Below are 72,089 nucleotides of genomic sequence, written 5' to 3'. Positions count from 1 at the left end.
AGGGGGTGCTCCTCGGATCAAAGAGAAGGGACTGGGGGCCCAGGCTGCCTAAAGAACGGGGAGTGCTGGCGTCTTTTTTCCAGGGCCCTCTCCTGAAAGCGAATATCGATCTGGTTACACAAGGTGATGACACTGTCCAGATCAGCAGGAAGGGATCTTCCTGCTAATTCATCCTTCACTCTATCAGAGAGGCCATATAAAAAGTTTGCAAGTAGGGCCTCATTATTCCAGCTCAATTCAGCTGTGAGGATACGGAACTGAAGAGCATACTGTCCCACAGATGCGGACTCTTGACGGAGACGTAAAAGAGCGCTAGCCGCTGAGGAGACACGACCCGGTTCCTCGAAGATATTCCGAAAAAGTTTCAAGAAATCAGACAGGCTAAAAACCACTGGATCATTCAGTTCTCACAGAGGGGCAGCCCAAGCTAGCGCCTCGCCGGACAGGAGGGATATGATATATGCTACCTTTGCCCGATCAGACAGGAAGTTTTGGGGCTGAAGCTCAAAATGAATTGTGCACTGGCTAAGGAACCCCCTACAAGCCTTGGAGTCCCCAGAGAAACGGGACGGAGCTGGCAGTAATAATGCACGCGTGGATGCGACTGGTGCGATAGGTGCAGCTGCTGACTGTACTTGAGGCTGCAAGTTCGGGGTTCCCAAGGAAGCCTGTAGCTGCTCGAAGCGGGAAGCCAGATCTTGAAGGAATCGCATCACCTCGGTCTGATGCGATTCTTGGGTCTCATGTCTGCGAACTAAGCCTTGCAACGGATCAACTGTAGGAAGCGGCACGTCAGCCGGGTCCATGGCTGATCAAACTGTCAGGTCACGGCTGACTGCTGCAGACGGGGGACAGATCCCACTGGGGGGCTGATCAAACTGTCAGGTCACCTTGAGGCCAGGTGACAGATGCACACCGTAGGGATTAGGAGTGCACCGCAAGGTTGTGGACCCTATGGCTGACTGCTGCGGACGGGGGTCAGGGTGATAGGAAAGCAGGGCCGCCAGAACACCAAGATGGATCCCACCAGGATTAGAGCGTAAGATTCCCTGGGGCGTGGAGTCTAAGAGCCAGCAGGTGTTCAGGTGCAACAGGAGGATAGGGATGGTGAGGGACAAAGCCAAGGTCGGGGCCACAAGCAGACAGGAATAGTCAGGGACACGCCAAAAGGTCAGGATCACAGGCAAACAGGAATGGTCAAGGACACGCCAAAGTCGGTAACGGAATAACAGCAGAGCACACGGCAGGTAACAGGAAGCTAACACACAAAGGTTGATCAGCAGGGTTGGACTGCAGTGCACAAATTAATATAGAGCTCCCTGATAGGAGCTAGGGTAGAGCCATGCCAGAGGATGGATTACAAAAGCAGAAAGGTGAGGGACGGCTGGTCTCTAGATGAACACATGGGAACACATGGGAACAGGTAAGCAGACAAACTATTGCATAACCATGACACTCTCTCTCCTGCCTAGGTCACAAATCTACAAAATGTAACTCAGAGTTGCTCAGTTCCCCTACTTCCATCTGACTAGGACTCCACCACTCCAGGTTATAAAAGGGTACAGACTCCACTCACTAGCATCACCCAGAGGCAGGACCTCAGTAAAAGAGGTACTAACCCCTGCCTACAAGTGGATCATGCCTGCACAATGTTTGTCTAGATAAAATCCACCAGGGGCACATGTGACAGGGTGACAACGCAGAAGCACTATTGGGAGACAACAGAAAGTGCCTGAACAAGAATCTTCATGGCAGGATTAGCAGGTATTCTTTAAATGAAAGCCTCAGATTCCAAAAGAAGGAAATCAGCTTTTCAAGTGACATTAACATGTTAAAGTTTAAATGAGACTAGAGTGATCAAGTTTAGGTCAACTTTAAATATTTGGACATGTACAAACCCCTGGAAATAAGTGGGATTTTAGATGTACATTCTAGGGTATATTAGACAGGTTCTCGCATACAGCATGACGTGTGGTAATGGTGATCACCGGTAATGAAGAACCTGTCTTTACAAGTCTACTATAGCTCCAATTTGCTGGAGATACACCCACTCAGATTAAACAAGGCTTCACCCATCTGACCTAGGCTCATGGGCCTTATATGGATCACATTTGTGATATACAACATCTATCTGGCTCCTGCATCTTAAGTTTGAATTTTTACACCTGCTAATCTTCACGGATAAGAGTGGACATTGGAGGATTGGACTATGTTCCCCACAGACCTGGCAGACTAGTTGTTATCAATGTCCCATATGTAGCGCCAGCTCCTGAAGAGCATGCGCTATGTGTTTTTGAAATTTAAAGTTACACCTAGACTGCAATTTGGTTTGAGTATTATTATTCCAAATTTTGACCTCAGCATCACTCTGACTGGACTATGGTTGTTCGGCCTGGCCATAGTGGGCTCTGTCTCCTCTGGTAGGCATGGAAACACAGTCTGGTTGGGTGCTTTAAGTTTGCTTTCTCTCGGAGCTAGCCCAGTGGGAGTGTCACTCTTGCTGTGTCTTCTGGGAGAGGGTACTTAAGATGCGGATGTCACGTGGTTCGAAGTTCCAGTCCAGAAGTATGTTCTGACTCTATGGTCCTGGTCCTCCTGACCAGCCCCCAGAGGCCCTCATGGCCTGGGCTGCGGAACTATCCGTTTCCGAGTCTCTGGGTTGGCCAGCCCAAGGCACAGTAACTGGGAGGAGGGTTCCAAGGTGGTCTGGTGCTGTCTTGTTTTGGAGAGGCCCAGCAACTGAGAACGCAACCGGGGAGGACTCTTCGGAAGAGGGCCACGCACAAGGCTGGCTGCTCAGCAAGAGCCTGGAAGCTAAGTTGGAAAGGACACCAGGTGAATCCACACTCGTGCGGTATCGCTGGACCGGCTGCAAGATACTAGTACTGTATGAGAGTACTCCAATTCTATCCTTCAGTTACAACCAAGTCTGTGAGAGAGACTTTTCATTCTAAAGTTCTACAACCAAGTCTGTGGCAGAGACTTTGCTTTATCTGAATCACCTGTCGGTAGCTAAATTCACAAAGGGGATTTATCCGATGGTTGTAATATCCAGTTGCAAATGGCTATTCCCTGGATTGCATAGAGAGAGACATTCAAGTGTCAGCAGTTTCAAGAGTACCTGAGCTTTTCTACCTATACCCTCTATTCCCTAATGAGAGACTGTGTTTTGTTCAACGTTTTTGCAAATAAAAATCCCTAAAGCGGATCAAGTGTCAGTCTCTGCAGTTTATTGGGCCATCTACCTCGGGAAACCCCTAGACGTACATGAAGTCAAGAAGGTAACGGTAAGCCCATAAAATAATCAGCCGCTCCTTTGGGGGTCAGTGCTACCCATACATTCACCATATAGTACCATTTAGGGATCCAAGGACCTGATGAAGCAGGGCAGCCGGTGAAACACATTGTCCCACATACTGGATCCAAAGGGGATTTATCCGATGGTTGTAATATCCAGTTGCAAATGGCTATTCCCTGGATTGCATAGAGAGAGACATTCAAGTGTCAGCAGTTTCAAGAGTACCTGAGCTTTTCTACCTATACCCTCTATTCCCTAATGAGAGACTGTGTTTTGTTCAACGTTTTTGCAAATAAAAATCCCTAAAGCGGATCAAGTGTCAGTCTCTGCAGTTTATTGGGCCATCTACCTCGGGAAACCCCTAGATGTACATGAAGTCAAGAAGGTAACGGTAAGCCCATAAAATAATCAGCCGCTCCTTTGGGGGTCAGTGCTACCCATACATTCACCATACAGTACCATTTAGGGATCCAAGGACCTGATGAAGCAGGGCAGCCGGTGAAACACATTGTCCCACATACTGGATCCAAAGGCCAAGACAGAGGTCTATACCACTAAATTCTGTGTGAATATATTTTTAACATATGTTTTTTAATTTTTATGAAATTGAATACTAATTGAATTGAATTCTAATATTTTTTATACATCTTATGAGTTGGTGTCTAATATACTCTAGAACATACATCTAAAGTCCCGTTTATCTCAAGGGGTTTGTACATATGTTTATTGTGGATGGTACCTTCTAAGGGTAGATTCAATGGCACACTTGTTCCCCACACCCCACTTGTCTATTTAAATATTTGGAACAGCTCCTTGGCTGACCTGATTCTATGTGTGGTGCTGACCAGCAGCATCTGTTCTGGCCTGCTTTGTCTTCAGAGATTCCACAGTTCATTTTTAGTTCAGTAACATGGTTTATATTTATTAGTAACTTGAGCATAAGATCAAATGCATGCATAACAATAGAAGCCTTGTCTTTGTTCTGCATAGACGTCTGCACTCCATCTAAGTTTCCTTGGCACATATTTGGCTGTATTTAGTGATCCAATAAATGAGCTTAAAGCTGAACTCCGACCAGCTGCCCCCCCCCCCCATTTTGCAAAAATAATCTATACACATCCACTACTTAATGGACCCCTGATCTACTTTTCATCAAATTGTTTCTTAGGCCGCGTACACACGGGCGGATTGTCTGCCCAACTAAGTTCGTCAGACAATCCGACAGACAGTCCGTCCAAATTTTGAATGAACGGACTTGACCACACACGATGAACAGACAGTCCGCTGAAAACTTGCGCGATGACGTGTACAGCACGTACGACGGGACTAGAAAAACGACGTCCAATACACTGCAATGCAACCTTCGGCCGTGTAAATCCTTTCTGAGCATGCGCCATACTTAGTCCGTCCAACTTGCCTACACACGAGCGGACTGTCCGCTGAAACCAAGTTTGGACGGACAAAACCAAGTTTCAGCGGACAAAATTACGGAAATTCCGAAAGACAAAGTCCGTCAGACTGTCCGCTGAAAAAGTCCGCTGAAGCCCACACACGAGCGGATTGTCCGCTGAAACACGGTTCAGCGGACTAAGTTGGGCAGACAATCCGCCCGTGTGTACGCGGCCTTACTGTGATTTTCTGCCTCCTTTATAACATCCTTTGTGATCAACTCAAACCTCTCCTTTTCTTCCTCACTCCCATTTGTTTGCGACTAATAATGCACCTTAGTTTCAGTCATGTGCACTACAAATCCCATAGGCCATAGTCCATCTTTGGAGCGAGCAAGAGGGTGGTTATGTTCCTATACGCAGCGTGATCATATAGAACAAACATAGCCACCTCCTAACAGGAAAATGGATCACAGCAATAAAAAAAGAAGGAATTTAGAGATTTTAAGGATGCTGAGAAAGATGGGAGGAGATTTTTGAGTTGAGAATACATACTTAAATAGGATTTTTTTAAACCAGAGTTAAGCTCGACTCCAGAGAAAGAAAAATGCTCATTTGCATTGGGGCTGGCCCACGCTTCGAGGGTTACAAACTCATTTAGGGGGCTGCAAAAAGCATTTTTACTTACCTGATCCTCTGCTCCCACAGGTCCCCATTCCCTCTTCTCCCCTATGCTTTGGGGGTTGCAAGTCCGCTGATTTAATTAAGTCCACTACAGAGACCATAGCCCTGCACTGGACATGAGAACGCTGAGGAACAGTCCACGGCTGGAAAATAAGGGAGTAGAGGAGAGCGCCAGCTGCTGGGGGTGCAGGAAATTGGGTAAGCAAAATATCACTTTTTGTGAACCTCTCGATAGGTATAAGAATTTAACCTTTGCAGCGCATGGGGCAGCCTGACTGCAAGTTAGAATTTTTTTCTTTCCATGGAGATAGGTTTAAAAAAAAAATGAATCTAAGCCCTTGTACACACGGTCAGACATTCCGATGGACAATGTCTGATAGGACCGTGTTGTCGAATAATCTGACAGTGTGTGGGCTCCATCGGACTGTTTCCGTCGGAGTATCCGACGGACCAAGTTTTCCAGCTGGGCTATAAAATTTTCCGACAACATGATCCGATCGGACTTTGTCTGATCATGTGTAGAGAATTCCGATCCAACAAAGTGCCATGCATGCTCAGATCAAATTCCTAGACCAAAGCTATTGGCTACTAGCCTAACGAAATAACATCATCACGTTAAGTACGATCGGATTTTCTGACAACTTTGTCTGACTGTATGCATGCAACAGTTTCGGACAAAATCCGTCGGAATGTCCGACCGTGTGTACAAGGGCTTAGAGGTCCATCTGCTTACCTAAATCCTTAACAATCTGCTTACCTTAATCCTTAAAAATATATTGATTAGTACTTTCAATAAAATTAGTGTTAAACAATGAGAAAACAACGGCAATCCTGGGACAGCTTAGTAAAAAGTGTGACTGTCCCAGCAAATCCGGGACAGTTGACAAGTATGATGTAATGTAAGATGATTATGGGGCCCCCATGCACCTGGGGCCCTTAAGCCCAGGGGTGCCCATGCATTAAGATGGCCCTGCCCCCTATTGAGAATGTCATTTGTGGATGGGGCGTGACCGGATGTCAGGGTGAGAGGTCACGGCGGGCTCAGACCTGCCGCTCGCTCCAGAGACTAATGCTGCCGAGGTAGTGTGGAGGAGGAGGAGGGAAGGAGAAGCCGAGCGTTGAGGTGCCGAAACGAGGGGACGCTGCGAAGCTGCGACGCCACCAAAGCGAGAGTAACGGTACAATCGGATGACCGAACGGCACAACAGTGGAGGTATGTGGAGGTCGCCACAGGAAGCTCTCCCATAGAGGAACATCGATCCCCACGTAAGAAACCCTGTGAGAGAGGGGATCAAAGCGAAGGGAGGGATTGAGCGTTACCCCCCCCCCCCGGTGGAAGAGACGTAAGAACCGAAGGTATGACCAGGAAAAGGGGGGTGGAGGAGGCGACCACACATAATGGATCACAAACATTACGCAGCTCCAAAGATAAGGCTGGTCACTCGACCGGGCTGACAGGCGTTGCTGCTGCTGCCGCCGCTTCTAAACTGGAGCGATATGCCCATACGCCTAATCAGACTCCAAACCAAACACCCAAAAAGAACGTGCAAGTCGGAGAGGGGCGGCCGCAGAGTACGGCAGCCGTGCAAACGGTCGGAAGGAAAAGCCAGGGCTTGACGACCGAAATAGAGTCGACAAATAAAGCAATATGTGTGGCAGTCCGGTCGGACACTACGGGTGCAATGGGTGGATTATCGGAAGCACAAGCGTCCGTGAGTAATTTCTCCATAGAGAGGGGGACTGGACGGGACACTGAGATAGGCACAGAAGGAGAAATTTGGGCAAAAGGTAAAGAACCATCACTAAAAGAAATTCTATCTGCGGTGAATACATGTAAATTATCATTGGAGGATGTATCAGATCAATTAAAGCAGATAAGAGAAGATGGGTTAAATCTTAAAAATGTAGTACAGAAAACTGCGGCTCCTATATCAGATATGGAGGAGAGAGTCAGTCAGGTGGAGGATGATGTGCTCCCGCTGAAACAGGAGATGCAAATGATGAAGGGCCAGTTAAATTTGTGTATGGCTAAAATGGACAATATGGAAAATATTATACGCAGGAAAAATATCAGAGTTTTAGGTTTTCCGGAGAAAAGCGAAGGCAATGATCTTGCTGAATTTATGGAAATATGGATAAAGGATAAAGTAGGGAGTGAGAAGCTATCAAGATTTTTTGCAATTGAAAGGGCGTATAGAATTCCGTTCAGGATGGTGGAAGGAAGAAGTCATCCTAGACCCATAATCATCCAATTGCTGTCCTATAGAGATAAAGTTGCTATCCTTCAAAGAGCAAGAGAACTGCGTAATCTTGAATATAATGGGATAAAGATTTCATTGTATCCGGATTTTTCCCCAGAGCTGCAAGGACAGAGAGCCAAGTTTATAGAGTGCAAAAAGAAATTGCAGAGTCTTAAAGTGAACTATGCATTGCTTTATCCGGCAAAGTTGAGGGTATCAGCATTTGGGGAAAACATATTTTTTAATAGTCCAGAAGAAGTTAAGTTGTGGTTGGAGGAAAATAAATGTCTGCTGCAACAGAGGGGAATGTTGTAATATGAAAATAGAAAGAAAATGGACATTTTTTTTTTTTTTTCGGACTAAGAGGGAATGCCCCTATATTGCTCTGTTTGTCTCCTTCCCTTTCTCCTTTCCCCCTTCCCCTTTTTTTTTTTTTTTTTTCCTCGGTAGTAATGTGGACTATTTCTTTGTTATAGAAATAAGAGTAATGGGAGTGGGTGGGTAGGGCGAGTAGGAGGGGAGGATATATCACCCTGGGAGGTAAAAACGGTCATGTTGGAAGCCCCTTAGAAGGGCCCCAAGTCGGGCATGGGAGGGTTGGGGAGGGGAAAGAAAAAAGGGATGGGGAGTGTGAATGGATGTATGATAGCGAGAGAAAGGAGGTTGAAAGGATAGGGAAGGATATAGGTAGGCATGGTAAAGGATTGTTAATTGCACAAAAAATATTTAAGTATAAAGTCGATGTGTGAAATTGCATTAAATATGGTGGTCAGTGAAAAAGGGCACAAGAAAATGAAATTAAGTGAGGCACAAGGAAATAAATTGTCTAATTTATATAAAATGTGTGAAAAATGTGTATAAGAAATATGGTAAATTTGAGATACAAAATATGTGTGGGACTAAAATTTTGGAGCACAGGGAAAAAAGTAAGGGGGAGATCACGGGTGGAAACACAGAGAAAGCACGATATTGTGATTTAGGTTTTAAATATGGGAGTAAGCAGCAAGGTAGGGAACTTCACTAAAAAGGTTAAGATCTGTTCTTGGAATGTACGGGGGGTGAAGGAACAGCTGAAGAGACGTGCGTTATTTTCCATGGGGAATAAGGGTAATTATGGGATGCTCTGTTTGCAGGAGACCCACCTGGACCGAGTGTGCTAAGACACAGGAAATATAGGATACAATATCATTCTACATACACCTCCTATTCAAGAGGAGTGAGTGTCCTGATAGATCCTGGGTCGGGTCTAACCTGCAGGCAGAGCATCACAGATGTTAAAGGGAGATATGTGTTCCTTTTTTGTGGTATAGAAGATAGAGTATGTGTGATCGCAACTGTGTATATCCCACCACCATTTAATGCAGAAATATTATATGAACTGCTGAAGTTTATAAAGAATAAGCCTGGAATCCCAGTCATAATAGCAGGGGACTTTAATATGATAATGGATCAAAAAATAGATAGGTTCCCACAGAAGGTTGGTTGTAGGGAGGGTCCTAATGGGCTGTTATTTCAATTCTGTGAAGAAACAGGTTTTGTGGATATATGGAGAAGGTGGAACCCCTTAAGAAAACAGTATTCTTGTCACTCTAAGACGTACTCCACCTTGTCCAGGATCGATATGGTGCTGTGTAATGAAGAGGAGCTGGGGATGGTGGAGAAGGTGGAGTACGAGCCAAGGGGAATTTCGGACCATTCACCGGTAATGTTTTTAATGACAATAGGGAGAGGATGTAGTAGAAGGGAATGGAAGATAAATCCATTTTGGTTAGAACTAATGGATAATATGGAGGGGGTAAAAGAAAATCTAAAAGAATTTTTGAGCATAAATGTGGGATCTACGTCCCTGGGAATAATGTGGGATACCTTGAAAGCCTTCTTAAGGGGGGAACTAATAAAAAAGATATCGCAGATTAAGAAGAATGGGTTAGCAAAGGAAATAGAAGCAAAAGAAAGGGTAAGGAGGTCAGAAGAGAGGTATATAAGGGCCCCTTCAGAAGAAAGCTCCAAGGAATGGGAGAAAAAACAGGTAGAATATAAAAGACTTATATGGGAGAAAGAGGAGAAGAAAAGGCAGTTCCAGAGGCAGGCCTTCTTTGGCGAAGGGGAACAAGTAGGGAGGGTATTGTCATTGATTGCTAAATCAAATAGTTCGTCCCCAATAATACCGGCGATATTGGACAAGGAGGGAGGTATGAGGAAGTCAACACCTGAAATAGTGGAAGAGTTTAGAAAATATTATGAGGAACTATATAAAGTTTCAAACTCCGAAGTAGAGGGGGAGATGCAGGAATTTTTCGGGAAAATAACATTACCCAGGCTGTCGGAGGAAGATAGGGAGGGCTTGGAAGCACCATTGACCCTGGAGGAGCTGCAAAAAGTAACAGCAGAAATGACAAATCAGAAAGCCCCAGGTCCGGATGGACTGCCGATAGAGATTTATAAAAAATTTGGGGAGATACTTCTACCGGCTCTCCTACAGGTGCTCAATGGGGCTTTTGAAGCGGGGCAGTTGCCGCAATCAATGATGGAGGCCACAGTGGTGGTCCTGGCAAAAGAAGGGAAAAACCAATTGGAGACCGCATCATATAGACCTATATCGTTACTGTGTTCAGATGTTAAAATCTTGGCAAAAGTACTTGCAACAAGGGTAAAAAATATAATATCAAAACTAATACATCAGGACCAAACTGGGTTTATACCAGGGCGGTCCACAAATATGAATGTGAGACGCGCCTATTTAAACATTCAGATTCCTTCAGAAAACAAAGGGAATAGAGCAGTTATGTCCCTAGATGTGAAAAAAGCCTTCGATAGTGTGGAGTGGCATTATTTGAGGAGGGTGTTAGCGGAATTTCAATTTGGTCCGAGATTTATGCAATGGATAAGAGTACTGTATACAGGTCCAAGGGCGAAAGTGAAAATAAATGGGGAATGTTCAGAGGGGTTTCATTTGGAGAGGGGGACAAGACAGGGGTGCCCTTTGTCGCCCCTGCTTTTCGCCCTCTCGATGGAGCCTCTGGCTATAGCCTTGAGAGGGGCGCAGGATATCCAGGGGTTTAAAAAAGGGAATGAAGAGGAAAAGGTTGCTTTGTATGCAGACGATGTACTGTTGTTTTTAGGGGACACGGGGCCCTCATTGGTGGCGGCAATGACCCTGATAAAAGAATTCGGGTATTTCTCTGGACTCGAAATTAACTGGGAAAAATCTGCTCTCCTACCAGTGGACCCCCTCGATACCCCATTGCCAGTACAGGTATCCCAAATAGAAATAGTTAAACAAATGAAGTACTTGGGAGTGAATATGACGGCAGACCCAAGGCAGTATATAGCAGGGAATTTAGTTCCACTTATGTCAAAATTAAAGCGCAAAATCTGAATATGGAAGAACCTCCCCTTGTCAGTAGCCGGTAGGTGCAATTTAATTAAGATGGTGTGGATGCCTCAAATATTATATGTTATACAAAATTCACCGGTCTGGATTCCAAAATATTGGTTTAAAAAAATGGAAAGTTTGTTTAGAGAGGTGATATGGAAGAACAGTGTGGCAAGAATTAGCTTACAAGCACTACAGAGACCAAGGGAAATGGGTGGGATGGCATTACCTAATATGAGATACTACTTTCTGGCCGCCCAATTACAGTATATGAGGGGAGGTAACTTAGCAGTAGTAACAGGAAAGGGGGGTGGTCCCCTGGGGAGGGATACCCCACATAATACGGTCGCGGAAGCAGTGGAAGCCGACTCATTTAGGACCAGCTGCCCCACAGTCCAACTGATGGTAAAGTGTTGGGAGGAGGTAAAAGTAATATTGGGGTATAGAGGATATACAGAATTCTCACCAATATGGGAAAATAAAAACTTAGAGGAAATTAAGAAAATGGGGAGATTAGCAGAATGGGATCGGAGGGGCGTACACTTCTAAGCGCAACTATATAGGGACGGGAGACTGAAAACATTTCAGGAACTAAGGGATGAATATGGGTTACCGGCTTATTACCTCCTTAATTATATACAAATTAAACATGCGTTACAGGCACAATTTAGAGACAGGAAGTTGGAATGGAGTAAGATGCCTGTACTCAGGAGAATTATAAGTTGTAATATATCGAAAGGAGTTATCTCTGAAATCTATAGGTATCTAAAGGGAACAGAACAAGAAGGGGTAATAGAGGAGAAAAAAAAGGTAAAATGGGAAAGAGAGGTGGGCCCAATGTCGGTGGAACAGTGGGAAAGGGTTCTGGCACTGGGTGGCGAAAGTTTCCTTATCGCCATCACATATTATATCTCAAATGTATTTAATCCATAGGGTATACTATACTCCTCTTAAATTGTTTAGATTTGGGAGTAGACAGGACGCAGAATGCCAAAGGTGTGGAGACCGAAGAGGAGATTTAATACACATGATTTGGCGATGCCCAAGATTATACAGATATTGGGTAGGAATAATAGGAAAAATTAATAAAGTGTTTGGGTTATCACTGGAAGTAGAAGCTAAAATCTGTATAATGGGATTGATAGAAGAAGAGGAGGTACGAGGGGATATCCACACAGCTGTTATTAGATGCCTTTTTCAGGGGAGGAAATTAATTGCGTTTAAATGGCAGAGGAGGGAAGCGCCTACAGTAAAGGAATGGATGGAAAGGGTGAAAGATAACATAAAAAAGGAGGAATACATATATAGGAAAAGAGGTAATTATGGGAAGTTTGTTAAAATATGGGGAAAGTGGGGTGAGCAATGAGAAAGGGTGAGTAAGATGTAAGAGTGAGGGATGAAGGAGGGAATGAATGAGAGGTGGGGAGGGGGATGGGAGAAGGGAATGAGGGAATGAATGAGAGATGGGGAGGGGGATGGGAGAAGGGAATGAGTAATTTGTTTAAGTTTGATGTTATTTAAAATTTTTGTATAATTGTGAATTGAATATTATCGGTGGAGGGAATGGGAGGGGGAGAGGGCTGATAGGGGGAGGGGGGATGGGAGGGGGTGATAAGGGAAATTTGTTTGTAAGGGGAATTATTGTATGTGATTATTTTGTGGCAATATTTGTGAATTTGAATATAAAGCAAATAAAATAAAAAATTTTAAAGACTAAAAAAAAAAGATGGCCCTGCCAGCATTTCTCAACCAGGGTTCCGTGGAATCTTGGGTTCCACCAGAAGCTGTTGGGGTTCCTTGGACAGTTAGTAGTGGCAGATTTCCTAAAGGAAAATGACTGCATAATTTGGGGGGTCAAAACTTAGTAGTAAAATTCTTTTTTCTAATTTATCAAACACAGTTCTGCACATGTCTGGATATTCAAAGCCCAAGGCATATGTTGGCCATGCCGAACTTTAATAGTCTTTTAAGTCACATTTTCTCTCTTATTCCTAGGAAAAACGAAGGTAGGGGCAAAGCAAACAGCAGGAGAAATCATGACGCCCAATAGGAGACAATGACATGCTATACTGCACACCAGGAAATGCAGTGTCACCTGAAGCTTACGAAGTCAGCAAAGATTTACTGGGTTAAGGAGGAACTGCAGTCTGCTCACATCATTTGTAATAAAAACATCTTTTCCATTCTGAAGTTTCCCTCCAACCACTTTGCATATTACAGTATCTCACAAAAGTGAGTACACCCCTCACATTTTTTAAAATATTTTATTATATCTTTTCATGTGAGAACACTGATAAAAAGACACTTTGCTACAATGTAGTGAGTGTACAGCTTGTATAACAGTGTAAATTTGCTGTTTCCTCAAAATCACTCAACACACAGCCATTAATGTCTAAACCGCTGGCAATAAAAGTGAGTACACCCCTAAGTGAAAATGTCCATATTTTGTGTGACCACCATTATTTTCCAGCACTTCCTTAAACCTCTTGGGCATGGAGTTCACCAGAACTTCACAGGTTGCCACTGGAGTCCTCTTCCACTCCTCCATGATGACATCACAGAGCTGGTGGATAATACAGACCTTGTGCTCCTCCATCTTCCGTTTGAGGATGCCCTACAGATGCTCAATAGGGTTTAGGTCTGGAGACATGCTTGGCCAGTCCATCACCTTTACCCTCAGCTTCTTTAGCAAGGCAGTGGTTGTCTTGGAGGTGTGTTTGGGGTTGTTATCATGTTGAAATAAAGCCCTGTGGCCCAGTCTCCAGAGGGAGGGGATCATGCTCTGCTTCAGTATGTCACAGTACATGTTGGCATTCATGGTTCCCTCAATAAACTGTAGCTCCACAATGCCGGTGTTCTGACACAAAGTGTCCACCTATCGGATAGTGTCTGGGCCTTACTTGCGCAGTACTGGGGACAAGCAGAAGCCAAACATCTCTGAAGAAGAACGGTGTCTGCGCACTGAGTCCAGGTTGAAGCCCCACCATCCAAGTGGACATAGGGTTGGTCATAGTAACAGGGCCCCTCGTGGGCTCGCTTCGCTCTCCACGCTTCGGGCACAGCCTTGCTTCGTTCGGCTCTTTTATATTCTAACTCTATGTCCACTTGGATGGTGGGGCTTGAACCTGGACACACTGCGCAGGTGCCGTTCTTCTTCGGAGATGTTCGGCTTCTCGGCGGACACTATGTGATGGGGGACAGTATCTGATAGGACACCGGTAGCACTCATGCAGCCCCAGACCATGACACTCCCACCACTATGCTTAACTGTAGGCAAGACACACTTGTCTTTGTACTTCTCACCTGGTTGCCGCCACACACGATTGAAACCATCTGAACCAAATAAGTTTATCTTGGTCTCATCAATCCACAGGATATGGTTCCAGTAATCCATGTCCTTAGTCTGCTTGTCTTCAGCAAACTGTTTGCGGGCTTTCTTGTGCATCCTCTTTAGAAGAGGCTTCCTTCTGGGATGACAGTCATGCAGACCAATTTGATGCAGTGTGCAGCGTATGGTCTGAGCACTGACAGGCTGACCTTCCACCCCTTCAATCTCTGCAGCAATTGTGGCAGCACTCATACGTCTGTTTCCCAAAGACAACCTCTGGATATGACACTGAGCACGTGCACTCAGCTTCTTTGGTCGACCATGGCGAGGCCTGTTCTGAGTGGAACCTGTTATGTTAAACTGATGTATGGTCTTGGCCACCGCGCTGCAGCTCAGTTTCAGGGTCTTGGCAATTTTCTTATAGCCTAGGTTATCTTTATGTAGAGCAACAATTCATTTTTTCAGATACTCAGAGAGTTCTTTGCCATGAGGTGCCACGTTGAACTTCCAGTGACTAGTATGAGAGAGAGAGAGTGATAACACCAAATTTAACACACCTGCTTCCCATTCACACCTGAGACCTTGTAACACTAATGAGTCACATGACACGGGAGAGGGAAAATGGCTAATTGGACCCAATTTGGACATTTTCACTTAGGGGTGTACTCTATTTTGCTGCCAGCGGTTTAGACATTAAGGGGTGTGGGTTGAGTTATTTTGAGGGGACAGCAAATCAACACTGTTATACAAGCTGTACACTCACTACTTTACATTGTAGCAAAGTGTAATTTCTGCAGTGTTGTCACATGAAAATATAATAATTTTACATAAAATGTGAGGGGTACACTCACATTTGTGAGATACTGTATTTGATATATATTGTGATTCTGTACTTGCCAAATATGCTGCAGAAATCTCTCAAAAAAACAGAGGCACACCTCCAGCTCTCCAACTTTCAATGGCCCTCTTATGACTCATCCCCCCCTCCCTTCCTGGCAAACTCTCTCAAGAGTGAGAGGCTTTTTACCAGACAAGAAACAGATAGTGGGCTGTATAGGGTATTCACTGGCAGAAAAAAAAAATATTGTACTATCCAAAGTTAAAACAACAAGGGTAGAAGATTTAATAGATGGAAAGATGAAATAATGACTGAGTTACACTTTTAGGTTTTAACATGAAACATAAATGTGAAGGGATACAATTTAGGGCTGAGCTAAAGCGGAAGTCCCGCAAATTTTTTTTTTTTAAAAAAGGTCAGCAGCTACAAATACTGCAGCTGCTGACTTTTAAAATAAGGACACTTAGCTGTCCCAGGGTCCAGCGATATCGGCACCCGAGACCGAACCGTCCCTCGGTCCTCAGGTGCTGCTTCAGCCTTCTTTGGTAAGGGAATCAGGAGATGAAGCCTTGCGGCTTCACTTCCCGGTTCCCTACTGCGCATGTGTGAGTCGCGCTGCGCAATCTGAATGGTCCCTGCTGTTTCTGGGACCCGTGTGTGTCCCAGAAGACAGCGTGGGGGATGGGAAGTGGGTAAAACTCCCGTGGAAGTCTATGCCCGGAAGTGGGTGCAAATACCTGGGTGAAAATACCCCCCTCCCCCCTGAAAAGTGTCAAATGCGACACCGGAGGGGGGGGGGGGTGGTTCCCGAAAAGCGGAGGTTCCAGTTTTGTGTGAACCTCCACTTCAAGACTTAAAGAGGAATTTTGTGGCCAGGGATTCCCTTCATCTATACCAGACCTGTATCCTAGATGAGGGTTTGGTATAGATTCCTAAAGAAAAAAATGTGTGAGGCTTCCCCTACACATACAGTACATTCTAGACTTTTTTTTTTTTATGAGTGTCTGCTATGGATGTCAAGGGGGACCCCATGGAAAAAACACAAAAAAGATGTAGGGTCTCCCCAAAATTCAAGACTGGCATGGATTTTAAGGGGGAATCCGATACAAAAAAAATACAGACACTTATCCAATGCAGGTCAGGAAAGGGGAGGAGTATGATGGACTGTGAGCCCCCTGAACTATTTTAGGCCACATGCCCTCATCATGGGGGGGGCACCCCCAGCAGAGCACCTTGTCCCCATGTTGACGAGGACAAGGGTCCCTTCCCCACAACTCTGGCCCGGGGGTTGTGGGGGTCTGTGGAAAGAGGTTTAAATAGTATCAATACTCATGGACAGAGGCAGCTAATCCCTAGCTTTTTTGTTGTTTTTATTTTGTGTTAGGCACACAGAAGGCTTTTTATCTTAATGCACAGAATGCATTCAGATAAAAAAAAAAAAACCTTCTGACTTCACAAGCATTCGTTTTTTTTAAAGGTGTTTATTTTCATTTTCAGCAATACAACATAAGTATTAAACAGTATAACAGTACGTCATCTTACATGCAGAATATAGTGTATACCCTTCATGATTACATACATAGCGTTTTGTAATCTGGCATGAGTAGCTGGATTCTTAAGACATGAGCAATACCGTTCGACTCCCCTCTACGAAATGAATGGCAGCCGGGGCAAGGATGCCAAGAGGGTATTTCAGAGATGAAGTAACTGAAACAGAACAAAATCTTAAAACACATACCGCACCAAGCATTTGTTAGTTAGCGAAAAATTCTTATGCCCTGTACACACGGTTGGACTTTCCGACGGAAAATGTGTGATCGGATCGTGTTGTCGGAAAATTTGATCGTGTGTGGGCTCCATCAGACTTTTTACGTCGGAATTTCCGACACACAAAGTTTGAGAGCTGGATCTAAAATTTTCCAACAACAAAATCCGAACGTTTAAATTCTGTTCGTGTGTAGACAATTCCGACGGACAAAGTGCCATGCATGCTCAGAATAAATTACGAGGCAAAAGCTATTGACTACTGGCCTCTTTAGTCCTGTTGTACGTTCTGAACGATCGGATTTTCCGACAACTTTGTGCGACCGTGTGTATGCAATACAAGTTTGGGCCAAAATCCGCCGGAAAAAATCAGATGGATTTTGTCGTCGGAAAGTCTGGCCGTGTGTACAGGGCATAAATGAATTGCACTTTCACAACTGATTTACCGCAAGCGTTATTTTACCGCACTTTATTAGCTGTTATTTAACTCTTAGTGAATTCAACCCATTGCTGGAAAAATTATTCAGCAATTCTTCCTCTGCCAGATCCTAATCCATGTCTGTCTCTACAATAGATGTGACCCATGCTAAGGCATAAATCCCCCTCCCGGCTTATCGGTAATTGCTGCTTTTTCTTTTACTTCAGTCTAAGATTAGTAAAGATTTCAGTGGTAATTAAAGAGGTACCGCCTGGCATTTGGCCACAACGATAAAGGAAAACTTCATGCGTGCTCTGCAAATTGGGTATCAGGAATGAAGCTGTAACCTCACCCTGCCACATGTGCCAGGAGGGATATTTTAGGGCCAATAGAATGTGCAAAAAGCTCTTTCCCTTACAAAGGGCACCTTGTAATCAATCTCCATATGGAGGAAGCTGCTATAGGCCACAGCATAGGACAAGAGGCTCATCTACCCACAATACCGCGGGTGTCAGATTTCTGGCACACAAGACCATGGTCAAGAAAGATACTATTTTAACAATCTGTTCACGAGACCAGAGTCAATAGAAGAGGAGCCCTGAAGGACCGATCATTCTCTCTGTCCTTCTTACACTGTCCCTAGGAACTACTACAGGTAACGCTTCTTCCTTTGAATTAGGAATACCAATAATCTGATTCGTTACGTTATTCTATATGTTATCCTATTACTGTCAATTTTTTTTTTGCTGTTATTGTTGCTTATTTGGTTAAAATGTTGGTGTGATTATTACGTTCTATTAAAATAACATTTGTTGACATATGTATAGAAATACATATATATTTTTATAGTTTTGTGGTTTGTTGTAGTTTAGTTGTAGTTTAGTGCATATGTATGTGTGTATGTGTATATATATATATATATATATATATATATATATATATATAGTGTGAAACCACTAATAAATAGACTTTGTTATTTGTTAACTATCACAGATTCAGGTTTTTCTTGTTTCTGTCAATGTCTATCATTTTTTTTAACATGTACATATTTTTGTTACTGCGAAAAAAGGTCAACTCAACTCAGAACTGATATTTGAGTTATATGTGAATCCCTATGGCCTTGGCTTGGTCATGGCTTCTTATATGTTTTGGATGTACCAACAGTGCGATCTCTCTGCCAACTCTGTTCCTGTCCACCTGGGAGTTTTTCAATGTTCCTGTCTATCTTTTCTATTTTAAAACATACACAAAAAGAGTCTAAAATCTACTTTTTTCTTTGTTTAGGGCTCAGTTACTATTGCTTTGCTCTCTGATGAGCAATCTGCTTTCGTATCGCTATTCAGAGAGCAAATGACAGGCTGTGAGGAGGTGTTGTATCAACCCCCCACCGCCTGTGTTAGCCCTGTAAACCTCAGACAACTGTGCACATTGTGGTTGGGTGGATGATATGTGGCCCCCTTCACTTGAATAGGTTGCACTCGTCAGGCGGTACTACTAGCTTAGCATGACAGAAGATATCATTCCTGCTATGGCCGCAGCGTGTGTAAACCTCGGCCATTGCCTCTACAGCAAAAGGGGAAGCAGTTGAGGGGTGGTAAAAATGACGCTCAACCACCAGGTTTTACTGCCCCCAATTCCAAATATACAGCTATTTTTGGAGTGCTTTTTTTTGGGGGGGGGGTACTTTGGACAGTTTCATTCCTTTGGTATTTTTAATCAATGTTTTCCTCCAATAATCACACATCTTTCACATAAGTGATATAAACATATCACTGCTCCAGGTCAGTCCTCTCAATCTGCCTAAATTCCGGATGCCAGTCCAGTTCTTAGCTGTAGACTTCCTGAAGGGAAAATAGGATGACTTCTTTAATGTACGAAATTCATAAAATTCATGCAATGCAGCAGGAGAGGCGAGACCACCCAGCAGGAGCAGAAGAGGGGGTTTTATCTCTCCTGCTGCTTTGTATGGATTTTATGAATTTTGTACAATAGTTGATTTTTTTACTGGAGTGCAGTCATCCAATTTCCCCTACAAAAAAATGTTCACATAATATTTAGTTACAAAATATATGAATGTTGAGTGAAAGTTGTGTGAGACTTGGGTGAAAACATTCATAAATAGTCCTCTTATGCCGCGTACACACGAGCGGACTTTTTAACATCCAAAGTCCGACGGACTGAGTCCGTCAGACTATTCGATCGTGTGTGGGCTGCAACGGACTTTAGCTTCGCAAAAGTCTGACGGACTTTAGAAATGAAGCATGCTTCAAATTTTCCCGACGGAACTCCGCCGGACCCGGTCCCCTTCGAAAAATCCGCTCGTGTGTATGCTACTCCGACGGACTAAAACCGACGCTAGGGCAGCTATTGGCTACTGGCTATGAACTTCCTTATTCGAGTCGGGTCTTACGTCATCACGTTCGAATCCGTCGGAGTTTAGTGTGATCGTGTGTGGCCAAGTCCGTTCAGGCGAAAAGTCTGTCAGAACTCCGTCGGAACTCCGGCAGAACTCCGGCGGAACTCCTTTGGAAGTCTGTCGGACATAAGTCCTCTCGTGTGTACGGGGCTTAAGTGTTCTTTGTGTGACACAAAAATAGATCCAGGATAGTTGAAATGACCTTCAGAGGCCCTCAGGAGCCCTTTAAAGCCCATTGCACCCTTAACAAATAAACACCAAAAGCTTTCTTAATTTCATCTTCCCCATTGACCACAATGTATTTTACCATACACTTCTGATTTTCACTGAAGCTCCAGGGAAATGAAAAGCTCACTCCTATTCACAACCTATATTCTATGGCTTTAAAGTACATTCTGTTTGCAATTGGCTCATGTCTAAATTGTCTGTAGTATGTGTGTGTATGAATGTGAGTTAAGCCTTGTACACACTGGCAGTGGGTGAAAAAAAAAAAAAGACAGCTCAGGTTGGAGCTGATGTACTAACACACTGATGTTAGTACAGTGAGCTCCCCCTGCTAAGCTATTGTGTTCTGACAGGGGAACTGCCCCCTGCCAGAACACTCCGATCAGTGCTGTCAGCCTTTGGTCAGTGCTGTCTGCATGGCAGCAGACTTTTTTCAGTCTCGGTCCTTCGACAGAAGTTGGCTGTTTGGACTGGCTGTCATACACACTGGCCAAATGTCAGACGGTTTTTGTTGCCACCCGACATTCGGCCCATGTTTACTAGGCTTTAGGGACTTTAGATTGTAAGCTCCTTGAGGGCAGGGACTAATATGAACGCACAATATATATGTGTAAAGCGCTGCATAATTTATCAGCGATATATAAGTACCTGTAATAAATAAAATAAATAATGTATGATGGAGCTGTAATTTCAGTGATCCCTGGCAGTCTCTTTATTTTCAGTCTCTGATTGTCTCCTGAAGTATATGCCCAATCACCAACCACTCCTATAGCATGTTTGCAGTCTCTGACTATCTGCTGTAGTATGTCCATGGTTTCTGACCAACTCCTCTATCGTGACTGCTGTTTCTGATCATCTCTTGTAACATGCCTCCATTCTTTGATCATCTCTTGTAACATGCCCAAAGTCTCTGACCATCTCCTGTAACATGCCCACAGTCTCTGACCATCTCCTGTAACATGCCCACAGTCTCTGACCATATCTTGTAGCATGCCTGCAGTCTCTGACCATCTCTTATAAAATGCCCACAGTCTCTGACCATCTCTTCTAACATGCCCACAGTCTCTAACCATCTGCTGTAACATGCCCACAGTCTCTGACCATATCTTGTAGCATGCCTGCAGTCTCTGACCATCTCTTGCAACATGCCAGCAATCTCTGATCATTTCTTGTAACATGCCCACAGTCTCTGACCATCTCTTCTAACATGCCCGCAGTCTCTGACCATCTCTTCTAACATGCCCACAGTCTCTGACCATCTCTTCTAACATGCCCGCAGTCTCTGACCAACTCCTGTAACATGCCCACAGTCTCTGACCATATATTGTTGCATGCCTGCAGTCTCTGACCATATCTTATAGCATGCCTGCAGTCTCTGACCATCTCTTGTAACATGACAGCAATCTCTGACCATCTCTTGTAACATGCCCGTAGTCTCTGACCATCTCTTGTAACATGCCCGCAGTCTCTGACAATCTCTTATAACATGCCCGCAGTCTCTGACCATCTCTTGTAAAATGCCCGCAGTCTCTGACCATCTCTTGTAACATGCCTGCAGTCTCTAACCATCTCTTGTAACATGCCAGCAATCTCTGACCATCTCTTGTAACATGCCCGCAGTCTCTGACCATCTCTTGTAACATGGCCGCAGTCTCTGACCATCTCTTGTTACATGTCCGCAGTCTCTGACCATCTCTTGTAACATGTCCGCAGTCTCTGACCATCTCTTGTAACATGTCCGCAGTCTCTGGCCATCTCTTGTAACATGTCCGCAGTCTCTGACCATCTCTTGTAACATGTCCGCAGTCTCTGACCATCTCTTGTAACATGTCCGCAGTCTCTGACCATCTCTTGTAACATGTCCGCAGTCTCTGACCATCTCTTGTAACATGTCCGCAGTCTCTGACCATCTCTTGTAACATGGCCGCAGTCTCTGACCATCTCTTGTAACATGGCCGCAGTCTCTGACCATCTCTTGTAACATGTCCGCAGTCTCTGACCATCTCTTGTTACATGTTTGCAGTCTCTGGCAGCTTCCTGCAGTCAATACATTTACTAAATATTATGTGCAGCCCTTGCAGCCCCCTTATATAAAGTCATAGACCAGCGCAGACATACAGTATTATACCATTTTAGATATTGTCTTAATAAATTCAGCATTGTCAGTGAGTCTTGTGCCTGACTTGTCCTTCGGCTGCACACATTTCTGGGCTCATTAATCAAAGTGTCTAAAATGTCATCTCATCATTCTGTATGTTTCCATTTCACAGCTGTGCACACATCTCCATCATGTCTGACAGGTAAGCCTCATTTATATTCTTGCTCAGTTTATTTGCACTGTGTGATAAATTCAGAATCCTAGTAATACAATGACTCTACTAACATGACATGGATACATTTATATGACTTGTTTATAAAGCTCTGATGCTTTTTTTCCTGCGCAAATTTATATTGAGAATATATTAATATATATATATATATATATATATATATATATATATATATATATATATATATATATATATGTATATATATATATATATATATATATGTATATATATATATATATATATATATATATATATATATATATATATATATATATATATGTATATATATATATTAATATCTCTAACATAGCCATGCTAGCCACAAGCAGGGCCATATTTATTCATCATGCTGCTCTAAGTACACCCTTTTGTACAAGCGTCAGCTCTTGTGTCATGTCACATATATGCTAGAATGAGCTTTTGGCAGAAGCAAAAAGTCAAGCTACTTTTAACTGCACGGGTCAGCAAAGGAAAAGGGGATGTGGCGTCATATGCTGGTCTGCCCTTGAGCATATTGCAAAGCAGGTTTAGTTACATCTGCTTCAAAGTGTCCCAATAGTTAACTTCAAATAGTTAGCAATGTGATTAACAGGCAAAAGGCGCAATTCACAGAGCTAACAAGCCAAAATATGAATCCTTATTGTTTAAAATGTTAGTTATTTTTTTTTATCTATCTGAGCGCAGAGGTTAGAAAATTACATTCATATGAATACAACAAATAACTTTATTCCTGTGTTAAAGCTTTGTGAATTGAGCCAATTGCATACATAAAGTGGGATATTATAAGGAATTAATAAGCAAAATAGCTTTGTTAGCCTGTGTGAGTTGTGATAAATAAATAGTGCCCCATGCTGTCATCTAGTGGTTCAAAATCATATTACTAACATTACTAGTGCCCTATGCTGCCATCTATTGGTTCATAATCATATTACTTAAAATACTAGTGCCCCATGCTGTCATCTAGTGGTACATAATCATATTACTAACAATACTAGTGCCCTATGTTGCCATCTAGTGGTTGAAAGTAATACATTCTTTTTTTTGTTATTGTAATTATCAATAATGCTACTACAGTTACAAATACTACTACAAATTCTTCTTATTATTATAACAACAACAACAATAATAATATTAATAACACTTACAACTGTTGCAACTGACAAATAATAGAAACAACTGTAGAACAACACAGTGACATGTCTTGACATATGTGCAATTGATGTATTTCTCCCACATTATAATAAATATCTACATTTACATAAGTACACCCAAATCAAATAAAAGTTTAGGCGCACATACAGTGGGGAAAATAATTATGTGATCCCCTACCAATTTTGTAAGTTTGACTACTTACAAAGAAATGAAGGGGCTATAATTGTTACCATAGGTGTAATTTAAATGATAGAGACAGAATATCAACCAAACATCCAGAAAAAGCACATGGTGCAAATGTTAGAAATTTAGTTGCAGTAAGTAAAATAAGTATTTAACCGCTTGCCGACCAGCCGCCACAGTTGTAGTGTGAAAATATGCCTAGGCTGTGTGAATCGATGTCATGTTACGCCGCTTCCAATTTCAGGCACTAGGCACGCACGCGCCCCCTGCTCGCCCACAGAGCCGACGCGAGTGCCACGATCGCTCTGGGCACACAGAGAAACGGCATCTGTGTGTGTTTCCGGTTCTCTGGGGGGAGAAGAGACAGATCGTCTGTTCATACAGAGTGTTAACCCCTTCCCTGCCAGTGACATTTATACAGTAATCAATGCATTTTTATAGCACTGATCGCTGTATAAATGCCAATGGTCCCAAAAATGTGTCAAAATTGTCCGGCGTGTCCGTCATAATGTCACAGTCCCGATAAAAATAGCAGATCGCCGCCATTACTAGGAAAATAAAAAAAATTTAAGAATAATAAAAATGCCATAAAACTATCCCCTATTTTATAGACCCTATAACTTTTGCGCAAACCAATTAATATTAAGCTTATCAGGATTTTTTACCAAAAATATGTAAAAGAATACATATCGGCTTAAACTGAGGAAAAATATATATTTTATATATTTTTGGGGGGTATTTATTATAGTAAAAAGTAAAAAATATTGCCTTTTTTTTCAAAATTTCGCTTTTTTTTGTTTATAGCACAAAAAATAAAAACTGCAGAGGTGCAGTGCTGCAAAGTCAGCGTCACAACGATTCGGATGTGCCATTGCCAACAATAGCTGCCGATTTGGCATGAAATCCATGCCAAATCACATGCCAAATCGCATGCCAAATCGCTTCAATTTGAGCCTAGGCTGGAACCTAATGGAAGAAACAGATTCTGTGGACAGGTGTCTTTTATACACAAAGCGAGTTGTCTTTACGAGCCCCTTCTTAAATTGACAGGACTAATCTGTTTACCACATGAGCACATACTGTAGTCAGTCTGTGGGAGCCAGAATTATTGTTTGTTGGTAGGGGATCAAATACTTATTTTACTCCCTGAACTGCAACTCAATTTATAACATTTGTATCATGTGTTTTTTTCTGGATTTTTGGTTGATATTCTGTCTCTATCATTTAAAATACACCTATGATAAAAATGATAGACCCTTCATTTTTTTGCAAGTGGCCAAACTTACAAAATCTGCAGGGGATAAAATAATTATTTTTCCCACTAGGTAATTCTCAGTCTGTAAACATTTCTACATATACTTCTTCTACCAAACCTGCTCATCTCATTTGAGAACCAAAAAGTGAGGCATCTGGGAAAGGTCAACCACTGACCTACCGGCTCCAAGTTGACACTTGCATATCAGAATGCCACATGGTTTGGGGGTACTCGAGAATGCATAGGGTGGTATGTGCAGGCTTTGGAGGACATTTGCTATGCATTCCTGTAGCTGATTTAACATATTTTTAGATTGAAAGGATTGATTTATTGTATGCGATAAAACTGCTTTTGAACAACCAGAGCTGTAAGACATAAATTATGTATAATGGAATTTCATTCTATTTTTGGGGGGACAGACGGGATAGGGGACATACTGGTGGGAGGGGAGGGGGGGGGGGGGGGGTTAGGATAGAATTCTGTTAGGTTTTACTTTTGCCTGCATTAACATTGAAGAAAATTCCTTTGCTGAAAGAGGAGTGTGAGCTGTCTCTGTCATCTCCAATGACACAGACAGCAATAAAACACATTTTGGGACAAACTTGGCTTTCTTTTGGCACTATTTCCTTGCAAAACATTTAATAAATATTTTTTTGTAGACAAAATGACATAAAAAAAAAACAACAAAAATGCATTTTTTTCTATTTTTACATTGTCACTGTAAATAAATAATATACATTTAATACTATAATTTGTCCTGTTTAAAATGACACAAGAATTATCCCTAAAAATGCCTTCTTTAACTTGGTTTTCTTTCTTCTTTGTTGCGTTCTTGAAACAGAGAGGTAAGTTAAACATTTATTTCTGTTTAATCATTAAATACCCCTTGCATTCTGCCAATGCCTAATGTTTGATTTTCATTAATTACAGAGGAAATCTAAAATCCCTGCTTCCAGGAAGCTTCTTCTGAAGGTATGTTGCATTAAAGATTAATAAAATGAACTGGCTGATGTAGTACCCAACAAAAATGTTCTCATGTATGTTTGGTAAGCAGTATATATGTAATGCAGGACATTTGAAATTAAAACTCAACAAATAAAGTCTTTATTTAGTTTTAAATAGAAAAGGAATGGGTTAAAACTTCAGTTGAGTTGTATGTCCCCACCATTGTGTATTAGTGTATTGTGGTCCCCTGTTCTAGGGAACACAATATACTAATATGCATGTAGGACTAACCCCCGAAGGAGCTGCTGGTTTTATTCGGGCTTACCGTTACCGCTTCTGCTCGCCTCTTCATCTTAGGGGAGTCCCGTGGAAAGTAGCCCAAATTAAGATAGATCAGACACATGGTCCTTTTTGAAGATTTATGTAGGGGTAACACCAAAGAAAGACACAGTCCTTCAACAGAGGGTTAGGGGATAAAGGGGGAGTTCAGGCACCTAGCAATTGCGGGTTAGAGGTATTAGTCAGATCCAGAGGACAAACAGCTTCACAGACTGGATCCAGCAGTCACCGGATAGGCCCCTCTCACTTGACCTAGCAGCCGATGAGATGCCAAACAAAGTCTCTGCCACAGACTTGTTACTTGAACTTAATGGTTTTGAGAATAGATGCACAACAAAGTCTCTGCCACAGCCTTGTTAACTGAACTTAGAGATTTTTGAGAGTTTTTAGGAAGAACTACCATACAGTACCAGATTCTTTCAGCCGAACCCAGCAATACTGTAAGGATATTGATCGGGGTTGCGTCCTCAAACTGAGTTTCCAAACTCCTCCAGAGACACCAGCCTTGCGCTCGGTCCTCCACTGGAAAAGTCCTCCCCTGGAAAAGTCCTCCCCCGGATCCTCCAGCTTTTCTTGGCTTCTCCCCGCAGGCGAGACAGCACAGGACCACCCCTGGATGAGTAGGCTCCAAGACATACCTGGGCCTACACTCTCAGCTGCAAAGCCTCGGGCAGCCGGACCAGAGGCGCAAGACCATGCGACACAGACCCCAGGCCAGGAGGACCCTGGGGTTGGGATCCCGGACCCCAGAAAACTAACCAAAAAATATGACGTCGGTACCTTAAATACCCTGTATGTGACAAATACAGCAGAAGGACACCTCATGATCAATTATGGCAGGCAGTCTGTGCACTGGTAGTGCAGAAATGCAGAGTAGGAGCAGGATGGTAGGCAGGGTAGGCAAGACCTGATAATAGTAGACAAGCAGACGAAGTCTGGAGGCTGGTCCAAGGTCATATATGGTCAGACGACTGGAAGAGGGAACATGGTCAGGAGCCAGGCCAGGGTCAGACACAGATAGGCTGAAGTAACAAAGGCAGGGTCCAGTGGCAAGCCGGGGTCATGCACAGATAATGAGCCGATAACAGAAGCAAGGTCTGGAGGCAAGCCAGGTTATAGAGGGGAGATCAGACAGGAGCGAGGTCAAGCAGGAAACCAAGGTCAGGATCCGGAAAGAGTCAAGGAGGTATCCAGGAACAATCTGAGTCAGAAATGCGTTGTCAAACAGCAAGGTAACCAGGAAGCACAGGGACAAGAATCACAGGTAGCTGAAGATCATCCAGCAATTAATGCCTTCAATAGGCCGGTTGGCGCCAGACCTGATATTGGGCATGCACAGAGGTGCACTAGTGCTTGGATGTGACCTAGTGCATGCAGACATGTGCACGATGATGTGTCTATGTTTATGCCAGTGCAGATTACTGGCAGGAATTCTCTTTTTGTGTGCTGGTACTTGTGGAATTCTATTAGCATCCTGACACTATTCAAGATTAAAAAAAGTTTTGGCTTTGGATATGCTTTATATTTGCTATAGACATGGCAGTCTTTTGTATAAGGGCACAAGCAAACAACCCTGACTTATATCTGCTATTAGAATCAGAGGCACAATCCAAAGCGTATCCAATGCATTTAAGGGGTCCAGGTTTGAGACTGAAAACAATGTGAATGGACTAGAAGTGAACTGTAATGGTATGTTTGTCAATGTGAATACAAGCACAGGTCTTGTTAGTAGATGTTAGATCAGCATTTTGGACCCCAGAAATGTGTTGGTCACTCTTTGGATTGTCCTCCTTACTTTAATTGGAATAAAGTTGTATCTGGAACTCTTATAAGTGGTGTGGCTCTTCAGTTTACATTTTTGTCACATTAGGCTACATTCATAAAGGCGATTTAATCTTCTGAATTATGCTGAAACTCTGAGCAGTTAGGTGCGGCTGCCAGGCCTGTTTATTATAATGACAAGTTGCCAGCAGGTATTCGTGTCTGTCTGCTTGCTACTGGACGCACGTTGATCACTGTAGGTAAATCGCTGGCTGTGCAGATAGCTGCAAATAGCTGTGGCAACCAGTGACCTGTCATTATAGTGAATGGGGTCGGTGGTCACACATAGCTGCTCAAAGCTGCAGCAGGAATCTTCTGATTTGCACGGACCTGAGTTGTGAATGGGAATTTAGCCTTATGCCACGTACACACGACCGGAATTTTTGACAGCAAAGGTCCAACAGAACGAGTCCATCAGACAAATCGATTTTGTATGGGCTCCATTGGACCTTTGCTTGCCAAAAATCCGGCGGACTTTAGAAATAGAACATGTTTTAAATTTTTCCACCGGAACTCTGCTGGACCGAGAAATCCGTTCGTGTGTATGCTAGTCCGACGGACAAAAAAAACGACGCTAGGGCAGCTATTGACTACTGGCTAAGAACTTCCTTATTCTAGTCCAGTCGTACGTCATCACGTTCTAATCCGTCGGACTTTGGTGTGATTGTGTGTGGCCAAGTCCGATCATTCGGAAAGTCCATCGGAACTCCGCCAGAAGTCCGTCGGAAAGAACGTCGGACCTAGTCCCTCGAAAAGTCCGGTCGTGTGTACGCGGCATCACACTTTGAGCCAGTGAGACCTTGGAGAGTCTTTGGGGTGTAAAAGCCACCTGCCTGGGAATCAGAAATTTACATCAACATCAATGCTTTAAGATCATAGGTGTGCACCTCAAAGCTCAAACACATATGTGTGTGTGCACATGTGTGTCTATATACTGATGATGTCAGCAGGGCAAAGATGGATGTCAGGAGTTATTATTTTGTATTTAAAAGAATTTTATTTTTATTTTTTAGGAGCCCTGTTAGGGGGCTTTGGTGAAATATCAGTTTTTTTAAACAGGGGGAATCTGTGCCACGCATGGTGATTGGGGTGTACTCACCCAGGCACACCTGGCACACGCCCATGTTTAAGATAGTGATACCAATAAGATAACCTTACAGGTTGAAGGCTATTTTTGCACTTTCCTCAACTACTTTTGGTTTGTGGTCTCCTTTACAAAGCAGTCTTCCACAGCTACCGGCAAGTTTTATAGATGAGGGAGGGGCTACACTTGGATGGATATAAATTGTGTGCATAAACTTGTCTGAATCAGACAGGATTGGGATATTATTGGATATGTGCTTCATAAACTGCTCCAGGACAAACATTCTGGAACGATATGATTATGTATCAATCAGTGAGTCTAAAGACGAGACTCAGGCACTGGTAAAAAGTTTAGGGATTTACATATTATTTGTCATCAACACTAGCAGTGAAATAATTGAAGGCCCGAAGCAGATATTTCTTTGCCAGAGAATCCAGTAGGCACATGTGGAAAATTCCAGAGTGATCTGAACTTAGGAAAGAAAAACAGGCTTTATTATAAAGAATTGGCATAGGCTCAGAGTTCTGATTGACAGGTGTGAGTTCAGCAGATGTGACAATAACCTCAGGGCGGCTTACTACACATCACTTCTGCACCAAGTGTCTTCGAAGAGCTCACTAAGCGTGAAAGGAGTGCATTCGTATTGTGTTTATGGTGACAGCAGATGGGCCTAATGTGTATGTGTGTGAAAAATAGAGTCTGAAGCCATTCTGGTCTCTTAAAGCTGACACATCACTTCTAGACTGGCCATGATGCCATTTTGTACCAGCATTACTATCTAAGAAGAAGGGAAGGAAAGGAAGTAGAACAGTCAGGAAGAAAATAGGGGATAGGGAAGGTAGGAAGGAAGATAGGAGTGAGGGGGGTAGGTAATAAGGGAAGTAAGTAAGTAAGGAAAGAGAGGGGGCAGGGACGGAAGGAGAAAGGGAGGAAAGGTAGGAAGGAAAGAGAGGGAGGAAAGGTAGAAAGGAAAGAGAGAAGGAGGAAAGGTAGAAATGAAGGCAAGAGGGATGAAAGGTAGAGAGGAAAGAGAGGGAGGAAAGGTAGGAAGGAATGAGAGGGAGAAAAGGTAGGAACGAAAAAGAGAAGGAAGAAAGGTAGAAAGGAAGGTCGAGAGGGAGGAAAGGAAGAGAGGGAGGAAAGGTAGGAAGGAAAGAGAGGGAGGAAAGGTAGGAAGGAAAGAGAGGGAGGAAAGGTAGAAAGGAAGGTGAGAGGGAGGAAAGGTAGAGAGGAAAGAGAGGGAGGAAAGGTAGGAAGGAAAGAGAGGGAGGAAAGGTAGAAAGGAAGGTGAGAGGGAGGAAAGGTAGAGAGGAAAGAGAGGGAGGAAAGGTAGGAAGGAAAGAGAGGGAGGAAAGGTAGAGAGCAAAGAGAGGGAGGAAAGGTAGAGAGGAAAGAGAGGGAGGAAAGGTAGGAAGGAAAGAGAGGAAGGAAAGGTAGAGAGCAAAGAGAGGGAGGAAAGGTAGAGAGGGATGAAAGGTAGGAAGGAAAGAGAGGGGGCTGGGAAGGAAAGAGAGAAGGAGGAAAGGTAGAAAGGAAGGCGAGAGGGATGAAAGGTAGAGAGGGAGAAAAGGTAGGAAGGAATGAGAGGGAGAAAAGGTAGGAAGGAAAAAGAGAAGGAAGAAAGGTAGAAAGGAAGGTCGAGAGGGAGGAAAGGAAGAGAGGGAGGAAAGGTAGGAAGGAAAGAGAGGGAGGAAAGGTAGGAAGGAAAGAGAGGGAGGAAAGGTAGAAAGGAAGGTGAGAGGGAGGAAAGGTAGAGAGGAAAGAGAGGGAGGAAAGGTAGGAAGGAAAGAGAGGGAGGAAAGGTAGAGAGCAAAGAGAGGGAGGAAAGGTAGAGAGGAAAGAGAGGGAGGAAAGGTAGGAAGGAAAGAGAGGAAGGAAAGGTAGAGAGCAAAGAGAGGGAGGAAAGGTAGAGAGGGATGAAAGGTAGGAAGGAAAGAGAGGGGGCTGGGAAGGAAAGAGAGAAGGAGGAAAGGTAGAAAGGAAGACGAGAGGGAGGAAAGGTAGAGAGGAAAGAGAGGGAGGAAAGGTAGAAAGGAAGGTGAGAGGGAGGAAAGGTAGAGAGGAAAGAGAGGGAGGAAAGGTAGGAAGGAAAGAGAGGAAGGAAAGGTAGAGAGCAAAGAGAGGGAGGAAAGGTAGTCGGGAAAGAGAGGGAGGAAAGGTAGAGAGGAAAGAGAGGGAGGAAAGGTAGGAAGGAAAGAGAGGGAGAAAAAAGGAGGAAGGAAAGAGGGGGAGGAAAGGTAGGAAGGAAAGAGAGAAGGAGGAAAGGTAGATAGGAAGGTGAGAGGGAGGAAAGGGAGGAAGGAAGAAAGGAAGGCAGGAAACAAAGAAAGAGAGAAAGAAAGAAAGAAAAGTGTGAAGGAATATATAGAAGGAAGAAGAGAATGAGATGAGGAAGGAAGAGAGGTAGATAAGGAAGGAAGGCAGAGAAGGAAAGCAGGAGATAGCAAAAGAATGAAGCAAGGGAAATAGAATGGGAGGTGTGAGGGTGGGAAAGAAGGAAGGACAGCATGTCCCTATAATGAACAATTATGGCTGCAAATGTGCTTCTTCTTTTTGTTTTATATAAAACAGAAATAACATAATATTAATATGGTGAGACAAGTACTAAATTTACATTTGAGGAAAATCATTATACAGTATATCGCCTTTATTGGTAACTTCTCACCAGAGGAATAGGGGTTATTTACTAAAGGCAAATAGACTATGCACTTTGCAATGTGCAGTTGCATTCTGCAAGAGCAATTGCTCCAGAGCTTAGTAAATGAGGTAAAGATTTACTTTGCAAATATTACACAATCACGTGTAATATTTGCAAATATAGGAAAAATAAAAACAGCATTTTTGCTTGCACTTGATTGGATGATGGAAGTCAGCAGAGCCTCAGATCATTTACTAAGCTCTGGAGCATCTGCTCTTGCAGAGTGCAACTGCACTCTATTTGCCTTTAGTAAATCAACCCCATAGAATCCATTGCTGACCATCTGAAAATGCTACCTGCCTGGCTATGGTTATCCTCTAAATTCAATACTTTCCGTGCCACAGACCTGGACCAAGCATTTAGCAAATGAGAGAGTAAAACTCCTGATCAGCATGACAGACAAAAAATGGTTATTCTGGTTGGTTGAGATAAATTATTGCATTTGGCTTTTAGCCATATTAATTATGCCCCAGTGTCTATTTCTCAATGATATCATTCATTTAATTACGGGCATTCACTAGCTTACAGGCTTCTTGCTGATTCACAGCGTTGCTTCTTGGTGTTTCTGGTTAGAAAGATAAGGCCTGACTGTCCTTATAAGATTCTCCACTAATATATGTTCACTGATATGTCACCACTCACCAAACAAACTGCTTGTTTTCTAGCAGAAAATACAGGGACGGAATTGTGAGCACTGTATCACCCATAGACATTCATAACTACTTTGTGAAAAAGCTAATTTTCCTGCTGCCGAGGAGGACAGACAATTTGCGCTTGCGTACATCACTGCTCTTCGCACTGTCTTAGGCTTTTTACAATTTTGGGATGCACAGTTTAATATCCAAGCATAAAAGCATGAGTTCTATAGCTCCAACAACTATTCTTAAATGCATGCTTTTCTTCTTTTTATAATTGTGTTGCAAACACAAGAGAAGTGTAAGTGCCATATATTTTAAAAAGTCAGTGTTGTACCTGAAAGTGCATCTAAAACTAGGAGCAAAAGTGTAATAGAAATGTTTTCAGAATGACACAAATATACATTTTCACAAAGTCTGCTGCTTCAGTGTTTTTAGATAATTTTATCTGATGTTACTATGGTATACTGAAGTATACTTTCAAGCATTCCATAAGTGTCAAAGGCTTTTATTGACAATTACATTAAGTTTATGCAAAAAGTCAATATTTGCAGTGTTAACCCTTCTTTTTCAAGACCTTTGTGATTCACCCTGGCATGCTGTCAACCAACTTCTGGACCATATCCTGACTGATTGCACAATCAATGCTTGGATTCTGTCAGAATTTGTGGGATTCTTTTTGCTCACCCGCCTCTTGAGGACTGACCACAAGTTCTCAGTGGGATTAAGGTCTGGGGAGTTGTCAGGCCATGGATTTAAAATTTCAATGTTTTGTTTCCCAAGCCACTTAGTTATCACTTTTGACTTATGGCAAGGTGCTCCATCATGCTGGAAAAGACATTGATCATCACCAAACTGTGGTTGGATGGTTGGGAGAAATTGCTCTCGGAGAACGTTTTTGTACCATTCTTTATTCATGGCTGTGTTCTTAGGCAAAATTGTGAGTGAGCCCTTGGCTGAGAAGCAACAGTACACATGAATAGTCTCAGGATGCTTTACTGTTGGCATTACATAGGACTGATGGTAGCGCTCACCTTTTCTTCTCAGACAAAGTTTTTCTCCAGATGCCCCAAACAATTGGAGAGGGAATTTACTTATCCCAGTCGTCAGAAGTCAAATCCCTGTACATTTTGCAAAATATCGGTCTGTCCCTGATGTTTTTTCCTGGAGAGATGTTGCTTATTTGCTGCCCTTCTTGACACCAGGCCATCCTCCAAAATCCTTTGCCTCACTGTGCCTGCAGATGCACTCGCACCTGCCTGCTGCCATTCCTGAGCAATTTCCCGCACTGGTGGCGCCCCAAATCCACAGCTGAATCAACTGTAGAAGATGGTCCTGGCGCTTGCTGGACTTTCTTGGGCACCCTAAAGCCTTCTTCACAAATGCAATGGAAATGTTTTTTTATGGGATTATGTTTATTTTCATGGCAAAGAGGGACTTTGAAATTCATTGCAATTCATCTGATCACTCGTCATAACATTTTGGGGTATATGCAAATTGCCATGATAAAAACCGAGGCAGCAGACTTTGTGAAATTAATATTTGTGTAATTTTCAAAACTTTTGGCCACGGCTGTATACTGCAGCTTTTCAGTCCTTAGGTGTGCTGGCTGCATTCATTTTCTTTGTTCAGATATTTTTCTCTTTATTATTCCTGCCAGTTACATATATTTCCTGTTCTAGGGTTATAACACCCTCCACACTGCATCAATGGAGGAACAGTGTTGTCACAGGACATCGTTTAGGACTACAGAACACCTCTCCTCATGTTATGGAGACAAGGAGAGGCTGAGGTGTTCCATAGTCCTAACATATTTCCTGTCCTAGGGTGAAAACACTTTACTCACTATACTGTAACTATGGAGGAGCAGTTATGTCACAATAAGACATGAGATATTTTAAGACTACAGAACACCCCACCCTTCCCTCTATAGTCCACAGACTGTGAACTTGAAACAATTCTAACTGATGCGTACAGCAAAGACAGAATACACAGGAAGTTATAAAACTTTTTCTATTCAGTAGTCAAATATTATTTTTAGATATATTTTAAACAACAAAAAAGGAGTACTGGAGAGATGACCGTTTTTTATTTGATTTATTTTTTATAGACTCTTATGCTTCAAAAAGCCACTGAAGATCTGGAAAAAGAGAAAACAGAAGCAGAAGAGGTGAAAGCCCGAACCCTTTCAGAGAAAGTTCCACCCCTAGAGTATGGAGGCCTGAACCCTCAGCAGTTACAGGTAATACAATGCTACTCAAAATCTTGCTGATTGGCCACTTTTATTTAGAATACGTGAATCTGTGGGCAGGCTATAGACATTCAAATGTTTACATAATTTGCGCAGTAACCAAGCTTAAATGTCCATCTTTCTGTCCATGTTTTATGTTATGCCCATATTTAGGGTGTACCATGAAAAATGGTTGGAAACTACAGCTACCCACCTTCAAACTGCCCCCCACCCTTTTTACAGAATCAATGGATTACTTCTTCCCATAGGCCTTTCAAATTTGAATTTGGCTCCACCCACACATCTGTGTAATTTATTGGCAGAGATCTGTGAACAAAAAGACTATAAGTGCCATTTTCCACCATGGCAGTGGGATTAGGGTTGCCACCTTTTCTTCAAGTCAAACCCGAACACTTTAGCGGTGCATAGCAATTTTTTGTTGCTGTATAAACTATACATATATTTTGCTATTAAATAACATTTTTAATCATATGAAGTTAATAACAAAAGTCCCCCTTTACATTAGAGTCCACTGAGTTTCCCTTTTACATCTGAACTGAGTTCCCATTCACTGTAAGGGGGGATCCTGCAAACTCTGATGTAAGGGAGAACTCTGGGGACTCTAACATAAGGGATGCTCTGGGCATCCTAATTTAAGGGGGAACACTGAGAACTCTGATGTACGGAAAGGACTCCGATGTAAGGGGGAACACTGTGGCCTCTGGTGTAAAGGAAAACTCTGATGTAAGGGGTGCTCTGAGAACCCTAATTTACCTCAGTGTACTCACTCAGAGGCAGGAGAGAGAAAGAGGAGCCTTCAGTCACAGACAGGGATGGATGGTGAGCTCACCCACTCCCTGGCAGTCAGCACCCCTCATCCAGATGTATTTGAGGCTGCTAGACTTCAAATTTACAGCGCACACTTTCCTTTTCTGAGGCACAGCCCTGGGGATTGGAGTGTGGGCAGACAGAGAGGGGTAGGGGCAGGAGGAAGAGGTGCAGATCGAGCCCTCTCTCCTTTCCCGTCTGTGTGTGTGTATGGGGTGGGGGGGATTGTTAGTGCTGGCTTTGGGTAGCATAAAGGAGTGTAACAGACACTCTCAGCTTAGACAACTGCAGGGAAGCCATAGTCCAGTCTGAATAATGTGTCCGGGTTTCAGGCAGTCTGAAACCCAGACGCATGATTGCAAACTCAAAACTGTCTGGGTGAATCCCAGACAGGTGGCAACCCTAAGTGAGATTTATAGATATCAATGGAGCACAGATGCAGTGACATTACTGCACTTGTAGTCCATTGATACTTCCTCAGTTCCCTAATTGAAGGTCTGTACTTTGGTAGAGATCTGAGCTGGAAAAGGAGTATGCAGGAGCCAGGGCACTGCTTTTTTGCAAAAGGTGAAATTAGCCTCTAAGTAAGATAAGGCCTCCCTGATATCTTTAGCTGAAGGTACCGTGAAGCAATTCATCCTCAAAGTTTTCAGACATTCATAGAACACCAAAGTCCTTCAAACATTTATCTACTGAAGGCAGATCCTCAATAAAGTTTGCTAATATAATTCAGTTTCTAAACAGCATTTGACAAAATTTTCATATTAAAGGAACTTGCCTTAAAGTGGAAATAAGGTCCACTTTTTAACTTTCACCTGCAGGTAATAAGGCTTACCTGTAGGTACAGTGAATATCTCCTAAACTGGCACTGTTTATGTAATATTCACACAGGCTGCAGCCAGTGATGTCACCGGCGCCTGCGCACTAAAGGGAAGGCTGCGGGTGAAGTCATCACAGCCCCCGCCGTTCACACAGCCTGCAAACCCAGAAGGAAGGCCGGGTGAAGGTGGAAGCGCTGGGGAGCCATGACAGAGCTGAACTGGAGGGCTCCTTGCATTGCAATAGATCAGGGGGGCAGCTGTAAAAAACAGATAGTGACAGCCACCCCCCGATGACATGCAGTGATGCATGTGCTGTAGAGTACCCTTCCTCCTTCTGGGAGGTATGACGTTAATGACCCAGAAGGCTCCGGGCAACTGAGACTTCATTCTCGCCTAGGTGAATATCCTGGAAGTGCTAAGAGATTTCTGGAAAAAAAAAAAAAAAAAATTCTGATTGTGTGAGAGAGGGGGGGGGGGGGGGGGGGAGTGGGTAGGAATTAAATGACAAAATGTGGGTGGGAAGGGTGAAGGCCCACTCTAATTACTGAGTTTATTTTATTTTTCTCTCTAGCAATTGTGCCATAAACTTCAGAGACAGATCGATACTGTAGATGAAGAACGCTATGACATTGAAGTAAAAGTCAAAAAGAATGATTTTGATGTAAGTCCCCGTGTCCAGACAGACACCACAATCACCCATATTATTTGTAATCGGTATGTAAAGCTTTGGGATCTTCTGTCCCCACCTGCCGCCTATCAGCTGCACAGAGCTAAGTAAAATGTTCTGAAACTCCAGGCAAAGCAACATGCACTGTGTCCAATAAAGAGAGCCTGCATCCACCTAATAGAGCAGCTGTACCTCTGTAAAGCATTAATGCAGAGGTGAGTGCTATGTATGGAAAGCAGGGGGGGGGGGGGTCTTGCAGAGAGGCAGCTGTTGGGAGGTTGGGGGCATTGTACAGCTGGGAATCAGGGGGGAATTTGTGTAGAGAGGAAAACTATCGAGGTGGTTGTGCATAAGTAAAAGATACGGGGGTTGCAGAGGTGAGAAATATAGATGTGGGTGCAGGAGTGAAATGTGGAAGGGGGCAGAAATAAGCTGTGGGTGATGGGGGTGAAAATTTAAGCTGTGGTTAGGCGTGCAGAGGTAGGTTGTGGACAGGGAGGTTAAGCAGTGGATTGTGGGATTGCAGAGGTGGGTTGACGGCGGAGGTTTGCAGAGGTGACCTGTGGATGGGGAATGAAGTGGTGAGCTATGAATGGGGGAGGGGGAGAGGTGTACTTTATATTGTAGGGCACATAGGTGAGGTGTGGAGAGGGGGAGACAAAATGGTGAGCTGTGAATAGTGGGCAAAGAGGTGACCTGTGGATGGTGGGGTTCATAGGTGAGCTGTGGATAGTGGGGTTCATAGGTGAGTTGTGGCTAGGGGGAGTAGTAGTAAGCTGTGGACAGTGGGAGAAGAGGTGAGCTGTGGATGGTGGGGTTCATAAGTGAGCTCTGGATGGGGAAATAAGAGGAGAGCTGTATATGGTAGGGTGCATAGGTGAGGTGTGGAGAGGGGGGGAAAAAAAGGTGAGCTGTGGACAGGAGGAGAAGAAATGTTGAGCTGTAGATAGTGGGAGAAGAAGTGAGCTGTGGATGGTGGGGTTCATAGGCGAGCTATGGACAGGGGGAGAAGTAGTAAACTGTGGACAGTGGGTGAAAAGGTGAGCTGTGGATGGCGGGTTCATAGATGAGCTGTAGATGGTGGTATGCCCAATGTTTGCTATGCATTCTTGAGTCTTGTACGCCTTGTGTGATACACATTTCTGAGCCTTTACCATACATATTATTTGGCACTGCTTTAATTCTCTCCCCCAAGGAACGGCAGGGTTGGGGGAGGCGAGAACTTGGCCGGGGAAGGGGAGTTCCTGCAACTATTCTCTGAGGGGAAAAAAAGCCAAATATATACAGTACTGTATATACACACACACACACATGTATTTAAGCTTTTTTACTAAAACTGGTGCATGGTAGCCAATCAGCTTCTAACTTCAGCTTGTTCAATTAAGCTTTGACAATAAAACCTGGAAGCTGATTGGCTTCTATACAGACCTTTACCAGATTTTGCACACTCCGGTTTTAGTAAATTCCCCCATTGATATACTCAGTATGAATTTAACAGTGTCAGAAGCCACCTGAACTCTAACTTCACATGTTATCTCCCAGCTCCTAAAAATACATACTAGTGTTAAATTGCAGAGGCATGTTACTGAAAAAAACAATGTAAACAACCACATGGCAGTAGTCATGCCATTGCTTCTCAACTCCAGTCCTCAAGGCGCCCCAACAGGTCATGTTTTCTGGCTTTCCATTATTTAGCACAGGTGATTTGATCAGTTTCACTGCCTTAGTAATTACCACAGTCATTTTCATCTTAGGGAAATCCTGAAAACATGACCTGTTGGGGTGCCTTGAAGACTGGAGTTGATAAACACTGAGTTATGCACACTAAGGAGCAGGGCAACAGTGAGGAATATCAGGTAGCTCAGAAGCATGACTGTCAGACTATATGACACTAAGCTGAAGAGCAAATATAAAAATTTAAAAAATACAAGCAACTTTAAAAAATGATATTAGTTTAAGATCAAATAGGCAGATTTGTTCATCTCTAACATTTAGGCTCTCCTAGAATTTATATTTCAGTTTTTGGTGAATAAAGGTGCATTAAATCACCCTCTGGATACTTACATCTGTCAAGGATACCACTGGAGAGTTACAGCTGCTGGGATTGCTAGTGCTGCCACCCACTACTGCCATTATATAGGCAAGCTTGGGTTTGTCTCAATCCTCCTGCTGCATTCTCTGTAATGTATTACAAATGACCAAAAAGATTAAATATTTATTTCCTAATTTCATAGATCAGTGGTTTAAACCAGAAGATTTTTGACCTTAAGGGAAAATTCAAGCGTCCCAACCTGCGCAGAGTTCGTATCTCAGCCGATGCCATGCTTAAGGCTCTCCTTGGATCTACGACTAAGGTTTCCCTAGACCTGAGGGCTAACCTGAAGTCAGTGAAGAAGGAAGATGAAAAGGTTAGTAGTTTACAGCTAAGATAGTTATGCTATATTACAGTGTTTCTCAACTCCAGGCCTCAAGGTGACCCAACAGGTCATGTTTTCAGGATTTCCATTATTTTGCACAGGTGTTTTGATCAGTTTCACCGCCTTAGTAATTACTATAGCCGTTTCCTCTGAGGGAAATCCTGAAAACATGACATGTTGGGGCGTCTTGACGACTACAGTTGAGAAACACTGCTATATTACACCATCTATGGAAATGTGGGCTTATAAAAACTGAAACAAGGGGAAATGGAGATTTTGATTGTAGCAACAAACTAAGTCCAGCTTTCCTTTGTTTTGCCAGCACTAACTAGAATAGCTTAGTGTAATGAATGTATAAGCCAAGGCTTATGGGCTGCAGCTGGCAAGATGGCAAAGCATAAACCTGCAAGAACAGCACAAAAATGAATATATAAATGTTCCAACTTTCATTGGTTGTCCTGGACAATATTGCTGCTTTAATTCTCTCCAGTTTTTAGACGTTTCTTAGAATAGAACGGAGAAGTGTTGCTGTGGTCAAACAGCAATACTGCTGGAAGTTAAATTTAGTCTGTGTTGTCCTTATTAAAGGAGATGTATGGCCAAAGTTCTTTCTGCACTCCTGTGACCCATTTTCAGCCAACAGCAGGCTTTAGCTGCTCCAAGCTGGGGAAAGATCCAGACTTTACAGTTGGGATCCCACCAGATTCCTGAACTGACAGCTAGCTCAACCTCTCAGCTGTGCCATTGGGAGACCGAGCCAGCTGCTCTTCCCCAACCCAGCACTCCAGTGAGCGTTGGAGGGGAAGAGCAGAGAGCGGTGACTGATAGTCACCGCTCTCTGCTCAGAGCGGAGAGCAGAACTGAGTGTTCAACGTTGTTTGATCAGTAAGTTCTCAGTACTAGTGATGGACGAACTTCCGACGGGACGTTTCGCGAAAGCGAAATGCGAACGGACCCAAACGTTCGCGAAACCGAACGTTCGCCGCGGGCCCCATTGACTTCAATGGGAGGCGAACTTTGCAAACCTTCATGTCGAATTTGCGGCCACGTGGTAATTATTAGGGGGTAAAACGTAGTCCCACCATCTGGACAATGACATAATACATGTATGAGGTGAATTTGGGATCGATAACTACAAGCATTTTTATTTTATTTGGGAAATTGTTCTAACAATTCAGGACTATGGAGCTAATGAAGGCAATGGAGGAGAGGGAAGGTCAGGGACCAGGGTAGGCAAAGAAGAGGGTGCAGGAGATGATCACCAGCAGCGTGACATACCGGAATGACACATGCACCGTGATAGAGGCATCTGACAGCAGCACCGTAATACAGAGCACTGACAGCAGCACCGTGACATACAGCGCTGACAGCAGCACCGTGACATACAGCGCTGACAGCAGCACCGTGACATACAGCGCTGACAGCAGCACCGTGACATACAGCGCTGACAGCAGCACCGTGACATACAGCGCTGACAGCAGCACCGTGACATACAGCGCTGACAGCAGCACCGTGACATACAGCGCTGACAGCAGCACCGTGACATACAGCGCTGACAGCAGCACCGTGACATACAGCACTGACAGCAGCACCGTAAGCAGCCCCAGGAGGAAGTCAGCACAGCACAGGGATGGTGTGATCCCCTCATAATAAGAACCCCCAGGAGGAAGTCAGCACAGCACAGGGATAGTGTGATCCCTTCATAATAAGAACCCCCAGGAGGAAGTCAGCACAGCACAGGGATATCATAAGCAGCCCCAGTAGAAATATGACACCGCTCAACCTCTTCAAAGAGGAGGGTAGGGGCATATAGTACGGTGTGCTTTTTTGGGTCAAGGAAGTGAGCCAAATGAATTAAGAAGGTCTGTGTGCTTGATTAAAAAAATAGTTTATAGACATATACATGGTCTACTGGTCACATGTGTTGAATTCCTCCGAGATCCATGCCTCATTCATTTTTAGAAATGTGAGGTAGTTAACACTGTCGTGAGCTAGGCGAGTACGCTTATCGGTCACAATCCCCCCTGCTGCGCTGAACGTCCTTTCGGACAGGACACTGGATGAGGGGCAAGCCAACAGTTCGATTGCAAATTGGGCAAGCTCTGGCCAGAGGTCAAGCCTGCCCACCCAGTAGTCTAGGGGTTCATCACTCCTCAGAGCGTCCACATCGGCCGTTAACCCAATGTAGTCGGACACCTGACGGTCTAGGCGTTCCCTGATGCTGGATCCGGATGACACCTGTCGATGGGTCGGCTGAAAGAATGACCTCATATCCGAAGTCACCAACACATCTTCAAACCGGCCTCTTCTTGCAGGCGCTGTTGGATTGGTACCCGCAAATCCTTCTCTGGGAGTGGGAATTGCTCCTCTGCCAGCGCACGCAAAAGCAGAATGCAGCATTTCTCGAAGCAAGGCCTGGAAGTGCTGCATTCTGACAGCCCTCTGCGACGGCGGTAACATTTCCGCCATTTTGTGTTTGTACCGGGGGTCTAAGTACGTTGCCACCCAGTACTGGTCCTTGACCCTCATGCTTTTTATACGGGGGTCCCTATTAAAACACTGGAGCATGAAGGCCCCCATTTGCACTAAAGTGGAAGCGGTGTGGTGGCCTGGCTCCTGCTCATCATCCAGGATAATGTCGTCCTCTTCATTCTCCTCTCCCCATCCTCGCACAACAGGGATCCCAGAAAGGTTTAAAGCATGCTCTTCTTGCTCCTGCTCATCCGCCCCGGCACCATCCTCCTCTGACTCCTCATCAGACTCCTGTTGTTGACTTGTCTCAGATAGAGTAGCCCCCCCTGGGAATTCATCCAGCATTGCGACTTCCTCATCTTCCCGCTCCTGCTCCTCCACAGCCTGATCAATGACACGACGCAATGCACGCTCCAGAAAGAAGGCATAAGGTACCATGTCACTGATGGCGCCATGGCTGCGACTGACCAGTTTGGTGATCTCCTCAAATGGCCGCAGAAGTCTGCATGTGTCGCGCATGAGCAGCCACTGGCGCGGTGAAAAAAAACCCAGCTCCCCAGAACCGTTTCTTTCGCAGAGTTCATACAGGTAGACGTTAACTGCACGTTTCTGCTGGAGCAGCCTATCAAGCATATAGAAGGTTGAGTTCCATCGCGTCGGGCAATCGCAAATAAGACGTCTGACCGGCAGATGGTGTCGCCGCTGAATGTCAGCAAGGCGAGCCATGGCCGTGTAAGATCTTCTGAAATGGGCCGAGATTTTCCTTGCCTGCCGCAAGATGTCCTGGACCCCAGGGTATTTGACAAGGAATCGCTGCACGACCAAGTTTAAGACGTGTGCCATGCACGGCACGTGCGTGATTTTGCCCTGTTTCAATGCGCTAAGCAGATTGGCACCGTTGTCACACACCACTTTACCAACTGTCAAATTGAGCGGTGTTAGCCACTCATCTGCCTGTGAACGCAAAGCTGAAAGGAGTGCCGGGCCAGTGTGGCTCTTTGCTTCCAGGCACAACAGACGCAGCACGGCATGGCAACGTCTCACCTGGCATGTGGAATAGGTTCTGGGGAGCTTGGGCGGTGCAGCGGAAGAGACGCTAGCAGCGGAAAAGGAGGAGGCAGCTGAGGAGGAGAGGGAGGAGGATGGAGTAGGAGGAGGAGAAGAAGAGTCAGGCCTGCATGCAATCCGTGGCGGTAAAACCAAATCTACACGGGTGCCACGGGTTACATGCTTGACGGCCGTCAGAAGGTTCACCCAGTGGGCAGTAAAACTGATATACCTTCCCTGCCCGTGTTTGCTAGACCACGTGTCTGTGGTCAGATGTATCTTGGCACCGACACTGTGTGCCAGAGATACATTCACTTGCCGCTGAACATGGCCATATAGCTCTGGGATGCCCTTCTCTGAGAAATACTTCCTTCCTGGGACCTTCCATTGTGGTGTTCCAATGGCCACAAATTTGCGAAAGGCCTCCGAGTCCACCAGTTTATATGGCAGTAGTTGGCGGGCTATGAGTTCTGACAAGCCAGCCGCCAACCGTTGGGCAAGAGGGTTATCCGGCGTCATCATTTTTTTACGCTCAAACATTAGGCCCACGGAAGCCTGCCTTTTTGCAGAAAAATGTGAGCTTGGCGTGATGGAAGGTGGAGTGGAGGACAATTGTGAGGAGAGAGGAGAAGGAGAAGTAGAAGACGAGGCTGGACGGTGAGAGCCTGCAGTGTGGCTTTGTGTGTTCCGTTGCTCCCACTGGGCTCGGTGATGGCTGCTCATGTGCCTTCTTAAGGCGGTCGTCCCTAGGTGAGTATTGGGCTTACCGCGACTAACGCGTTGACTGCAAAGATTGCAGATGGCAACGCTATTGTCAGCAGCGGACACGTTAAAAAAAGCCCACACTGCGGAGCCATGTGCCGGTGTCCTGGGAGCGCCAGATGTGACCGTACATGGTCGATGACTCGCTCCTGATACATTTGCAGTCTGCTTTGTCCCTGCTGTGCAATGTAAGTCATTGCTGCTTCTCCTCCCTATCTGCTGGTCCATATCTCCCTCTGAACTCCCCTCCTCTTCCTCTCTTGTGGGCACCCACGTGACATCACTAGACACGTCATCATCAACGTCACCTTCCCCACCGCTATAAGTAGAGATCTCGGAGTAGGCAGCAACACCGGGGACCAACCTCCTCCTTGGGCTGATCTGGGTACTGTCGTCAGACTGCTGAGTAGCGCTTGTTGCTACCTCCTCTTCCTGATCCAATACCAAGAGTGGCTGCGCATCAGAAATGTCCTCTTGATATGGATCGGAAAATAATTCCAGTGACTCAAGCGGAAGGTATGTGGTGGTGGTGGTGGTGGTCGTGTTGTTGGTGGTAGTGTCTTTGGGGGTGCACATAGCAGAGAGTGAAGAAGAGGGTGCAGATCGAGAGGATGAGGAGGGTGCAGAAGAGTAAGGCTGAGCGAGCCACTCAACCAAGTCTGGTGCATCCTTTAAAGTAATTGAACGCACCTTCTGCAACTTCCCACTTTGGCTCAAGCCTGTTGCTCCTGCCCTACCCCTACCACCCCTGCGGAAGGGCCTGCCTCTTCCTCTGCCTGTCATTTTTTAAATGACCCTGTGACAAAACTCTTAGTCCCTATACCGATGAAGGACTGCTGCAGTATAGGGCAGCAGTCAGCAGTGGTGCACGTCAACCCTATCTATTGTGGACCGATAGCGGTCCTTACAGAACAGCAGACTGTACCGCACTCAAGCCTATGTACCGTAGCACCCTATACCAAGTTACCAGTCCTTATAAGAACTTTTGTGGACCAAGCAGGTTGTGTATTAGTGTTTAGCAGACTGTACGTCAGTCCCTATACCGCTGAAGGACTGCTGCAGTATAGGGCAGCGGTCAGCAGTGGTGCACGTCAACCCTATCTATTGTGGACCGATAGCGGTCCTTACAGAACAGCAGACTGTACCGCACTCAAGCCTATGTACCGTAGCACCCTATACCAAGTTACCAGTCCTTATAAGAACTTTTGTGGAACAAGCAGGTTGTGTGTTAGTGATTAGCAGACTGTACGTCAGTCCCTATACCGCTGAAGGACTGCTGCAGTATAGGTGAGCGGTCAGCAGTGGTGCACGTCAACCCTATCTATTGTGGACCTATAGCGGTCCTTACAGAACAGCAGACTGTACCGCACTCAAGCCTATGTACCGTAGCACCCTATACCAAGTTACCAGTCCTTATAAGAACTTTTGTGGACCAAGCAGGTTGTGTATTAGTGTTTAGCAGACTGTACGTCAGTCCCTATACCGCTGAAGGACTGCTGCAGTATAGGGCAGCGGTCAGCAGTGGTGCACGTCAACCCTATCTATTGTGGACCTATAGCGGTCCTTACAGAACAGCAGACTGTACCGCACTCAAGCCTATGTACCGTAGCACCCTATACCAAGTTACCAGTCCTTATAAGAACTTTTGTGGACCAAGCAGGTTGTGTATTAGTGTTTAGCAGACTGTACGTCAGTCCCTATACCGCTGAAGGACTGCTGCAGTATAGGGCAGCGGTCAGCAGTGGTGCACGTCAACCCTATCTATTGTGGACCGATAGCGGTCCTTACAGAACAGCAGACTGTACCGCACTCAAGCCTATGTACCGTAGCACCCTATACCAAGTTACCAGTCCTTATAAGAACTTTTGTGGACCAAGCAGGTTGTGTATTAGTGTTTAGCAGACTGTACGTCAGTCCCTATACCGCTGAAGGACTGCTGCAGTATAGGGCAGCGGTCAGCAGTGGTGCACGTCAACCCTATCTATTGTGGACCGATAGCGGTCCTTACAGAACAGCAGACTGTACCGCACTCAAGCCTATGTACCGTAGCACCCTATACCAAGTTACCAGTCCTTATAAGAACTTTTGTGGAACAAGCAGGTTGTGTGTTAGTGATTAGCAGACTGTACGTCAGTCCCTATACCGCTGAAGGACTGCTGCAGTATAGGGCAGCGGTCAGCAGTGGTGCACGTCAACCCTATCTATTGTGGACCGATAGCGGTCCTTACAGAACAGCAGACTGTACCGCACTCAAGCCTATGTACCGTAGCACCCTATACCAAGTTACCAGTCCTTATAAGAACTTTTGTGGAACAAGTGAGTTGTGAATGTTTAGCAGACTGCAGCAGAAGGGCAGCAGTCAAGTATAATATCCTTTCTATATTTGGAAGAAAGAATATTATACATGTACAAGCCTATTACTGTACCACTGATACCAGTCCTGAAAAGAACCTTTGTGGAACTAATAATAACAGCAAGTCTTTAAAATTACCCTCACTGCCTGACAACACTGCTTCCTTCCTGTCCCTATACAAATTGGCAAAAAAAGAGAACGATTAGTGGTTACTGGAACAGCTCTTTTGTGGACCTTGATAGTAACAGCTAATGATGATGATGATGATGAAAGACTAATCTGGCTGTCCCTGTAGCATACACCGTCCTTTCCCTTTCTCTAAACTAACAAAAGACACTCAGGCTGCTGCAAGAATCAGCAGCACAGCAAACCTATCAACACCTAACACCTATACCAGTCCTGAAAAGAACTTTTGTGTACCAAATAGCTAGTGGTTTATCTCTCCCTACTCCACACAGGAACCTGTCCCTATCGTAACAGAAGAAAGAATGTAAAATGGCCACCGGATCGGGTGTATTTATAGGTTAGGGGGAATGTCCAAGTGTCCATGTGCTGTCATGTCTCAATTGGCTGTCCTGTATCACATGATAAACGTGTCACCAAAGGTTAAAGTTCTTGTATACATTAAACACGTAAGTCCGCCGCGGCGAACGACAGAAAAAGGCGTTCGAACGTGCGGACCGCGAATGTCGGAAATTCGCCGCGAAACGACCGCCGGGCGAAACGTTCGTCCATCACTACTCAGTACAGAGGCAGCAGAGTACAGATGTAGCATCGGATCAATCAATAAGGTTTTTAAAGGCAAGGTAACACGTTAAAACAACAAAGGTGCTAATGAAATGAATGTCAGCTCAACAGCTGGGCTCCTGTTTGCCTCCAATTAATCATCCAAAAAAACAAAAAAAGCTGCAGTCCCAGTTATCCTTATGAAAAGTATATTAGTTTAAAAACCAAAGGCACCCAATATCTACACTAATGCTAAGACATTTCATTCCTAGCTAAGGCTGTGTAGCTGAAATGTGTTAACATTCTCGAAAATGTTGGATGCCCTTGGCTATTAAACTATTAAACTATTTATAAGGGTTGCAGCCAGACTATAGCTTTTTTTTATTAAAATTAAAGAGATTAATTTAAGAGATTACCCACACTGCTGCTAATAATTATGTTGCTTGTGCATCCCCTAACAGCCATTATTCCTGCCAAAGCCCTATGAGTCATTTTTCTGTAAGTTTGGGTTGGTCTTGGTAGGGTCTTATACGTGGTTAAGAATTCTCTCTCTGCCCCACTAGTGTTAACCCACTTTAAAATCATGATGGCTATCATGCAGGCATACCCTATGTGCATGGCACATGTTTCCATGGCAAGAAACGTTGTTAAATACCTTTTTTATGAGATGCTTTAGCTGGTGTGTGACTGTAGCATAGCTTCTGTGTCTACAGGGCCAAGGCTGTTTTTGGGAGAAGATGCCATTACGTGGTAGCAGCATTTCCCATGCTTCTTTGCTCCTGTATGAGCACGTAGCTAAGGAACTCTGATCCATCAAGAATGGTAGAGAAGTAGGCGCTTAGGGGCTGGCTGAGGTGTGCTAACTAAAGGGGAGACTACAGGCATGGAGTGACAATACTATTGCTGCATTACAAAGAAGTGGGTTTGAGTTGTCACGCTCTTCCAGGAACCCTATTAGACAGTGCCATAACTGGTGGCTTCTCAAAGTGATGCCGCGTACACATGATCGGAATTCCGGCCAGAAAAAGACAGATGAGAGCTTTTCATTGGAAAATGCGACCGTGTGTATGCTCCATCAGAGTTTAGCTGTCCGAATTTCCTCCAGCCAAAAATTTATAGCATGTTCTCAATTTTCCCAACGGAAAAACTTTCTAACAGTAATTCCGATCGTGTATATGCAATTTCTGACACACCGAAAAATCACGCATGCTCAGATTCAACTACGAGACAGAAGCTATTGGCTACTGGCTATTGAACTTCCTTTTTCTAGTCACGTTGTACGTGTTGTACGTCACCGCGTTCTAAACTATCGGAATTTGATGTGACCGTGTGTAGGCAAGACAGCTTGAGCCGAATTCCGTCGGGAAAACCATCAGAGCTTTTTCCGACGAGAATTCCGATTGTGTGTACGCGGCATAAGAGTACTTTATACACAGAAAAAATAAGCAAAATAAGATTCACACATTTTTGATTTGGGGTTTATATACACTTTAGGAACAAAATGGCTTCTGAATAAAATTGAGATTCCATAGCTCCATTTGGGTTTCATTATTCTCAAATAAAAAAAAAATGAAATGAACTGACTAATGTTTTATAAACCAACTGAACCTGTTTATTTTGTTTCTGTTTTCCCTGCTTGGGAAAAGCAACCTCATATAAATCACTCATAAGCCAACCAGCTTGGATAAGTTTACGGTACGCCCCAGGCTGCTTACTTATGATTGTTATTCCACTACGAGTGCAGAATAGCCAGCTTCATTAACAAGGGCACTGCATTGTTACTCAGATCTTCATAACAGAAGTGCTATTAATATGGATGTGTTTTTTATTAACATATTTCAAAAGGCAAATGGCAGCAGCCTAACTGATGCAGATGCTCATATGCCACAGTGTTTGTTGGCGCCAGCCATTGTTCATTAACCTGCAGTTTTTAAATGTTTCTGTTATTAGCAAATGGGAATTGAGTTTCTTGGCAACTATGAAAAGTAGATATAAAAAGAAGGGTGGTTATTTAAGGTGACACTGACACTTTTAGCCCCTCCCCCAGCAAATTATAATTACCAGTCCAAGGTTCCCACTCTATTGAAGCCTTTGTCAGTTGATGTATGAGAGAGGAGGCTTCCGGGTATGGTGGATTTTGACCTTTCCATGTGACAGTAGCTGGACCTGAGCAGCCACATGGGTGGGTGACGGAGCTCCAGAGCGTACACAGCATGGTTTTTTTGCAGTGGGAAGTTGATTCTAACTTGGTAGAGCAGTTATTCTCAACTAGGGTTCCTCCAGAGGTTGCTAGGGGTTCCTTCAGCATTGGGCCATTTCTGCCTCCCGGATAAGTTCCCACCAAGACCATTGATCTTCTTAGCTATCTATAAGGAGGTAATTCTTCCCAATGAGCACAAGTGTAAGGACCATTCTTCCCACTGACCATTACACTAATGTATCATGAGTTGTAAATTTCTATTTTTTAGCAGGGGTTCCCCGAAACTGGAGAACTATTTCAAGGGTTCTTCTGTGTTGAAAAGGTTTAGAAAGGCTGCATTAGAGCATGAATCGGTGATTCTTGCTAGGGAGCTATCAAGAAATGTGATTACTTTGCCTATTCAGGCTATATATAACAGTGTCTGGAGCTGAGAGGTCATGTGGGGAGCTCTGGACCTTTCCCAGGGTGAATTCTTGCAGTGGGAAGGGGGGGGGGGGGGAGCACGGATTGGTGATTATAACTTGCTAGGGAGGTTATCAAAGAGATATGGTGAGTTTGCCCATTCAAAGTATTCGTGACAATGGGGTTTATTTACGAAAGGCAAATCCACTTTGCACTGAAAGTGCACTAGGAAGTGCAGTCGCTCTAAAACTAAGGGGTAGATCTGAAATGAGGGGAAGCTCTGCTAATTTTATCATCCAATCATGTGCACGCTAAAATGTTGTTTTTTTATTTTCCTTGCATGTCCCCCTCGGATTTACAGCGACTTTACTTCCAAGTGCACTTGCAGTGCAAGGTGGATTATTCTTTAGTAAATAACCCCCAATGTTTCTTTAAACCTTATGTATAATATATCTCACCAATCTCCTAATTCTAACTCAACTGCTTCAGTATAGTAGTAGGTGGTAAAGGTGTTCTTACATGGTTACCTTTATTGAATAAATCAGTTTAACACTTCCTCTGGTGTCGCTCACATGACAAAATGTTAATGCATTGGTCATGTGATATGAGCAGCCAATTACGGGTGACACAAGTCAGAGGGTGGAGTCAAGGTGGGTGTGATGTACACATCTTGCTGAATACAATTTATACCACCTGCATCTATGGGAGGGCAGTCCTTCTTTCTATAGACATTACTGGTGGTGAGAACCCTGAATGAGCCCATTTGTGGCACATTCAATCACCTTGTGGGAGCAGGAGCTGGTATCCATCAGTGTGATTTTTTTTATTTTTTGTATTGGCTCGCTGTACTCAAATGTCATCGACCTGAGATAATCTCCTTTGGCTGAGGTCACATGACCAATCATATAGACACTTGACTGGCACTGGAGGGAACACAACGCAACAGTTGCCTTAGGAAAGTACATATTTAGCCAGTTACTGACATTAGATGTGCTATACACACCCAAAACAAAATGAATAAAGAAATACTTGTGTGTGGTAAACTTTTACCAGCAATTCCCAGCCAGGACTTACCAGTAATATATTTATAGATGTCCGGAGCAGATCTTTCAGCTTCCATGTAAACACTCAAGACAGTGTATGCAATGCTAAGAAGAGTTAAAGTGAAACAAAGGGGGTTATTTACGAAAGGCAAATCCTATTTGCACTAAAAGTGCACTGCAAGTGCACTTGGGAGTGCAGTCACTGTGAATCTGAGGGGTAGATCAGAAATAAAGGGAAGCTCTGCTGATTTTATCATCCAATCATGTGATAAATAAAGATAAAATGCTTTTTTTTGTTTTTTTTTTATTTTCCTTGCATATCCCCCTCGGATTTACAACAACTGCACTTCCAAGTGCACTTCAAGTGCACTTGTAGCGCAAAGTGGATTTGCCTTTCGTAAATAACCCCCATTGCTATTATTGCTTCATTGTAACTTTTCTTGTTCATTCATAGCAGATTAAAGGTGTGAAAGATTTGTTTTCAAACACCGGTCCAACCAGAAAAAGTGCATTTTTTTAAACATCTTTTGGCAATAGATCATCTGTAGATTGCATAGAAAATAAAAGACAGTATTGCCACGGGAAAGCCTTGTTTCTGCACACACAAAAAAAAAACCAATATATTTAACCACTTGGGATCCGCGCTATTGCCGAATGACGGCATTAGCGCGGACCTAGATTGCCGGGACTACGTCTATTGACGTAGTCCCGGTTACGAGCGGCCTGCGCGCCCCCTGAGGGGCGCGCGCGGCGCGCTCTGTGATCGGCGAGTCCGTGAGACTCGCCTGATCACCGATCCCGACCCCTTATCACGTGATCAGCTGTCAGCCAATGACAGCTGATCATGTGATAAAACGGAGCCGGTAATCGGCTAGTATTCCTCCTCGCGCTGACAGCGCGAGGAGAAAAAAAAAAGCCGATCGCCGGCGGCCGTGTTCGGGACATCAGTCCCGATCACGGCCAGCAATTCAAGCGGACACCTGCCCCCTGCCAGTGCCCACCTGCCACCCGCAGTGCCATCCTGAAATAAAGTAAGTGCCCCCCTGTCAGTGCCACCCAGCAGTGCCCATAGTGCCCACAGTGCCACCCAGCAGTGCCCACAGTGCCACCCAGCAGTGCCCACAGTGCCACCCACAGTGCCACCCACAGTGCCACCCAAAATCTGCCTCAAAGGTGCTGCACCCCAGTGCCGCCCATCAGTGCCCAGCAGTGCCGCCCATCAGTGCCCAGCAGTGCCACCTATCAGAGCCACCTATCAGTGCCACCTATCAGTGCCCATCAGTCCCATCTATCTGTGGTACCTATCAGTGCCCATCCGTGCCACCCATCCGTGCCACTTATCTGTGCCACCCATCCGTGCCATCTTATCTGTGCCCATCTTTGCCCATCAGTGCCGCCTTATCTGTGCCCATCGGTGCCGCCTTATCTGTGCCTATTAGTGCCGCCTTAACTATGCCTATCAGTGCCCACCAGTGCAGCCTATCAGTGCCCACCAATGCAGCCCATCAGTGCCCACCAATGCAGCCCATCAGTGCCCACCAATGCAGCCTATCAGTGCCGCCTAATCAGCGCACTTCAATGAAGGAGAAAAATGACCCGTTGCAAAATTTTATAACAAACTATTAAAACATGATTTTTTTTTTTTTTTGCATCTTTTTTTGTTTGTTTAGCAAAAAATAAAACTCCGAGCTGTAACTAAATACCACCAAAAGAAAGCTCTATTTGTGGGAAAAAAATGATAAAAATTTCATTTGGGTACAGTGTTGTATGACCACGTAATTGTCACTCAAAGTGCATCAGCGCTGAAAGCTGAAAATTGGTCTGGGACTGAGGGGGGTTTAAGTGCCCAGTAAGCAAGTGGTTAATAAGTAATAATAAAGTTTCTCAGCCTATAACTGAAATGTAAATATTGGTCCATAATGCCCAGTACACACGATCCGATTATCGGACGAATGATCGTCCGTTTTTTTTCTTCATACTAATCTCAAGTCGAATCTGATGAGTTTACTAAAGTCACGAAAGTTCTCGTACGACAGAATAAAAAATGTGGAAGTGATGTCATATGTTGTAATGCATTTGTATTGCATTTTCGAACGACAGCTGTACTGATTAAACTAAAATCGTTCGATCTGGCATTGTACGGAAAAAGTTTCTGTGCATATCCGATCGGAAGAACTGTCCTGATCGGCTCTCAAAAGCTCTGTACTAACGATCCGATTATCGTACGATCGATTCGAAATCGGAATTTTTCGTACGATTTTTGGATAGTGTGTACGGGGCTTAAGGGGTATACAGATGTGTGTAAGAGCCGAAGGGTTTAAAACTTAGTGTTACTAAACCCACAACAGTAAAATCAGTCTGTAATATATTCAGTAAAACATGCTTGTTATACTCACTGTGGCACCTAAGGGGTTAATCCTCTGCATTGTATAAAAAGGCCATTTGATCCTACCTTCTTTGATCTTTCCTTTCTTCCACTGTCCCCTATCCATCTCCTGAAAGTACAGAGACTTAGGGGCACTCTGCACATGCTCAGTTTGGTGTATATTGCTAGAAAGTATTTTTTTTCTTGGGAAAGTGCATGTGACCAGCACGGGGCCAATCAGCACTGTCAGCGGGGTCAGGGGTCCTGCAGCCTCATAGGGCAGTCAGAGGAGAATGAAAACTCTTGCTACAAGCTTTAACCAGTGCTCTGCTGTACACTGATAGAAATCACGAGACTGCTCTATGCCCTTGTACACACGGTCGGACTTTCCGACAATCAAATCCGTCAGATTTTTTCCAACGGATTTTGTCCGAAACTGGTGTTGCATACACACGGTCGGACAAAGTTGTCGGAAAATCCGATCATTCAGACTAGGACTACGTTGCGGCTAGTAGCCAATAGCTTTGGTCTCGTAATTTGATCTGAGCATGCGTGGAACTTTGTCCGATCGGAGTTCTCTACAAACGATTGGACAAAGTCCGATCGGATCATGTTGTCGGAAAATTTTACATCCAGCTCTCAAACTTTGTTGGTCGGACATTCTGACGGAAAAATTTAGATGTAGCCCACACACGCTCGGATTATCCGACAACATGGTCCGATCGGACCTTAAGGCCGCGTACACACGGGCGGACTGTTGGCTCAACTTTGTCCGCTGAACAGTGTTTCAGCAGACAGTCCGCTCGTGTGTGGGGCTTCAGCGGACAGTTTCAGCGGACAGTTTGACGAACAAAGTTTTTCGGAAATTCCGAAAAACTGTCCGCTGAAACTTGGTTTGAGCGAACAGTCCGCCCGTGTGTAGGCTACTTTCTAAATGAGCAAACTGTTCCCGCTCGGAGGGAAGTCTGCTCATTTCGAGCGCGTGTGCAGGTAGGCGGGGCCCGCAACGGAGACGCCGCGGGCTCCGCCGCGGGCTCCGCCGCCTGGAATGGACTTAAAGGGGAACCCCAACGCCGAAAAAAATCGGCGTGGGGGTCCCCCCAAAGTCCACAACAGACCCTTGTCCGAGCACGCTACCCGGCCGGCCAGGAAAGGGGGGCGAGCGAGCGCGCCCCCCCTCCTGAGCCGTACCAGGCCGCGTGCCCTCAACATGGGGGGTGCCTTGGGGAAGGGGGGGCCGCGCGGCCCCCCCACCCCAAAGCACCTTGTCCCCATGTTGATGAGGACAAGGGTCTGTTGTGGACTCTGGGGGGACCCCACGCCGATTTTTTTCGGCGTTGGGGTTCCCCTTTAAGTCCATTCCAGGCGGCGGAGCCCGCGACGTCTCCGTCGCGGGCCCCGCCTACCTTGACACGCGCTCGAAATGAGCGGACTGTTGCCTCGTGTGTGGGCGAGTCCGCTCATTTCAAAAGTTGCGCGGACTTAGTACGACGAACAAAGTTTGCCGTATTTGTCCGCTCAAAAAGTGCCGTGTGTGGGCGTGTTCGTTCATTCAAAAGTTTGAGCGGACTGTTTGACGAACTTAGTTTCGGCAGACAGTCCCCGCGTGTGTACGCCGCCTTACAGTCGGAATTTCCAACCGTTTGTACAGGGGCTAAGGCCCCTTTCACACTGAGGCGTTTTTTAGGCGCTACAGCGCTAACAATATCGCCTGAAAAAAACGGCCCCTTTCACTCCAGTGTGAAAGCCGGAGGGCTTTCACGCATGCGCTAGCAGGACGGTGAAAAAAGTCCTGCTAGCAGCATCTTTGGAGTGGTGAAGGAGCGGTGTATTCACTACACCTACCCATTGAAATCAATGGGACAGCGCAGCTATACTGCTGCTTTGCGGGCGGTTTTAACCCTTTTTCGGCTGCTAGCGGGGCAGTTTTAACCCCCGAATACCCCCGCTAAAATGACGGTAAAGCGGTGCTAAAAATAGCGCCACTTTACCGCCAACGCCACTCCCGCCCCAGTGTGAAAGGGGCCTAACTGCTGATGAGAAAAGGTATTTAGCAGTTTATATTTACTAAAATAATTACATGTCCATGTTCTGTGTACTGTGGGAGACCACATATAGTGAATGCAGGGTCCTGGGTTTAGTAACGACAGCCAAAATGTTGAATTTTTTTTGGATAGAGCAGGGAGGAGTTAGAACAGAAAGCAATAAAAAAATCTTCCTAGTGGAGACAGACAAAAACATATGTTCAGTAGGAACATTAGAATTCCTGTCAATGTTTTTATTGCTTTCCATGGTTATCTGTCCTGGGTAAAATGTCACCCCCTTATTTTTTTGGCATGAACATTATAGTAACCAGAATGAAGAGACAATTTACAGAATGAGGGTGCAGACAGAAATAAAAAGTTTATAGAAATGTTAAAGCTAAACTCACAAAAAAATATTTAAATTAATTTGTTTATGCCTTTGGAAACCCAGTTATCATGTTGTAAAAGTAGCAGTGACATCATAATTGGGATTTACAAACCGCTGTAGAGAGCAGAACTGTGACAGGGATGCAGTAGACCCACCCACTATCTCCATAACATAGGATGGGTGGGAGTTCAGTAGTTCAGCTGGCAAGACCTGGAGAAAGTTACTTACAAACAGGCCTTTGGGGTAATATTAGGACCCCAACATTACTAATCCCCCTTATAAGCTTATGTAATGTGAAGTGAAACTGTATTACCATTTTGCAAACCATATTACTTTGGTGCTCGAATACAAGCACTATAATGTACTATGTTTTTACATTTCATTTTTCCAATTTTTCTTCTCTACAATCCAGCCAATCCAAAGCCCAGCCTTCAACGTCCTAAAACTCCAGAAGCTTTGGCACACTCCTACCCTGTTCCGCTATGCAATTGAGCTTTTCTCTGTTGCCTGCTGAGATGCTCTAATGGATAATGGGATGGCTGATCATTCATTTACATACAGTTGGCACCTTGTATTAAAATGTGAGTAGCTGTGCTGAAGGAACAATTAATTAAATTTTTCATATTCTTTCAGGAAAAAAATGTTGAAGTTACTGACTGGCGTAAAAACATTGAAGCTATGTCTGGAATGGAAGGCAGAAAGAAGAAGTTTGACACCACTAATGCATAGGGATGGTGAGTGGTTATGTCATATAGAGATGAAGATATTTTACATTTACAGTATTTATTTCTTTGCTCTCTGCAGCAGAGAGGGTGGTTGCCAGGGGCGGACTGACAACTCATGGGGCCCCCGGGCAATAGGAGATTATGGGGCCACACAGTATACACACACAGACACACAGTATACACAAAGAATACACATACACACACTGAAAAGGTACTGGAGAGGCGGGGAAGCTATAATCTTGGGATTTTTTTTAAAAACACTGATTTTTACATACTGTCCCTGGTTTTGTTGAGGCTGGCAACCCTGATGGGCCCCCCTAGTGGCATGGGGCCCTCGGACAGTGCCCGAGTGCCCCAATGGTCAGTCCGCCCCTGGTGGTTGCACAGCATTTAATCATATATGGCAAGAGTGTGCAATCCCATCCATAAGCACTTTGACAAGAATGCTAAATTAAGCTGTCATTTTTTTATGCAGAATACAAATTAAAGATACATTAAGTGGCCTAAGCACAGTTGTAATATTCCCTAAATAACAGCAGTTTGCTAATTAATGGGATATGATCATGTACATAATACAGAGAATTATTATTATTTACTTGAAAGGAATTTTTTTACTATTGCTTTTATGTGTTACATGCTTTATGTTTGAAATTAGTGTACATTGTAACAGGTCCTCCTTTCTAAAGCATGTGGCTTATGGGGACTGGGGGTATTGTGGGTGGCTTGCCTGGTTGAAAGTGCTCTTGTTTTGAGGTGGAATGTTGTGCTGGCTCTCAGTGATGAATATGGGTGAGTTATAGCAAAGTGTTTGCAGTTGATACAGTGAGATTCCCAGTGTAATTGGTATGCTGGATCCTGGTGAGGAATTCAGCAACAGGAATATAAACAGGCAAGATGTGGTACACCAGATCATGCAAGAAAGGGGCCTGTAAACCCTGTGATGGACTCCTGACACTCCGACTGGGTATCCTCGCCAGAGAGCTGCTTCCTCACCTCTGGAACACAGGAACAAAGGATTAAGGCTTGGAATTGTACCCAAGAACTAGATGACACTAGCTTAGGTGCGAACAGGAACAACCTTTATTGGAAATACCACACAAAATAAGATAAGAGCTTGATCACATTATCCTAAACAATGCCCACCCCAGACAGCCCAGCACCTACATAGAAGTACATGGAACAGAGACACCCATACAGTATATCAGTCATTTAGGGGGGAATCCCAGGGTACCATTCGATAGCTCCAATCTCCAAGATAATACAGTCCAAAAAGTGACGTCCTCTGAGGTCAGGACATCTCTCATTTGTTGCCTTTTGGTCTGTTATATATACTATTGGAAGCATTTTGTTTTATGGGTTTAATAAATGCAAACAAAACTGTTGATCTTGTCATAAATTCAGAGCTGTCCTGTGTCCTACTTACACTTCCTGTATTATCTCAAGAAGTCATCATAGTTTTTGGACTACAGAATTAGCCTTTGTGTTTTAGAGTTTGGAGAGTAGCAGTGGATGAATAGTTTAGCGAAAGATAACTGGACAGAGCTGACACCACCCAGTCCCTAAAAAATGCTGTTTGTTATAAGCCCACAGTAGGTCTTTTTACAAAATGGGACTATTGAAACTCAGTAAATGGTTAAAAAAGGCATAAACATAGTTACATAGGTTGAAAAAAGACAAGAGTCCAACCAATAGAAAAAATTCAAAAACAAATAGAAAAACTTCATGTACACAATCCTCCACATTTCAAATGTTTCCCTTCTTCTTCAGAGCGTGAGCCAATAAGATTTTCCTTGGATCAACTACCCCTGTTGTTGTTACCTATAAATGTTAATATTCAGTAACATTTTTTGCATTTAGGAGTGATTCCAGATCTTTTAAAAAAAAAAATCTACTAAGCTGACTAGAATTAGTGCTTGAGGGGCGTCTATTCCAAATGTTCACAGCTCTTACTGTAAAAAAGCCTTTGTATATGTGAATTTGCTTTGCTCCAGATGTAAAGAGTACCCCCAAGACCTCTGTAATGACCTGAAAGTGAATATCTCTACACCAAGTTCACCAAATGGACCACATATATTTATACTTGGTGATCACCCTTAGTTGCCTCTTCTCCACAGAGAATAAACCTGAATTTGGTGTACGAGTCGCTGTGAGAACAAAAGTGTTGCAAATACATCAATGAATTGGAAGCAATATAATAACAAGTGGGATTAATGCCAGCTTTACTGAATTCCCTTAATTGTGATAATGGCCGACCTTCACACATAGTTCAGGGTATAGTTTGGCTTTTTCTGAAACCTCCATTTCACAACAGGTCACCATATGGTATTTGCTTTGCAAACAAAAAAAAAATATTTTATTATTTCCGCAGATCGTTAAATTGCTTTGCTGACCTTTTAATGCCTCACTTTGTCAAATTACTCCGTATCAGTGATGAAAGTATTGACTGCGATCCTTGGAAGTCAAACTCACAATGAGATATTGCTTTGTGTGATGTTAACATTATCTGATAGCACACTGTATATATATATATATATATATATATATATATATATATATATATATATATATATATATATATATATATATATATATATGTATGTATATATATATATATATATATATATATATATATATATATATATATATATATATATATATATATATGTGTGTGTATATATATATATATATTTTTTTATGTTCTGTACATCTCAGCAATACATGTGCATTTCTCCATGTTTTATCCCTTTAAAAACCCTGCAACTACAGAAATATACATGTTATTATGTCAGAGATCCACCTAGTTTACTAGGTACATAGTTGAAGGACTGCAGCATATTGTCACCTGAGGCTGTACTGTACATTCTCTGTACTATAAAGGGCAGTGCTTAGAACCACGGAACACATAGGGACATATTTATAAAGCATTGAATCTGACATTTGCCAAACAATCACTTCAGGTAAAGCTACTAGGTGCATGTGTTTTAAATGACAGTGATTGATTCTTAACCACTTCAGTTCCAGAAGGTTTTACCCCCCTTCATGTCTAGCCTTTTTTTGGTATTTAGCACTGTGCCAGTAATTTTGCGGTCATACAACACTGTACCCAAACAAAATATAAATAATTTTTTTCACACAAATAGAACTTTCTTTTGGTGCAAATAGATCCCCACTGGGTTTTGTTTTGAATTATATAAATAAAAAAAGACCAATAAGTGTATATTGATTGGTTTTTATATATAGACAGCGACTTATAATGAGACTGTAATAATCCGGGTGGGAAACAATGATAATACCATACACGTTCATTGTACTAATGACACTGGCTGGGAAGGGATTAACCTCTAGGGTAATCAAGGGGTTAAATGTGTGCCTAAAAATGTTCAATGTGTGCTGCTCTTTGCTAAAGATCTTTGTTTCTTAACCCTGCTTTTGCAGGGATAATAAACTGAGAGGTCGTTCCCTCTGTACAGAGCCCTGTGTTGATTGGTAACACAGGGCTCTGGGGTGCGATTGGACACAGCTGATCAGCAGGTCCCTGCCATGTGTCATTGGCGGGGACCTGCTGACAGACTCCTGCTGTGTACAATCACAACAGGTGGCAGGGGGCCTGGAAGCAGGCAGCGACGTACCAGAGGGTTGCTTTGCCTACACAAGCCACCTGTCCACAGTACCATAGCGGGAAGGTGGTCCTTAAATGGTTAACCAATAAATGTTTGGTTAAAGCCACATTTAATGCTTTATAAATATGCCCCTTAGGTTGAGGTTTACAGTCCCAGTTTAAAAGCAAAGCAGGCAAGAATAAAGCCGGGTTAGGTTACAGAATTAGATTGCAGCAGGTATCTCCTATACAAAAACTTAGAGCTCTGCTCAAAGCACCACAAGACTTTCCCCTGTGACCCAAAGCACAGATTGGGTGTCGGCGTTTAAACATTCAGGCTAGCAGATACAGATTGGAAAACAGAAGGTGGAAACCGCACACACTGGAACCCACCCACTATTTAGAGAGGTAAAAATATGGCTTCAGACTGAACTCCTCCCGGCTATGCTCGTTTGACATGTTTTGCCACGTTTCAATCTCTATGATTAAGCCCCGTAGGCGGGGCGAAACATAGCCGGGAGGAATTCAGGCTGAAGCCGCATCTTTACCTCTCTAAATAGTGGCTGGGTTCCAGTGTGTGGCTTTTCCACCTTCTGTTTTCTGATCTGTTAATGCAGCAGGTAGGCTGCTGCTTGAATGGAGTTGGCCTCAAATGACAGCATATTCATTATTCGTTGATTCAGTTTGATGGAAACATATTTTACAGTGTTATTTACAGCTGTAATAGTTGATTCTTAGCCAAGGATTATATTGTTATGTAAGGTGAGTTACACCCAAATCTACTAAAGTGGAGAAAACAATGACTTTACAATTTGCCACAGTCCTTCCGTCTTCCATAAAACAAGTTAAAGTGTAAATAAACGCAAGAATAAAGTTGAAGATGTTTCAGCTTACCAGGCCTTTTCCCGGAGCTAGGATGGTAATTCTCATGAACAGTGACAGTTTTCATAGCAATCCGATATTGTGTTACCTTTTACACTGATGGAAGATTAAAGTTCTACCTGTCCTGTTTCTGAATATAAATCCAATCCAATACAAATATCCAAGAGTTCAAGGTAATTTATAAAAATGTTTCATAGCAGAATAAAGCCAATGCATTTTGGGGGCCAAACACAGTCCCCCTAGATCCAGGTTTTTACAATCAAGAGCACTCCCTTAGATGAGCAAGGAACCTATTCAGTAACAGATCTGTTACTGAATAGGTTCCTTGCTCATCTAAGATAGTGCTCCCGATTGTAAGAGCTCTGCTGAAGGGGGAGTGTGTTTGGCACCCAAAACATGTTAGCTCTATTCTGCTATGAATCTATTTATCATTAAATAACCTTGGACTCTTGGACATTTGTTTGGCGCTTTTATTAGATTGTCTGTGTGTGGATTCTCAACTCGGCACATAGCAGTTTTTTTTTTCTTAAGGGGGAGTGCTGTGGACTCTGGTGTAAAATTTAAATCTAATGTAAGGGGATTTCACCAAAGACCCCACTTACATAAGAATCCTCAGCATTCCCTCTTAAATTATGGTTCCCAAAGCCCCCCTTACATCTGAGTCCCCCTTACCATAGTTCACTCACTCGCTCAGAGGCAGGAGAGAAAAGGGAGGAAGGCGGCCTATGCACTTGACAGTTGTGGTATTTTTGGGGAGCATAGGTGTGTGCAACCCAGGCATCAGAGGGAATCTGCACCACACTGGGTAATTAGGGTGTGCCCAGGCACGCCTAAGTGGGGGGGTCTACAGTCCAGTCTGAAAAATGTGTCAGGAATTCTGAATCCTGGTCACATGGATCAAAACCTGGACTGTCCGGGTGAATCCTGGACGGGTGGCAAACCTACTTGTGGGTTTAACCAATCTTGTGTTTTTTTTTGTGGACAATTTTCCTTTAAGGGGGAGTGTCCAGGGGTGTGTCCTATGCCTGCATACTTTTCCTGATAGGGTCCCTCATTCACATCTCAAAAAATTGGTAGGTATGCTTAAACATATGGGCAAAGGGCCCCACTGCTGCAGGGGGCCTCCAGATCTAGGTACATTTATTTATTTTTTTACCCCTGATGTTTTCAGCCCTTTAGCCCAAAAGCTTCAGGTTTGGGAGTTCAGAAAAAGCATTTATTTCATATATTGGTTGTCCAGTGAAACCAGATCTCCATTTCCATTAACCTGGCTGCATGTATATGGGAAAAATATGATGCTTTGTTTCAGAATCCAGAGCGACATAATTACCTCACTCTGAAAACAGGCACCACAACTCTTGCATGTACAAGTAAGTACAGCTGCAGTGTTTCATAAATATCTGTATATCTGATGAGTACTGAGTAAATTGTTTCTGATTAGGCCTTGTTCCTGCTCTAATGCGCACAGCGGCATAGTTTGTAGTAACCTTTTTTTCTGTATGCTGTGATGTGTTCCATTCAGCTTCAACAATTTACACTTTTTACTCTTTTTTTTGTTACAGAAAAGAAGAAAATAAAGATTTTGAAGATTTGCAACAATCTCCCCATCTCCCAAACCCTACCGTCATTTGTGATTATTAAATATTGTTTATCTTTATATCCAAATCCCTGTGTCTCTTTTCTAGAGGTATACATGCACAGTAGGAAATAACGGGTATTTTAAGAGAACGTGAGCATATTTTTCAGATAGTGTTCTAAAGGTCACCCTAAAGTAAACCCATAATCTATTTTTTAGTATTCTTGGCAAGTTGCCTCAAGGTATACACGCTGTACAGTAACCGCCTTACTGGCAATTAGCAGCAGTAATGGCCACTTGCTGTGTGAATCTCTTAAATTGAACATTAGGTTGTTAATCTGATACACCTAAAAAGGCAGCCTAATCTTCAACTGTGGCAGTGGCTTAGTGTTGTCAACTTAAAATAAGAATTAATGTAACTGACATTATGCAAAAAAATGAAAACGTTTTATTCAATATTACCTTTTTGACTATTGTGGTTAATGTTACCCTTGGGAAAATTTCCCTTCACGTCCTGCTCAAGTAACAATGACCACTGCGACAGGAATTGAAATTTATCTAGCGGAGACACAGCAAGAAAAAAATAAAAATCTGCAGAGTTGGCTTTTCCTCACATTTGGTCCTGTCCAGAGGCAACAAACAGAGTAATATGTTTGAAACGTGGTAATTGTTGGTTATCCTCGCGCTACAATGGTAAAGCAAAGAGAGCTAGTATGGTTGCAGCAAACCACCGACAGAGGTGCAGACCCTCCCCTCAAGTGATACTTAGTGAAAAAGAATGGTGTTGCGCTCCACACGAAATTAATTAAGCCTACTAACAGTAAATAAATAATCGCATACAAACTATAAAAGACGCACCTATGCGATTAAAATCAGTTTAAATTATATCTATAACCTATGTGCATAAAATTATTAAAAGTGATTAGTGAGGTGTTCAGAATATACACATATTCCTAGTGTTAATCATACTACAATCAATAAAGGAATACAGATAATCTATGCAATCGTAATACAGTGCAAGTGAAGTAATAAAAAGCGAAAACGCAGATACTAATAATATCAATCCAGAAAGTTGTGAAATCCAAAATGTGTCTCAATCCATAAAAGTGCATTCAAGTGCCAACGTATATACAGAAAATTGTGTAAGGGTAAAATCCAGCAAATAAATAAACGAAGAGATGTGTATAAAAATATATCAAAAATTATATAAATAAACCTAAATAAAAATCAGTCCAAGGGATTTCTTAAAGTGTCTCTAATTGTCGTAAAAACTAACAATCCATATCAGTTCATGCAAAATAAAGTGAATCCACACTGTGCTGTGTAAAGGGTTAATTCTGTGAATGAACACGGGATAGTTCCACCGGTGGTCTTACAGTTCCTCAAAGTGGGTGCTCACACACTGAGTGCAGTGGGTACCTTACCTCACTGCTGTCAGTTAGACAGCAATATGCTCCAATGTTTAAGGTGTATATCCTCAATTAGGGTGTATATCCTCAGTTGATATAGGTACAACAGTATACTCCAATGGTTTACGGTGTATATCCTCAGTTTGTACAGGCACCCCAGATAATTCCCTCCAGGTACTCCGTAATGGATCACAGGTCAAACCCGGAAAAGAGAAAAGGGGCTCCAATAGTGAAGTATGTCACACAAATTCTTTATTATAAAAAGGACCAAGTCCTGAGTACTCACATTTAAGTAATACAATTACAACGTTACAGCTAAAACAACGAACGGCCTCCTCATTCGTACCCCGGACGTCGCTTCCGGTATCCTCCTAGGCAAATTCTACGCGTATCGTCATTGATCACGTGACTTCATCAGGGACTAAAGCATAGGAGGTGAACGAACGTTTAAATAGTATCTCTAATTCGCGGCCATTTTCCTGTAGCCCGTAGTATCTATTCCTATTAGCGGTCAAGAATCTAACTGCGCGGCCATTTTCTAATAGTCTTTAATACCGAACGCTTCACAGCCATTTTCTTATAGGCTCTTAGAGAGTGATAGCAACTGTACGATTAACGGCGGCCATTTTATCGTAGTTTCCTCATCTACACTCATCTAATGAGTGGATCCTAAGCTCGCCGCCATTGTCTCATCGTTTAGATAGAGGAAACGAAGATAAACCCATGTCCACTTTTGCGGACTGGGTTCATTTCAATTCAGACACCCCGTGGTTACACTTATTCAGGAAGGCAACAACAGGGGATCCTTTACTCCGGCTCTATGGCTCTAAGTATCGTTAATAGTATTAATAGAGGATTAAAAAATAATGTTTATAATTATGGAATTAAAACGAAGGGATCAAAAAATATTCATAAAATAATGGCTTAAGACAGGAGGTATTATTAAAATGTTAAAATATTAGTAGGTTCTTTAATTTATGGGTAAAAACAGGTTGTATCTAAAACAAAGTGAAGCTATACCTGAAGCCCTACATCCGACCACAAAGTAGGTGATTCCTCCAAACTCATAACATCTTCTAATGTAAGGATAAGGTAACCCCGACGGTTTATTTAGCGATATTCAAGGTATCAGATGCCGCACATATGTATGCGATTTAGGGGATGGATTCTGGAAAGGAAGTCCAGAGTTCCCATATCTCCCTTCCAGTATATCATCCTAAGCATAGTAAATTAAAAATATATATAATAACACTTCAAGTTTATAAAATTCCAATACGTAATTAAAACTATCTAAAAGTCGCTGATAAAACAGTTAAGATCAAACTCTATATTGAGCCCTTGGGGTGTGAAAGTATCTAAAGTGAAGATCCATTTTGATTCTAGTTGACTAAGTGTTCTCACTTTGTGACCTCCCCTCCAATGCTTCCTGTAGGGCTCAATACCCCAAAATGTGAGGTGAGTGGGATCTTTATTATGGTGTGTCAGGAAGTGCTTTGACACACTATGTTTGTCAAATCCATTGATTATGTTTTTGACATGTTCCTTTATGCGTACTCTCAGGGGTCTTTTGGTGCGGCCTACATACTGTAGGCCACAACTGCATTGTAGAACATACACGGCCCCTTCCGTGTTACAGCATATAAACTCTTTGATGTCATAGGAGTTCCCAGTACTTGTAGAGCTAAATTTGAATCTTTTCTCAGGTGGGCGTTTTGTTTTTGTACACGCAAAACACCGTTTGCACGGAAAGAAGCCTTTTCCCGTGAAAAAAGTGACACCATTATATGGTGGATCGGGGACGTTCCTGACAATCTTATCCCTCAATGTAGGTGCCCTTTTATACACGAATTTTGGGCATTGGGGTAAGAGGTCCTTCAAATGCACGTCTGAGCGTAGGATATACCAGTGTTTTTTAATAATCGCCTCAATTTTTCTATATTGGGCATTGTAATTCAGTATAATTGGTACTTTGCCAGCTTCCAGCTTAGGAGTTTGTTTATCTTTAATCATCTCCATTCGGTCCATGTTTTTGACTTCTAAAATCTTCATCCTGATTTCTTCATCCTTATACCCTTTGTTTGTAAACCTTTGGCCAATTTTCTCTGCTTGTGTGAGATATTCTTCAACTTTTGTGCAATTTCTGCGTAATCGCATCAGCTGCCCTTTTGGAATATTGCACAGCCAGTTTCTGTGATGGCAGCTCATGACTGGCAGGTAGCTGTTCTTGTTCGTGGGTATTAACTCTTACACACACCATCCAATAGAAAAAAAAATTGACTGGAGTAACACTTTTGCTGTAGCTTGCCTGCTGTACCATATTTCCATTGCTTTGTTCCTTATACAGATTTGTAGATGAGATCTATATTAGATATCTAAATGTTAATACAATCAATTAGGGGCATAATTATAATTAACATACCCGTAAGCCTTTATATTCAACAGTGGCTAACTGTGCATTGATTCCAGTCAGTCAGAGCTGACCCATGAACTTGCACTGAAGCATAGTCACTGTGTAGCCCAGCTGAGCAGGAAGTAGAGCCTGAATATGTAATTATTAAATATGGCTGTCCTGTATACACTACTGTAAAAAACAAAGACCACAGTTACCCTATAAAGTACTGTTTATTGATGATCCAATATATCTACTATATCGTGGCTAATGAAAGTGTCCCATTCTTATCACTCACACATAGAGACAGCACATTATTACCAATCTCTTCTCTCAATCTTCCTAAAAAAAACATATTTATCTGGTCCGACTCACCATTTATTTAAATATAAACCTCTGCTCTGATCTTAACACATAGACCAGTGATTCTCAACCAGGCTTCCGTGGAACTCTAGGGTTCCTCCAGAGGTTGCTAGGGGTTCCTTCAGCATTGGGCAATTTCTGCCTCTCAGATAAGTTTCCACTGACACCACTGATCTTTTTAGCTATCTGTAAGGAGGTAATTCTTCCCAATGACCACAAGTGTAAGGACCATTCCTCCCACTGACCATCACACTATTGTATCATGAGTGGTAGATATCTAATTTTTAGCAGGGGTTCCCCGAGACCAGAGAACTCTTTCAAGGGTTACTCTGTGTTGTAAAGGTTGAGAAAGGCTGACATAGACAAAGAAAATGATAGGAAACCTCATTTTATGAACAATAGCTTGTGCTTGTATATGGGTTTCCCAAAATGGACCTATTAGATTTAAATTAGTATAAAATAATCAATAAAAAATGTGTTTAAAGAAATAAAGGTACCTGAAAGTGATCTTGAGTTTTCCAGAGTTAATGGAGCTCCCTTCCTGGACACACTTGTCCCTGCTTGTGTATTCAGACAAGTGCAGATGCTGTGACTGTTTAAATACAATAGCCAACAGTAGATATTATTTGAGCAACACTGAACAGGAATCGAGAAGGAGAAATTGATTTCTCTTTTTCAGCACCATCATAAATCTAAAGCCCCATATATACATATCAGATTTTCTGCTGTTTTTTTCCTTCATATTTACCAAAACCATATAATATGAAAAACCTTAGGAGTTTCCATTTGTATGCAATCAGGCAGGCCCTTGCACTACATGGTTTTGGTAAATCTGAAGAAAAAAAGTCAGCGGAACATCTGATAGTGTGTATAGGGCTTTAATGTATATTAATAACCTTAAGCTGATTCCCCTAAGTGATAAAGCTGGTCATAAAGCAATAGATTTCTTTCATTCAGCCAGCAGATTACGCGAAACTACCGTGAATGGAAAACAAATCCCCTGCTGTAGCTATTGTGGGCACTGTTTGGGCATTCTGAAAGCATACATCTCATTGGAAGCAGGACCTGTTCAACTGTCAATTATTTTTTTCAATCGAAGTATGGCAGGCAAAATTGTGCCAACAGGTCCACTAATGATCAAACTTGGGCTGGTTCAACTGGCAAAAATTCATAGTTTCATAGTTAGTAAGGTTGAATAAAGACACCAGTTCAATCTGAGTGAATGTCTACAATTGTCCCTATCCCTGTACACTCACATCAGCCCCTACCCTCAAGGAGCCCACAATCCAAGGTCTCAATTCATATACTAGGGCCAATTTTGGACAGAAGCCAATTAACCTACCTGCATGTCTTTGGATTGTGAGAGGAAACCGGAGTACCCAGAGAAAACCCATGCAGACACAGGGAGAACATACAAACTCCAGGCAGGAAGTGTCATGTTTGGGATTTGAACCAATGACTTACTGCTAGGTGAGAGTCCTAACCACTACACCACTGTGCTGCCCAAGTCAGTGTATGGTCAGCGTAAGGCTCTTCATCACCACCTGTCCGGGATGGAGCTTCTGAAAAACCTTTTGGAGGATTTAAAAGGTACTTTACCCACTCTTCAACCATATATATATTTTTATATATTAATATGCATATATCAGGTTTGATTTATTGAAACTACAACAACAAAAATTATTATACCCTGAAATCAATGTTCCTGTTATCATTACTTGTATCACTACAAAATATAGACATTTAGATACCCTTTGTGTCATGTTGTCTCCTCTTTAAAATGTGATGAAATATATACATCACTCATTGGTTTCTTCCTGGGGTCTCTAGCCGTAAGATATTACTAGTCCTGGTCTCCTCCTAAAAACTAATGCAAAGCAACACAGTTGCCTCTGGGTTTCCCACACAGAATCCAGAAGTGAGAAAGTGATTCTTTTGATTGTCTTTGTATAGGTTGAGGATAGAGGCATAATTAGCAATTTTGCAATGAGATCCTGCCAAGAGAGTCCTCAAAGATACAGTATAAGAAGCTGGTGGATGATTCTGCCCACCATTGTCTACCTATAACCGAAATGTATTTGTTTTGGGCAATAAACTGTATTTTAATAGAAAGTAGAGCTATCCTTGTGGTAAACCAATCTGACTTAAAGCACCACCTACTAGGGATGAGCTGAACACCCCCGGTTCGGTTCGCACCAGAACTTTTGAACGGACCCCAAATTCGTACGAACGTTAGAACCCCATTGAAGTCTATGGGACTCGAACGTTCAAAATTAAAAGTGCTAATTTTAACGGCTAATATGCAAGATACTGTCCTAAAAAGGGTTTGGGGACCTGGCTCCTGCCCCAGGGGACATGGGTCAATGCAAAAAAAAGTTTTTAAAATGGCCGTTTTGGCGGGAGGACTGATTTTAATGACGATTAAAGTGAAAAAAAAAAGTGAAATATTCCTTTAAATATCGTGCCTGGGGGGTGTCTGTAGTATGCCTGTGAAGTGCCACGTGTTTCCCTTGTTTAGAACAGTCCCTGCACAAAATGACATTTAACGTAAATAACGTCATTTAAAACTGCTTGCGGTTTTAATGTTATATCTGGTTCCTGCAATATGGTTGAAAATCATTGAGAAAAATGGCATGGGTAGCCCTCCCTGCCCATTACCAGCCCCTTTGGGTCTTGTACGCATATTAAGGGGAACCCCGTACCCATATTAAAAAAAGGAAATGCGTGTGGCCCCCAGGCCCTATATACTCAGAACAGCAGTATACAGGCGGTGCAAACAAGACAGGGACTGTGTAGATTTGTTGTGTTAAGTTGAATCTGTTTGTAATTTTCAACTGGTACATTTTTAAAGTGTAGCTCAATCTCCTACAACTGACTGCAAGCTCTATTTAAAACGAGCAAGATAGTTAGCTATATAGGTGGATATAGCGGTGTATACTGCGTTCACAGCACGCAGACAGCACGCATAATCTCCTAACACTGAGTGAAAGCTCTATTTAAAACGAGCAAGATAGTTAGCTATATAGGTGTGTATAGCGGTGTATACTGCGTTCAGAGCACGCAGACAGCACGCATAATCTCCTAACACTGACGGAAAGCTCTATTTAAAATGAGCAACATAGTTAGCTATATAGGTGGATATAGCGGTGTATACTGCGTTCAGAGCACGCAGACAGCACGCATAATCTCCCAACACTGACTGAAAGCTCTATTATAAAAGATAGATATATTGCTAGCTATATAGGTGAATATAGTGGTGTATACTGCGGTCAGGGCACGCAGACAACAACCACTACAGAAGAGCAAGAATGAAAAATCGGCCGATAACGATCGGTGTATACTGTATTGAAGGTACACAGAACACCCACTAACTGCTACAGATGCCAACACACTACACAAGGCCACCACGCTGGCGGCCTTATATAGTGTGGGGCGTGTACTACACAGCCTGAGCTATGATTGGCCACAGGCATCCTGCCTGTGGCCAATCATGGCTCTCCTCGCTGCCGGCACTGTGATTGGCCAAGCATGTGGGGTCACAGTGCATGCTTGGCCAATCATGAGCCAGCAATGCACTGCGCCATCGCAGTGCATTGTGGGCCGTGAGCGCCACACGAATTTGGCGCGAACGGCCCATAACGCTCGGAAATTCCCCGAACGGGCGAACAGCCGATGTTCGATTCGAACGTATGTTCGACTTGAACACGAAGCTCATCCCTACTGCCTACCCCTCCCCAATTCTAGAGTGCTGCAGAGAAGTCTGGAATGTAATGTCGCTTCTTGCATCCTGCATGGGTGCTTATCTTGGTACATGGTGCATCATGTCACGTTAACTACAGGGTCCAGGGTTTTGCAGCGGTAAAACCCTACCCCAGAAAGCACTTTCAGGAATATGCCCATCATGAAGGGCAAAGCAGGATTGGGCTGTTCTCTAACATCCTGCCGTGGTAAGTTATGGGGTTTTCACTAGCCATTTAAAATTGGCACTACTTTTCCTGCTTCTCAGTTGCTGACTTTAATGGCTTAGCTGTTGAAGCACAGGTTCTGAAGGACAGGGGCTTATAGGATTCAGTCATCCCTACAATTTTAAAAGCTGGGAAGTCGACTTATTGCAAAATCTACTATTGCACCTGGAAAGCCTACGTAGGGAACTGGATCACCTACTAGGGGCACTGTAGTTCCTGGACCTGAAGGGTGTAGGCCTGGTGTCCACCAGACAATGTCTCTCATTAGTTGTCACCTGATGCTGGCTGCTGGGAGGGTATTTTGTCCCTTCTCTACTATTCCATAATGCCTCAGTGTTTGGCCTGTGCACTCTTATGTACTTTGTTCCCTGTGACCTGTGACTCTGTTACTGCCTCTATTCCCGATCCTGCTCCTGTGTACCTTCTCCTCATTTTAGCTTATTCCTTGAGTCTTAACGTGATCCTGCTCTGCCACGTTTATCCTGCCATCTGTACAGTGCATAGATTAGTTTAGTTTAGGTTGGTTTGCTTAGTTGTTCTCACTCCCACTGATTAGGTTCACCAGATTTTATATTCTTTCGGATATTGAATTTATTGTTGTGTTTATCAGATATGTATTGTTTTCTTAATAAATCACATTTACTTCCATTCAGATTAGAGTCTGGTGATCTATGCGCAGATCCATACATATCTGGTCATGCCTGTTTCACAGAATACCAACACTTGGTATCCCGAAATCCTATTTTGTGTGGTAAGAGACTATGAAGTTCCATTCTAAGAAGTACTCCATGAAGTGCATCCTATCCTTCCTCCAGTCTTGTCTGGACCACACATTGTTCCTGCATGTTTTGTACATAACCCTGTGACTCTGTGGAACCTAACCTAGTTCTTTTTGGCCTTTCAGAGGCTGCCCTTTGAACCTCTTGAAGGTATTTCCTTTTCTGACATTACTCACAATGTGGCCTTTCTCATTGCTATCACCTCTATGTGATCTTTGAATTGGTGTGGCAAGGTTGTTGTTAGGCCTAAAGCCTCTTTTCTCCCTGAGGCAGTTTCCTTCTTTCACCTCAGCCAACATATTGACCTACTTGTCCACTACACTGAGCGACCTGATCCCTACACTGACCAACCTGATCCCTACACTGACCAGTATACTGACCAAACTGACCTCTACGCTATCCTTCCTGATTCCTATTCTGACCATTACACTGACATACCTGATTCCTACCCCCTTCATGGGGTGAGGGGGCGTGTCACTTACTCAGCTCCGAGGGGCACATGCTGGGACCTGTAGTCTTCCACTTTCGGGGGGTTACATCCCGTAAAAATGAAGGACTACAAGTTCCAACATGAACTTCTCAGATCTAAGGATGTGACTTTCTCAAAAATTGAAAGACTACAAGTCCCAGCATGAACCCCCAAGATCTAAGGATGTAACCCCTTAGATCTCAGGGGTTCATTCTGAGACTGCATTCATTAATTAGGAGGATGAGATCAGTGGCAGTGGTGGGGGTGGATGAATGGCAGTGCTGGGGGATGGGTTCAAAAGTGGCAGTGCTTGGGGGGGGGGATCACTATTCACTAACTCTTGCATGCTGTCACCTGTTAGTCAGTGTCCACTTGGTTCCCCCTGCCTGCATGCAAGAGAGGGGAGGAGAGAGATAGGTGTGAGAGGATAGGGTGAAATGGGAGGTGTAAGAGAGAGGGGTGTGAGAGAGGGGGTTTGAGAAAGAGAGAGGTGTAAGAGAGAGGGGGGGGGAAGAGAGGGGATAGAGAGGGAGGTGAGAGAGAGGGTGAGAGAGAAGGAGGGGGTGGAAGAGAGAGAGGGGGCGAGAGAGGGGGGTGGGAGAGGAGGGTGAGAGAGGAGGGTGAGAGAGAGGGGGTGGGAGAGAGGGAGGGTGGGAAAAAGGGGGGGCTGAGAGAGACGGTGGGATAGAGGAGGGTGAGAGAGAGAGGGGGTGAGAGAGAGAGTGGGGTGGGAGAGAGGGGATAGGATCATTAAAATGCAAATCAATGTATA

At 43.6% G+C, this 72,089-nt stretch overlaps 1 protein-coding gene across 1 annotated transcript; it reads left to right on the top strand.

Annotated features, from left to right (window-relative positions):
• Nucleotides 1-25,746: 25,746 nt before the first annotated feature.
• LOC143960209 (troponin I, cardiac muscle-like) lies at nt 25,747-62,024 on the top strand. Its single transcript, XM_077468537.1, has 6 exons — nt 25,747-25,867; nt 34,528-34,659; nt 36,868-36,957; nt 39,198-39,371; nt 55,796-55,896; nt 61,930-62,024. Exons 2-5 carry the CDS (start codon nt 34,534-34,536, stop codon nt 55,889-55,891), a joined length of 486 nt encoding a protein of 161 aa, XP_077324663.1. The 5' UTR covers nt 25,747-25,867; nt 34,528-34,533; the 3' UTR covers nt 55,892-55,896; nt 61,930-62,024.
• Nucleotides 62,025-72,089: the final 10,065 nt, after the last annotated feature.

This window comes from Lithobates pipiens, unplaced genomic scaffold (genome assembly GCF_037356315.1).
Source record: "Lithobates pipiens isolate NorthernLeopardFrog02 unplaced genomic scaffold, aLitPip1_a1.2 Scaffold_8, whole genome shotgun sequence".
In the NCBI taxonomy this organism is placed as follows: Eukaryota; Metazoa; Chordata; class Amphibia; order Anura; family Ranidae; genus Lithobates; species Lithobates pipiens.
Note: the sequence above shows the minus strand (reverse complement) of the source record. Positions and strands in the feature narration are given on the sequence as shown.

Bases quoted from the DNA above. Each gene is read 5' to 3' on its own strand.
- LOC143960209 (XM_077468537.1), top strand. From the start codon at position 34,534: ATGCTTCAAAAAGCCACTGAAGATCTGGAAAAAGAGAAAACAGAAGCA. The intron at 34,660-36,867 runs GTAATACAATGC...TTTTCTCTCTAG, and splicing joins TGAACCCTCAGCAGTTACAG to CAATTGTGCCATAAACTTCA. The intron at 39,372-55,795 runs GTTAGTAGTTTA...ATATTCTTTCAG, and splicing joins TGAAGAAGGAAGATGAAAAG to GAAAAAAATGTTGAAGTTAC.